Source organism: Cavia porcellus, unplaced genomic scaffold (assembly GCF_034190915.1).
Source record: "Cavia porcellus strain 051 isolate PalLab524CR breed Dunkin Hartley unplaced genomic scaffold, mCavPor4.1 scaffold_7, whole genome shotgun sequence".
Classification (NCBI taxonomy): domain Eukaryota; kingdom Metazoa; phylum Chordata; class Mammalia; order Rodentia; family Caviidae; genus Cavia; species Cavia porcellus.
In genome coordinates, this window is record NW_026947490.1 from 30,261,536 (window position 1) to 30,333,624 (window position 72,089).

The 72,089-nt window shown below is 35.5% G+C and overlaps 1 protein-coding gene and 1 pseudogene across 1 annotated transcript; one reads left to right on the forward strand and one right to left on the reverse strand.

Moving 5' to 3' along the window:
* The first annotated feature begins 34,921 nt into the window (after positions 1 to 34,921).
* Cavporv1r638 (vomeronasal 1 receptor cavPorV1R638) lies at positions 34,922 to 35,869 on the forward strand. Its single transcript, NM_001167422.1, has one exon. It carries the CDS (start codon positions 34,922 to 34,924, stop codon positions 35,867 to 35,869), a length of 948 nt encoding a protein of 315 aa, NP_001160894.1.
* Positions 35,870 to 48,795: 12,926 nt separating this feature from the next.
* Positions 48,796 to 49,781, reverse strand: Cavporv1r-ps696 (vomeronasal 1 receptor cavPorV1R-ps696 pseudogene; annotated as a pseudogene).
* Between the last annotated feature and the right edge of the window lie 22,308 nt (positions 49,782 to 72,089).

The window sequence follows — 72,089 nt, forward strand, 5'->3', positions numbered from 1 at the left end:
TATCTTAATGGATTTTATTATGTGTGATAGTATAAACAAAATTTTTTATGGACAAGCAGATAATATAGTAACCATTGTTCATTTTCTGTTATTTGGCTCCAAATGCCCTATTATACTTTCATTCTCTTGAATGGTTTTATACTATTTTGTTATGTTTGATACTATAGTGTATGAAGGTATACTCAAATATTTCAAGGAAAGCTACTGGTTGTCTTGTGGTGAAATATAATGTAGCTTAAATTTTTGTTTCAATCTGTTTTGTTACATTCTCTTTTATCTTAATCTTTTTAAAATAAAAATACCAAAATTTCCTCTTCTTATGAAAAATACATAATTGTATATTTTTTTCATTTCTTTGCATTGTTTAATGTTCAATTCAGTATGACAGGCAATACAGAAGTGCAAAAGGAGACCACATATGTTTCTTAACAGGACTAATAAGGATTTCAGCTGTTTGAATATGGGACATTCATTGGAATTATGGATGTGAATAAAGCAGATTCATCCCATTCTGGGGCACACTGGTCCCCTTATACTAGTCTTATTAAAGAATTTTTTAGGACAATTATATGGATTTTCTGCTCCTCCTTTTTTCCTATTGCTCATTTTCCTCCTTTTCCTCCTTCTCTTCCTCTTGTCAGTGACATCTCATTCTCTTCTTCTTCCTCCTTCTTCTATCTTCTTTTTACTTTTTGCTTCTTTTCATTTTTCTTTTTCTTTTTTCCTTCTTCCTCTCTTCTCACTTTTGGTGCTTTTCTCCTCCTCCACCTCCTCCTTCTCCTCCTTTTCCAAATTTTAACGTTTTTTTACACTGTCAGACAGTCTCCTTGGCTGGGGATCCAATTGAGGACATAAACTGTACATGAATATATTGGTGTCCCTGTCTCCCAAAGCTGAACACTTCAGGATCCAGAGTAAGAATTTATTTCTTACTGAAATGAGAGATGATCTCAGGACACTGAACACTAGAGAAATCAAGAAGACAATGTGGAATTTGAATTTCACATCCAAAGGAGGGTCTCTATATCAGATCGATGCAGAGCACAAAACTTTGGGCATCTTGTTGTTTTTGAGTTCTGTGACAAAATGTCTGAAGCTGAGTATTTTACAAAAGGAAGTGTTTTATTTATGCCGGAATTTGGATTGATCAAGGGAATACAAAACAATCAGCTCAGTACTTGTAAGAGGTCCTTGGTGTATCACATGATGGTTGATACTATCATAGAACAGTTGTGTATAAGAGGAAGAAATTGCAAATAGAATAGCACAGTGAGAGGTAAGGAGAACAGTCTTTCCATTTCCTAACAGGACTCCCATGTGAATAAATCAGGGTTTCATAAAAACTCTTTTTAAAATTTCCAATGTGAACTTGCCCCCTTGACCTGTGATCTCACAGAAGAGCCCCATCATACAAATTTTCTAATGAAACACATTTGGAAGTGTGGTGGATTGACAGCTGACCCAGCTGAACTGAATCAATATAGTTCTGAATGTGGATTGCCCACCTGAGGATTGTTGCTAAGATAAAAGGGGTAAGCAATGAGGGAGAAATATATTGTTGGTTCTCCTGGGTGTTGTTGGTTCCCCTGTTTCCATGGGTTCTCCTGCTTGACCTTGACAAACTTGTTTCCTTATATGAACTTGGCTGTTATCATCAGAGGAGCTCATGTCCTTGTTGTCACTGAGAAAGGTGTATTTCACTTTAGGGATCTCTGCTCCTTATTTCAGCACCACTTCTAGCTCTGGAGAGAAAGATACGTGCTGCCGAATTTTCTGGAAAATCTTGTTGCATGGACTTCCTGATAGGAGCTTGGTTGTTCTCAATGTCAGAGGAGCTTGATATCTCCTTGTCACTGAGAATACTTGTGATATCTTTTGTTGGACTACTTTTAGCATAACATCCTTGCTCCAATGCAGAGTTCACAGCCTACTGGTTATTTCCTAGCTTCCATCACTGACCTTGGGGCCTTCCCAGAACAGATCTGTGAAACAAACTTGTGTGAGACATTTTTGTGGGTTCCAACCCTGCAGTTGCCCTTGTGGGAGGACATTGCCATTGGCTCCAGGTCTTCAACTGGACTCATCCCAGATGTTGCCATGGAATCCAGGCTCTCAGCTGAATTCTTTGAGTCTTATTATGTCTATAAATTTCCTGAACTCTTTCTTTTCTATTTAACTCTTTGAGTGACCATTAAAAATTAATACTCCAAATTATTTGTCCTGTATTATCCTGTTTTCCTTGCAAATTCTGATTAAAACAGAAAAGATAAACCTCATCCAAACATGTACATCCTGTGAATATGACAATCTGTCTCTGTTATAAAGAAGTTAAGCTCTAAATTGTTAGTTTCCAGTCACGGGACAAGTTATCTGACAAAGGGATACTAAAGCACGAATTTAGTCAAGCTAACTTTGACTCCTGCTATCAGACGTTTTAGAGCATTGTCAGTTTGTTCCAACAAAGAATCATCATGGTGGAATGTTACGGTCAAAAGTTATCACAGACATGATTTGTACTCTCAGAGAACTCTGCAGTGATTTCCAGTCTTCAAATTTTCAGAAAATTAAGATTATTGGTATAGTGTAGATGTACATAATGATGACATTCATCATAGTGAATTTATACCTTTACGTGATATATCATAAATTCTCATTTCCCCCCATTTCCCTTCTCTCTCTTTAACTCCTCTCCCCTTTAAGAGGAATTTTCCTATACAAAATTTTGTCATCATTTATCTGTTTTTCTCTGTTTTTTCCTTTGTACAGCCCCCCACCAATTACTCTTTCCCTTTGAACTATTACTTTTTGTTTCACAGTATCTATTATATAAACATATGACCTTTTTGCATTCTTCCACCCTGAAATCTGCAGCCAGTCATTGTAAGCTTACCTTCTAAATCCTTTACTAGAAAGGCTCTAGGGAAACAGAATTAAAGAATGAGTTTATTTAATGGATTTAGTGCTTCAAGAGTTGGTTCTGTAATCTAATGAAGCCTAAATGGTCTCCTGATAGCATGCTTAGTATTTATAATCCATTTACCTATCTAAAGTAATATGCAATATACATCCTCTTGATTATCCTATTTCATTTATGTTATTCAAGGATTTTATTGACTCATTTAATACTTTTGAAAGATTTTAGCAGAAATGGAAATATGACAATATTGGCTTGCTGTTCTTAGCATCTTTATGCAAACTAGTAAAGGAAAATGTGAGCTCCAGATGTGTGCAAACAGCATCTACAATATTCTAGAAGACTACAAATTAGTGAAGAAAAGTGAAGATTCAAATTCCAAACTGCAGGCACACATAAAAATCATCTAGGCTGTTCACAGACCAGGGATAGAGAAAAGAAGACCACACCAAGAAGCAAGCACATTCTGGAAACCAACGCTATGTGCAAGCTGCCATTGGACTGAAACATAATGGACCCCAACCCCTTCCAACACCCAAAGTGGAAAACAAGAGGTATCAATATTCCTTGCTCCACCCCCATGGCTTACTTGGAGAAACACAGGCTGTGATGATAACTATGGAGGTGAAATGCAATTGGATGCCAGTAGTGCTTTGGTGTCTCACTAACATTGCAGATCTAGGGTCAGTGGTTTGATCATAGGTTCAGAGGACAGTGGCACACAGTGTGACATCTAGGGGGGATTTTTCCTTCTGAAGATTATAGTCATTGTTGATTCCCTATGGTCTTGTTTTGGAAGTCATATATCATTTCCAATATTTTGTTGGGTTGGTTTTTTTGTTGTTTTGTTTTGTTTGATTATGCCAAATTCGATGGCAGGAGCAGCTATTTCAAAAGTGACAAAAATATTACAATAGCAATTTTGGATTTACTATTGTCTTGGATTGAAGTCCTTTATTGCAGGCACTGTTTTGTTATTATTGTTTCTATTCTTTTCTGTTTTGTTTTGATTTTTCCTATGTCCAAAATAATCTTTAGCTATTTTGAAGGCATCAGGATGCATTATGGTAACTATGGTTGACTTCATAATGTTTGAACTCCTATGTCTCTTACATTGAGTTGTTTTGATTGGCTTTGTTATGCTTTTCATCTTTAAAATAAAATAAAATAAAATTTTTTCTAAGAATCTAAAAGATCAAACTGTATTTTTAAAAGAATCTTCTTTCCTTTAACTTCAGGGCTGAGGTCACAAAAGCCCAAATATAAACTCTAATACTTTGATTGGCTGAACTGTAGCATAAACACCTGAAGCCTGGAAGGCTATCGCAGCAGTGAGTGGAAAAGAATAAGATCCCATAAAATAGGAAGGAGATGTTTGAGAGCATTCTGGATACACTGAGCTCCTAAATTCCAATATTACTGTACCAGAGGAAGAGATTTCTCCACTCTCAGTGACAGAAGCTTCCCACACACAACTGTTGTGGTTTGCCTCTCCTATGTCCTGTGTTGCCAGTGGGTGTTAACAAGCATGACAGTCCTGGAGGTTTCAGACCTTGACCTCACCACTCACATTTATCTCTAGGCCAGGGCTGGAGAACCTATGGCAAGGCTGCAGCAGCAGGCTGTTTGTATCACTAAAACATCTAATAGATTATCCATCTCTGCTTGAGGCTTACATTTAGGCTCAAGTCTCAGAAACCTGAAAGTGAGGTACACTATGTGACCCCACAAGGAGGTTCACTATACTTTCAAAGAACCTCTTGTGTTTTCTAAGTTTTGTAAGCACAGGTCCGAGTAACAGGTATCGAAGTAGATGAGTGTGGGATAATGGTGGCAGAAACATACCCCTAGGTTGGGCTGAGCTTATCAATATGGACCTGGTAAGTAGAGGCTCTGAATTTAATGTTGAAGCTTGTGGAACTTAAAAACCAAGTGTTAATGGTTTGTTTAGCATAAGTATGCATCAAGGATTAATGAGTAGTTAAAATTGCCTGATTTATTTTTGAGGAGATTCAAAGGTTCAGAGAAAAGGGAATTCTGGAGTAGATTTGTCATGTTAAAGCTAATACTTCACATTGCACTGATCTGGTAAGTGCACCCTTTGTTAACTTTTCTAGAAACATTCACGAGGCAGGCACCAGCATCCCTGAGGAGTCTGGTCATTGCTCTTTTCTGTATGCCACACCTTACCATTGGGACTACTGTTTCTCAATTGAAAAACTTGAAGCATTGATTTAGCTTAATTATACAATTACAAGTTTCAGGTGGCAGTATTCAACTACCAAAGACAAGTTACACAGTTTCCAGGATGCACAGCACAAGCAAATCAGTGATTGAAATATATGACGTCTATAGACCTATAGTGGTGGCTAATAAGACATGGTGTTTCCAAATATGAAAAGACAGGAATTCTGCTAACTTTTTACTAGATTCATTTAATTGGAAAAATTTAAAGGCAAATGAATAGAACCCTACTTTAAATGATAGTAAAGAGAGAATCACAGAGCCTCAATCACTTTCCAGTTCTGAGTCAGTTAACAGACCGAGAATACCTTGAATGACGGGGACAAATCCTCTTCAGATAGGACTTGTGTGATTTGTCAATAATTCCTACTTTAAGTATTTCATCCATCTTTTCCCAGATGGGTCTTTAGCTTTTTGCTGTAGCAACTAACTGTAATTTTGGGATAGGGATATTATAACATTTTGAGAATTACTGCACACCAGCTCTGAAATAACATGGACTACAAGGGTTTCAAAATATGATCCTGAGTCTCCAGTAAGATTTGGGGCCAATGGAAGTGAGGTGCTCAACGGCATTTTAGCAAAGGTCTGGCCCACAATGTGTATAGAAGGTCCATAAAACCATCATGTAGGGTTTTTCCCCCAGTTTTGGTATGTACAATTAGGATAGAATCCTCACACTTGTTCCCTAAACTATACTGTGAATACTAGTATAGCCAGGAAAGCCAAAGGGAAACCATTAGAATTGCCTTTATTTGGCAAAATAGTAAAACAAAAATAATATTGTCACCCTGGAGGGATTGAAGATATTAATGCCACTGTCAAGGACTTGAAAGATGGAAGGGTGGTGGTTTCTACTACACCTGCATTTAATTCTTTTATATGGCCTGTGTAGAAAATACCTGAGTCTTACAAAATGATGGTGATTTGCTTCAAACCAAATCAATGACTCCAATTGAAGTGTAGAATCAGATGTGGTTTCCATGCCCCAGTGGTTTAACATATTTCCTGATACCTGCTGTGTAGTTATTGAATTGGCAAATACCTTCTTTTCAATAACTGTACATGAAATACATTAGGGAAATTTCTTTCCACTGTCAAGGACCTAAAACCTACCTTTAGTATTTTAAATCAGGGTAGTATTAACTCTCTAGCCCTGTCTCACAACTTTGGTTGTAGTAGTCTTGACCATTTTTTTTCCACAAAGTATCACACTGGTTCATTACATTAATTATGTCATTCTAATGGGACCAAGAGAAGGATACAGAAAAAGTTCTGGAGTTTTGAGATGGGAAATAAACCCAACTAAATTCAAATTTCTTTTACCTTGTAAAATTTCTATAAGTTCAGTGATGTGGGGCATTAGAGATATCCCTTCTAACATAAGTTGTTACATCTGATTTCACTTACAATCAAATAAGAGGGAGAATGAATAGTGAGTCTATTTGGAGTCTGGAGGCAACACATTCCCATATAGCTTTGTTACTCCATCCAATTTCTGAGTAATTAAATAAACTTAATTTTGAGTGAGTATAAGAAAAAGAAAAGTCTCTGCAATATTCCTAGGCTTCTGTGCAGACTCCTTTGACACTGGGCTCACCAGATCCAGCGGATTCAATGGTTCTTGAGTTTTTAGTGGCATATAGGGGTGCGGTTTGGAGTCTCTGGAAGGCTTTTAAGTGAATCACATCAGAATCTTTAGAATTGTGGAGTAAGTCTTCAATACAATCGGTAGACAGTTACTCTCCTTTCAAAAAGCAGTTCTTGGCCTCCCATAGGACTTTAATGGAAACTGAATGCTTGAACTCAAGACAACAGGTTACCTTGCCCACTGAGCTGCCCATGATGGGCTTGGTTTATTGCTATCCAGAAAGTCATAAAGTTAGATGTGCACAGCAACAGTCCATCACTGAGTGAAATATTGTAGTGTATATCTATTTAAGCATGAGTAGGTCTGGAAGAGCTGTACAGTGATGAGTTATGTGAATATATTGCCCAACTCTCATGGCTCCCACTTCTGGTGGATTGCCTTCTGTCTCCCAGCATGCACCTGTGACTTCATGGAATGTACCATATGATCAGCTTCAAGAGGAACATAAGACTAGGGCTGGTCTTTGGATGATTCTGCATGTGACAGAGGTACCACCTCAAAGTGAGTGGTTTCTGGCCTATACCCTTTATGGGACATCCTGAAGCACAGTTGTGAAGGAAAATCTTCACAGTCATCAGAACTTTTAGCACTGCACATGGTTATGCATTTTGCTTGGAAGAAAAATAGTCTCTTGTGCAAATATATACTGATTCGCCTGCTGTAGCCAATGATCTGGATGGATGTTCAGGGATGTGGTAGGAATAGGACTCAGAAGTTGGTGAGAAAAGTATTTTGGGAAATAGGTATGTGGCTAGGTCTCTCCACATGACCAAAGGATGTACAGATATTAGTGTCACATGTAAATGTTGATGAAATTTAGCATCTTCAGAAGAAGATTTTAATAATCAAGTGAATAGAATGAGTCCTTTGATGAAAACCAGTGAAGACTTTTTATTTAAAGAGAAAAACAAAACAAGACAAAGCAAGACAGTAAAAGGCTACAAGTAATAAAGAATTTCAAGAGAAAAAATATACAGTAAGAATTCACCAGTAAATAGATTACACATTGTCATCTCAGAAACAGTTGTCCAGGTTACAAAATTAAAGCATACAAAGTGAACATTAATACAGTGAGACTGTAGACAGTTCTGTTCAATGATCCAACAAAAACGCAGTAATATGGTTCTCTATCCTACACTCTTAAATACTCTTGCAGTTGTATCCTTTAGATCACTTTCTTTTCTCCCTATTTTACGCTAACAATCACTCATTTTGGGCTCCATTACCCCCACAGTTCTTATAATTTTTTCTTTAAAGAGGAAAAGAAAAAAAAATATATATAAAACAAGAAACAAGACAAAACAAAACAGAACAACAACAAAAAATACCCCACAATGTGACAAAGCAAAACAGAGTCAGAACAGGAGGATGGACATAGTATGTAATGCTAAAAGAGATTACTAGGTGATCAACAATGGTTACCATTATGCCTCTTGTTATCCTACAAAGAGGTGCCTATATCAGCTCGTACAAAAGAATTGAACAAAACAGTACAGAATAAGACCAGTAAAACCCACATTGGAGACCTTGCAGGACTTCCAAAGAAGATAATAGCCAAACCATAATGGGCATCATAGAGTATCTGGTTGCCTTCAGATACTATTGATACTATTAATCAAAACAGAATATAATAAAATCAGTCAGAACCAGATGTGGAGAACAATACAAGGGTTCCAATCAGGTTAATAGGAAAACAAAAAAGGTACTATAATATATCCTGCTATTTTAAGTTTAGTTTTCCCTTAATTAAAAGATACTAAGATATAAATTAAATTTTAAAAAAAGAAAAAAAAGGGGATGGAGATTGAGTTTAAAAAAGAGCATATCAATAGCACAACACAGGCCAGAACTGAACAATTTAAGCATCATTATATTTCACCACCAGATAGCCTGACATTAATAGTAGTTACCATAGTGAGTCTTTCCTTGAAACATTTGAGTCTAACTTCATGTACTATAGCATCAAACCCATCAAGACAGTGCGAAACCATTCAAGAGATTGAAAGTATCACAGGGTATTTAGAACCAGCTAACAGAAACCGAACTTCGGTTTCTATGTGATCTCTTTACCTATAAAAATCTTTGCTTATACTATTGCATACACTAAAATATAGTAAGATACAACATGTTAAAACCAGTGGAAACAGACAAACAACAACTTGATGGGGCTTCAAAACAGGATGATATCAAATCAGCAATAGCTATTATGCTGTCTTATTTTCTTCAAAATAGCTATTCGTAGTATCCCAGACAATAATATAAAACAACCCAGATTAAAACCATTCCAATTATGAGTGAAAACATTATGTGGCTTCAAACCAGTATGACTGGGAACCCTGACTACCACGTACGTTTATGTATTCTTATCATTACTTACTAGGGAAACAATTCGGTATTTATACATGTGATTTTGATTTATTTCACTTATGAGTATGGTCTCAAAGTGCATCCATTTATTTATAAATGTCTCAATGTGATCATTCTTTATAGCTGAGTAGTACTCCATTGTATAAAAACACCACAACTTTTTAATCCATTCCTCAGTTGATGGACACTTAGGTTATTTCCAAGATCTGGCTATTACAAATTGTGCTGCTATATACATGGGTGCACATATATCACTGTGATATGATGCTTTCAGCTCTTCTGGGAATATGCCTAGAAGTGGGATAGCTGGGTCAAATGGGGCTTCCAGTCCCAGCTTTCTGAGAATTCTCCAGACTGACCTCCACAATGGTTGCACTAATCTACATTCCCACCAACAGTGCAGGAGGGTTCCTTTTTCCCCACATCCTATCCAGCATTTGTTGTCGGTGGTTTTCTTGATCTTGGCCATTCTTTCAGGCGTAAGATGAAATCTCAGTGTGGTTTTAATTTTCATTTCTCTAATGACTAATGATGATGAACATTTTTTCATATGTATACTTACCATTTGTATTTCTTTATCTGAAAATTGTTTATTCATCTCAGATGCCCATTTTTGGATGGGGTCTTTGAATTTTGGGGTCTGAGTTTTTTTAATTCTTTATATGTTATAGACAGAAGTCCTTTGTCTGAGGGGAAGTTCACTAAGATATTTTTCCCAGTTTTTGGGCTTTCTTTTCACTATGTTAGAGATTTCTTTTGACATGCAGAAACTTTTTAATAAGATGTGATCCCAGTTACTGACTCTGGGAAGTATATCCCGTGCGGTTTGAGTCCTGTTCATGAATTCTCTACCTACCCCTATGTCCTCAAGGTTTTTACCCAATTTGTCTTCCAATAAATTTAGTGTTTCTGTTTTAATATTTAGATATTTGATCCATTTAGATTTTATTTTATTATATAGTGATAGGCATGGGTCTAGTTTTAGTTTTCGTCATATGGAGAGCCAGTTTTTCCAACACCATTTATTAAAGAGACTGTCATTCTTCCAGTGAACATGTTTGGGCCCTTTATCAAAGATAAGGTGGTTGAGGGTGTTTGTAGTTGTGATAGTATCTTTTAATCTATTCCAATGATCTTCGGCTCTGTTTTGATTACAGTACCATGTTGATTTAACTACAGATGCTTTGTAGTATAACTTCAAGTCAGGGATTATGATGCCTCTTGCCTTGCCTTTGCTGTTTAAAACTGTCTTTGCTATTTTAGGTCTCTTCTCACTCCAGATGAATTTTGAGAGTGATTTCTTGAGATCTATGAGGTATGTTGATGGTAGCTTTATCGGGATTGCATTGAATCTGTATAACACTTTTGGGAGGATGGCCATTTTCACAATATTTATTCTTCCGATCCATGAGCAAGGAATGTCTTTCCATTTTCTGAGATCATCTTCAATTTCATTTTTCAGTGTATTATACTTTCCCCTGTAAAGTTCTTTCACTTCATTCATGAGAATCATTCCTAAATATTTCATTTTTTTGGTTGCTAGTGTGAAGGGTGTCACTTCTCTTATTTCTCTCTCTGTGATTTTGTTGTTAGTGTATAGGAATGCTACTGATTTTTGAGTATTGATTTTGTATCCAGCTACATTGCTGAATTTATTTATTATATCTAGGAGTCTTTCAATGGAGTTTTGGGGTTCTTCTATGTAGAGTATCATATCATCTGCAAATAGTGATAATTTAACTTCTTTTCCTATCTTTACACCTTTTATTTCTCTCTCTTGTCTAATTGCTCTGGCTAGAATTTACAGTACCATATTAAATAGGAGCAGTGACAGGGGACATCCTTGTCTTGTGCCTGATTTTAAAGTAAAGGCCTTCAATTTTTGGCCATTTAGTATGATACTGGCTGTTGGCTTGTCATAGATGGCCTTTATTATTTTGAGGTAAAGACCATCTATTACAATTTTCTGCAAAGTTCTTATCATGAATGAATGTTTTACCTTGTCAAAAGCTTTTTTGCGTCTATAGAGATGATCATGTGATTCTTACTTTTGACTCTATTGATATGGTTGATTACATTTCTTGATTTACATATGTTGAACCATCCTTGCATACCTGGGATGAATTCCACTTGGTCATGGTGTATAATCTTCTTGATGATTTGCTGCATCCTATTTGCCAAAATTTTATTGAGAATTTTTGCATCTGTGTTCATTAGGGAGATTGGTCTGTAGTTCTCTTTTTCAGTTGGGTCCTTCTCAGGTTTTGGTACTAGAGTAATATTTGCTTCCAGGAATGACTTGGGAAGGATTGCTTTCCTTTCAATTTCATTGAAGAGTTTGAGGAGTGTTGGCATTAGATCTTCTTTATATTTTTTGTAGAATTCTGCAGTGAATCCGTCTGGGCCTGGGCTCTTCTTTGTAGGTAAGGACTTAATTATGTTTTCGACTTCATTAATAGAAATTGGGTTATTCAGCAGTTTTACACCTTCCTGATCTACCTTTGGTACTTCATATGCTTCTAGGAATCTGCCTATTTCTTCTATGTTATGAAACCTTTGAGAGTAGAGGTTTTTGAAATAGGTGTTGATGATCTTATGTATTTCTATTGGGTCTGTAGTGATTTCACCTTTTTCATTCCTGATTGCATGAATTTGAGCTTTTTCTTCCCTTTTTAAAATAAGATTGGCTAGGGGCTTATCAATTTTATTTATTCTTTCAAAGAACCAACTCTTTGATTCATTGATTTTTTTGGATTGTTTTCTTAGTCTCTATTGCATTGATTTCTGCTCTGATTTTTTATAATTTCCTCTCTTCTTTTGGCTTTGAGCTTCAGTTGCTCTTCTTTTTCTAGATGTTTGAGTTGTAACATCAGGTTATTTATTTGTATTTGTTCTGTTTTCCTGATGTGGGAACTCAGTGCAATAAATTTTCCTCTGAGGACAGCTTTCATTGCATCCCACATATTCAGGTAAGTTGTATTTGTGTTTTCATTTGTTTGTGGCAATTGTTTAATTTTTTTAAAATTTCCTCTGTGACCCACTGGTTACTCAAGAGTGTGTTATTCAGTTTCCATGTGGTTGTGGGATTTTTGCAGTATCTTTTATCATTAATTTCTAATTTCATAGCGCTATGATCTGATAACATACAAGGGATAATTTCAACTCTTTTGCATTTATTTAAATATGTTCTGTGAGTTAATATATGGTCTGTTTTAATGACCCATGTACAGCTCAGAATGATGTACTGCTGAGAAGAATGTGTATTCTGTTGTTGTTGGTCGGAATACTCTGTATATGTCTATCAATTCCATTTGTTCACAGGTGTGATTCAGTTCTTTTATTATTTTGTTGATTTTCTGTCTGGTTGATCTGTCCATTGGTGTCAATGGTGTGTTGAAATCGCCTGCTATAATTGTATTACTGCTAATTTGGATTTTCATTTTTGATACTACTTGTATCATATAACTGGGTGCTCTGGAATTTGGTGCATATATATTTAAGATAGTAAACTCTTCTTGAAGTTTTACCTTGACCAGTATGTAATGACCTTCCTTATCTCTTCTGATCATATTGGCTTGAAGTTCACATTGTCTGCAAACAGAATAGTTACCCCTGCTTTTTTTTTTGGATTCCTGTTGCATGGAGTATTGTTTTCCATCCTTTAACTTTCAGTCTGTGAGTATCCTTTTGGGTTAGATTTCTTGTAGACAGCATATGGTTGGATTTTGTTTCTTGATCCATTCTGCCAGTCTGTTCTTTTTAATTGGTGCATTGAGACCATTTACATTAATGGTTATAGCTGTTATGTATTGGTTTATTACTGACATGTTATCTTTCTGCCATTGCATCTTTATCTTTCTGTTCTCCTTAATTGTCTGCTTTGTTTAGTAGTTTTTTCCTAAGTGTATCTAAGCTGTCTTTCAGTATTATTTGCAGGATTGGCTTGGTGATCATGAAGTTCTTCAGCTGTTCTTTGTCGTGGAAGTGTCTTATTTCTTCATCGACTTTTAAGGACAGTTTTTCAGGGTACATCAATCTAGGTTGGAAATCATTTTCCATTAGGATCTGAAATACTTCACTACATGCTCTTCTTGCCTTTATTGTTTGTGTTGAGAAGTCTGCTGTGATTCTGATAGGTTTTCCTTTATAGGTGACCTGTCTTTTCTCTCTGACATCTTTTAATATTCTATTCTTTTGTTTGATTTCTGGGATGTTGATTATTATATGTCTGTGTGTAGTGTTATTTTGGCTATGGCTATTTGGAGTTCTATATGCCTCATTGATCCTGATATCAGTTTCCAATTTCATGTTTGGGAAATTTTCAGCTATTACTTCTCTAAATATCCTCTTGACATCCTTTATGTTATCTCCTTCTTTTTCATTTATCCCTATCAACCTTATGTTGTTTTTCTTTGCATCATCTTGCATGTGCTGAATTGTTATTTCTTGATTTCTTGTTATTTTTAAAAGATCTTTCCTTTCCTGTTCGCTGGATGCAATCTTGTCTTCAAGGTCTGAAATTCTATCTTCGCATTCATTGAGGTGGTTTTTACAACTTTCAATGGAATTTTTGATTTCCTGTGTATCTCTTTTCATCTGTTTCATATATTCTGTTTGTTTCTTATATTGTTCATTCAGGGATTCTATCTTTTTGTTTAGTTCTTCCAATTTTTAAACTGTGTCTTCTTTAGATATGTTCAGCATCTCCTTCATTTCTTTTATCATTTCTTCTTTTATCTGAGAGATTATTTCTAGTTTGAATTCCTTTAAAACTTCCCAGAGTTGCATCTTTATTTCAGTTACTATTATTTCAGGTTTATGTCATGTATTTTCTTCTATGTACATGGCTCCTAGGCTTCCTTGGGATGGGTTGGATGTTTGAGATTGCGTTTTGGTCTTTAGTTTTGTCATTTTCCTATATTTCTGTGTTTCAAGTGTTGATCCAGAATTCCTCCTGGGTGTGTTGGAAATTGTCTCTTATGATCTGGGCTTTTGGGAATCCTCTGGTAGTGTAGCTCCCTCCTTGGGCAGCAGAGCCCCTAGATTAAAAGAGAGTTGCCAGGCTCCTCTCAGGTAGATCTAAAGCCTCTTCAAGCTGCCTGGTTTCCCCCTCTGGTAGCAAAGCTCCTCTGAGGAAAGCAGGCCACCTGCTGTGGTCCAGGCAATCCCAAATCCTGCTAAACTGAATCTAGTGTGACTGCAAGCCCAGTGCACCCCCAACCCACCAAAGCCAGGATCTCATACTCTCCCAGGGATTGGATGTTGTGTAGTCATCCAACTCCTTGGGTGGCAAAGCTCCTCAGGCTGATAGAGGGTTCCCCTATGGCCTAGTTAGGCCTCAAACCTCCTCAGCAGGGCTGCTCCCTCCTCCAGGCAGTGGCAGTAGTGCTGGTGCTCTCCAGGTCAAAAGAAGGTCGCAGACAAGGCAAGAGCAGGTTTCAGCGGCTCAGCCTAGCTCTCTCCTTCAGGATGGCAGCTGTGGTGCACTCCTCCAACTGGAGAGTTGACAGGCAGGGCTGAGCAGACTCTCTCTGCTCAGCTGTTATCTGTCCTTCCTGCAGGCCCCTGTGGTGCACTCCTTAGGTTGCAGAGGCTGTGGGGGAGGGGCTAACCAGTGAACACTTTTCTTCTGTCACCCCTGTCATTGCCCAATAGACTCTTGAAAAAAAGTGGCCATGGTGGTAGGAATGCTGACTATGCATGAGCTCAGCAACATGGATTTTCACTCACCAAGGCTGATCTGACTACAGCAACTGCTGAATGTCCAATATTCCTTTAGCATATTGTGCCTTTCTTTGGGGTAGTCAGTCTGCAACATGGGGCACTTTATTCATTTTAGATCACTTACTTCACAGAAAGGGCAGCACTTTGTCCTCATCTTAATTATCATCTGTTCTAGGTATGGGTTTGATCTACTATGATTTTAGTTTCATACATGATGATATGTATAAGTCTATAATTAATCTTCTGCATATTGATATTGAACTTTTCTAGCATCATTTATTAAAGAGTCTATCTTTTGGACTTCCGGGAGAACATGGCGGACAGATAACAGCAACTACCGGAGGCTCTCTGAAAAACTAGGCTCAGAAGCCAGGTATGGTGCGGACTAAAGAGACATAAGCAGTTGGAGTTATGCTCTGCTGACTTAGGAACGAACTCGGCTGAGAGAAACCAACTTGGAATGCAGTCCTGGTGCTAAAACAGGAACAGAAAAGTCTCGCTGCTGAGGCTGGACCCTGCGCCATTGGAAGCCGCGATTTGGGTTTCCCGCCGCGCAGTGGCTGGCTGCCTCTACATCGGCTCGGCAAGGAGAGAGACGCGCGGAAACTCTGAGAACGGGAGTCTGCGAACGGAGTCGAAAACAGGACGGGCAGGGAGGCATGTTCTGACTTGTGGCGAGGTGAGTGAGAGAAACTGACACTCCACCACAGTTTGACTCCAGCGGACTTTCTGGGCCTGAGCAGTCCTGCGGGAGCAGGGCGCGCAGGCAACTCCAGCCACACATTCTCCTCTCGGGCGGGATTGGTGAAAAGTGCCTGGCCTGCGTGATGCTGCCGGCGGACCCCGTAGGCTGGCCCAACCCAGATCCCAGAGCCTGACGGTGGCCGGGAGGGGCGGGCCCCCGCGTAGGCTGCCTGGTGCGCAGCGGTGAGTGGGAACACCTAACCGGCGCAATTCGATCAGGCTGTGGCTGACAGGGAGAGAAGCTGGGCCTCTCATATAAGCTTGCATATATAAGGAACAGAGAATATGGGAAGAGGCAGCAACAAGAAAGGCTCCTCGGCCCCCAATTCTGAGAAACAGGCAATAGCAGACACCGCACCAATACACATAAAGCACCATATAGAGAGCCTCATAGACCAATTCAGGAATGAAGTTATCAACGACCTGAAGCTAGAAGTATGCAAAATAGTTAGAGAAATGCTAAGCCCCACCCAAGAAAAAACAGATGGTGGAATGGAAGAACAGAAAAAGAGGGGAGAATTGTTTGATGGAGAAAACAGGGAAAGCATAGAATACGTGAAGCAGGTTCAAAGGGACTACCAAGATACTAAGAAGTCTATCGAAGACTGGCATAACAGCTTGAAAGAAACTAAGGACAGACTATCTGAACTGGAGGGCAGAATTGTAATATGGGAGAATGAAATGAAAAACTTCTTAAAAATAACAAAGAAACAAACAGCAATAATACAAAGACAAGAAGATGATAAGAGGATCCATAACTTAAGGATTAAGAACATAAAAGAAGAAGTAGGGACACAAACAAATGAACTACAAAAGCTACTCACAGAAATAATCCAAGAGAATTTTCCTAATTTAGCAAAAGGTAAAGATACTCAGATGTATAATGCATACAGGACCCCAGCTACCTACAACCCAAACAGAGCAACACCCAGGCATATAATAATAAAAATTCCAGAAATTCAATACAAGAACAGAATATTAAAAGCTGTCAGAGACAAGAAACAGACCACTTACAAGGGAGCACCCATCAGAATTACAGCAGATTTCTCTGCACAAACCATCAAATCACGAAGAGCGTGGGGGGAAATAATTCAAGCTTTGAAAGATAATAATCTTCAGCCAAGATTGAGATATCCTGCACAACTGTCCCTGGAAATTGATGGGAAAACAAGGTGCTTCCAGGATAAAGAGGAACTGGGGGAATTTGCAACCACCAATTCAACTCTACAGAGAGTATTGCAGGATATTCTAAAAAAAGAAAAATACAAAGAATCCAGAAATAGTGGAGGCCACGACTAATGGAGCAGAGAACAAAGTGAAGAAGACAAACTGACAGCTACTGACAGAATAAGAGCTCAACAGAAATGAGGCAGAGAAGATTGGATGATAGGAACAGCTATTTTGGAGAAAATGACATCTTAATAGGTAATACTGATTTAGTATCATCTTGTCTTGAAGTCTCATCTAGCTTTTGTCCTTCTGTCTCCAATGGTCTAAATAGGTTGTATCTTTCTGGATTTTATTATGTACAATAGTATAAGCAAAAACCTTTTAAAGACAAGGAGATTATACAGAAACCATTATTCATTTTCTGTTGGTCGATTCTAAATACTCTGTAATGCTGTCATTCTCTTAAATGGTTTTACATTGTTTTGATATACTTAATGCTACAGTATACGAAGTTGTACTCAAGGATTTCAAGGAAAGAGACAATATGGTAACTACTTTTAGGTCAGGATTATCTGGTGGTGAAACACTATTCTGCTTAAATGGTTATGTTTTGATCTGTGCTGTTTCGTTGTTATGCCCTCTTTTATCTCAATCTCCACTCCATTATTTACTTTTTTAATACTTTTAAAAATTTTTTTATCCTTTTAATTAAAGGAAAAAAATAGCAGGATATATTATAGTAACCCACTTTGACTTTCCATTGCCTCGATTTGAAGCCCTATATTACTCTCACCATCTGGTTTTTAACTGATGTTCCCCTATTCTGTTTTGCTGGATAGTATCAGGTTCAAAAATTTAGGCATCAGCTGTGAAGATAATGAGATTCATTATAACGCCCATTCTCGTTGACTTTTATCTACTTTTGAAGACCTACAATGTCTCCAATGGTTTGGCTTTGTCGGTTTTGTTCTTTACTGTTTTGTTCAATGGTATTATAACTAATGGTATAGGCAATTCTATTAGAGATAGCGGGAGGCATTATGGTAACCATTGTTGATCACCTTGTATTATGTTTTCACATTATCTATTATGTCCACCCTTTTGACTTGACCAATTCTGTTGTTATGTCACATTTGGTTTTACTTTCTTCCAAAAAAGTAATAAGAACCGTGAGAGCAATGAAACCCAAAATGTGTAATAGTCATTGTACAAAAGAGAGGAAATGAAAGTGCTCTACACTATATAACTGCATGTATATTTAAGTGTATAAGATAGAATATGATATCACAGAGTTTTATTGGATCATTGAACAGAACTGTTTGCAGTATCATTGATGGAATGTCCACTTTACAAGCTTTAATTTTGTGACTTGAACAATTATTTCTAAGATGACAGTATGTAATCCATTAACTAGTGATTTCCTACTGCTCATTTTTTTTCTGCAAATCTGTATAACTTGTACCCTTTCTCTGCTTTTTTTTCTTTTCTCCTTAAATAAAATTAAAACAAAACAAAACAAAACAAAAAAAAAAGAGTCTATCTTTCCTTCAGTGTGTATCATTAATCCCTTTTCAAAGATCAGATGGTTTCATGTGCCTGAGATTTTTTTTTTGTTTGTTTGTTTCCTCTATTCTGATCCCCTAATCCACATGCCTGCTTCGGTGCCAGTACCACACTGTTTGAATCAGATTAGCTTTGTAGTACAACTTCAATCTTGGGGTCGTGATGCCTCTTGTTTTCCTCTGCTACCCAGGATTGCACTGCTCATTCTGGCTATCTTCAGTTTCTATCTGCATTTCAGGACTGTTTTCTCTACAACTATGTGAACTGCGATGGGTATTTTGACTGGGATTGTTTTATCTTAAAAACAAACAAAGAATGAAAATTATAAAGCAAAGTTTCAAAGCCAAATAAGAGGATAATAACACTGGTTAATATATTGTGTATTGTTATTTTCAAATAGTTATTCAGATTACAAAATATAGGTATAAAAATGACCAAACAATTGAACAATGAGAGCACAAACTGTTCTTTTTGATGGACTAACAGATTAATAGTATTGCGTTAAATCTGTATATCAGTTATGCAAACACAGCCATGTTGATTATATTAGTTCTTCCTATTACCATTTTTCCATTTTCTGATGTCCCAGATTTCCTATTCAAAAGTAATATAATTCTTATTGTGAAGGTCTTGCATTTCCTTAGTTAATTCCTAACATTTCATATTTCTTGATGCTATAATGAATGATATTTCCTAATTTCTCTCTCAGTGGATTTGTGATTAAGTGTATAGGAATGCTGTTGATATTAGGATGTTTATTTTGTATCTTGCCAATTTTTTTTGTTTTATTTGGTTGTTAATGCTAAGAATCTTTTGATATAAATTTTCAGGTCTTGTCAGTAGAGGGTTACGCCATCTGCAGATGATGAAGATTTGACATTGTCCTTCCCAGCCATATCCGTTTTATTTCTTTCTCTTGCTTGATTGTTCTGGCTAATGTTTCCAGGACTATGAAGAACAAGAGTGGTGATGATGGAGTGTGGTTAGACTGTGGATTTATTTATAAAAATAGTTTGACTTTGACTTCATTACCTTGAATTTTTTCATTTTTTGTTAATTATGTAACTAGTGAATGATTACTAATGAGTACAGCATCCTGGTAATTACCCAATGGTGGGTAATTGAGAAAATGAGTTAGTTAATCTCATAGTTAAAAGAACAGTAACATCTATCTGTTTAGCCAACAGATTTTGTTGTTCTCTTTGTGAATATATATGTTGACTGGAGGTAGCCTCAGCAGAAGAGGACTTTAATAATTAGGCACTTTGTCCTGACTGGCAGAAATACTTATTCCAGGCATAAATTTGACTACTTTGGTACAGTGATAGGTATGGGTCTAGATGGAATCTTATGCATATAGATATCCAACTTATTAAAGACTGATTTTTTTCAGTGTATGTCTTTGGCCCTTTTTCAAAGAAGAAAATACTACATGCCTGCAGTTATTTCTGATCTCTCTGTTCTTACCCACTGAACTTCATGCCTGCTTCTTTGACAGTATCATGCTGTTTTAATCACATTTTCTTTGCAGTATAATCTCAACTCTGGAATTTTGATGCCTCCACTTTTTTTTTTAACCCAAGAATCATTTGGCTATTCTGGATATTCTGCTTCTATCTGAATTTTAGGACTGTTTACTCTGTATCTGTGTGAACTGAAGTTAAAATTTTGACTGAGGTTGAATTAAATCTGTATATCAGTTTTAGAAATTAAACCATATTATTATATTGGTTTTCCCAATCCAGGAACATCTTTCCATTTTCTGACATTACCCTGATTTCCTATTTAAAAATGAAGACTAAGATCAAGAAAACTATGAACAACAAGTGCTGGAGAAGCTAGGGAGAAAAAGGAACTCTCCTGCACTGTTGGTGAGAGTGTAGACTGGAGCAACCACTCTGGAGGTCAGTCTGGAGATTCCTCAAAAAGCTGGGATTGGAAGTTCAATTTGTTCCAGCTATTCCACTTCTAGACATATTCCCAGAAGAATTGAAAACATCATGTCACAGTGATATATGTGCACCCATCTTTATAGCTGCAGAATTTGTAATAGCCAGATCTTGGAAACAACCTAAGTGTCCATCAACTGAGGAATGGAAAAAAATTGTGATATTTTTATACAATGGGGTACTAATTGGCTATAGAAAAAATGACCACATTGAGATGGTTACAAATAAATCTATGCAACTTGAGACCATACTCATAAGCAAAATAAATCAAACTCACATGTATAAGCACCATATAGTCTCCCTAGTGTAAGACATGGTAAGAGTACATAAGACTTTATGGTAATTGTGATTCCCCATTACATTGTTTTGAAGCCTTATGTTTCCATTCATTAGTTGGAATGCTTTTTCCTGTTTAGTTTGATTTTATTATGTGGTGGTATGAACAGTTATTTTGAAGAAAGCAAGACACTATGACAGCAATTGTTGATTTAATATCATCTTGCTTTGAAGTCCTACCATGCTTTTGTTCTTCTGCTTCCACTGGTTCTATCATGTTATATCATTGAATTTTAATATGTGTGATAGTATAAACAAATTTTTATGGAAAATGAGATAATAAAATAGCCATTGTTCGTTTTCAGTTATTTGGTTCTGAATGCTTGTAATACTTTCATTCTCTTGAATGATTTTATACTATTTTTGTTATGTTTGATACTATTGTATGTGAAGGTATGCTCAACTTTTTCAAACAAAAAGACCTTATGGTAGCTCCTGTTAATATCAGGTTGTCCTATGGTGAAGTATTATGTTGGTTACATTGCTCTGTTCTGATCTGCTTTGTCCGTCTTCTTTTGTCTCAATCTCTTTAAAATGAAAAAAAATGATGCACAAAATTGCATCATTCACTTTCTTGAACAGGTTAATTCTTAAGTATTTAATTTTCCTTGATTCTATTGTGAATGATACTGTTTTCCTAATTTCTTCCTTGATGAGTTTGTGATTAGTATATGAAATGCTATTGATTTCGCTGTTTCTTTTGTATCCTGATATATTGCTTTATTTGGTTATTCATTCTAGTGGTCTTTTGTAAAATTTTGGTCTTGTAAGTAGATGATCATGTCATCTGCAGATACCATTGCTTTGATTCTGTCCTCTGTACATATCCCTTTTATTTCTTCCTCATGTGTTATTCCTCTGGCCAATGTTTCAAAGACTTAATGAACAAAAGTGGTGATAGGAGGATGTTGTTAAACTATGGATTTATTTGTAAAAACAGATGGACATTGGCTCTAATAACTTCATTTTTAATTAATTATCTATCTAGTGAGAGATTATTACTAATAATCCAGCAAAATATATGTACAGTACACTGATTATTACCCAATGAGGGCAACTGAGAAAGTAAACTGATGCATGTCATAGTTAAAAGGCAGTAAAATCCATCTGTGTAGCTGGCAGTCCCTGTTTCTGTGTTTCTGAATATACATGTTGCTTAAAGCTACACTCAGCAGAAGAGAACATTTATAATCAAGTGGATAGGATGACCACTTTGGTGGAAACTATCATTTTCTTCTTCAGCCATCTCCATCATTATATGCACTATATAATTTTTCTGTCTCCTTAGGATATATTTCTGTGGAGTCTTCCTCTCAGAGCCAGGATTAACCTTGTAAACTAAATTTTCTTTAAAAAGTTCAAAATCATTTTTCCTAATTGATGTACATTGATGTGTATTTAGTTTTACATTATTAAGCCTTTGTAATTATTCCTCTCATACCTTTCAAAGCTGAGTACTTAAAATAATGATGCAATTTATGTATTTGAACATACAGAATGAGCTAGGTTTTCAGAAGAATATCTCATAGATATTCAGGGAGCCTAGGTAGACACTTGTGTCTTTCTGTCAGTTCTCACACAAGAGACCACCATATTTCTTGAAATTTCCAGCCTTCAAGGGATCGTGAAGAAGTGAGAGCACCTTCCAGACTTTTCAGTGGTCTCTTTGGAGACACTCACAACAAAGTTGTAACTGCCTTTGTTAATTAGCAACTTCAAAAATTTCTTCAGATACGTCAATATATTCCCAAGCCTGCACTGTCATTGCTAGGGCAAATGAAATGATAATTACAGTTCAGAGAGGGAGGGTGGGCACAGGCTCACAAACCTTTATCTCAGGTCTGGCTCACTACTTCCCCTGCATATTGGCAGTCCTGATCCTCACAGCGAGGTCAGCATCATGTAAGGTAAGAAATAAATTAAAATTTGTATTTCAAGGCCTCTTGTTATGGTGAGTGCCTATAAACCCAACACTCAGGAGACTGAGGCAGGAGGATCACTATGAGTTCAAGGCCAGCCTGAACTACATAGTGAAACCCTGTCTCAAAAAGACTAAAAAAGGTATTTTGTATTTCAATCTGAGAGACAGATTCAGAAAAGGAAAGCTGTCTGGGTAAGTGCTTGGGACTGGAAAAGAATTGGTTGGGTAGGGAAACACAGTGCTGAGGGAGAAAAGATGATGAATACTTCCCTAACTATATGCTCAGGGAGTGGAAATGAGGGTCCAAAACATGTGCCAATTCCTGATGGCTCCAATTTAAATTTTTTTTTTATTTAAGAGGAAAAAGAGAAAAACACAAAACAAAACAAAGCAGTGTAAGGTTACACATAATACAGAACTACAAAAAAAACATAACAGTAAGAAATCACCTGTTAATAGATTACATATTATCATCTTGGAAATAGTTGATTATTCAGCTATAAAGAAGGATCGCATTGAGATATTTATCAATAAATGGGCGCAGCTTGAGACCATACTCATAAGTGAAATAAATCAATCTCGCATGTATGAATACTGAATAGTTTCCCTAATGTAAGTAATGATTCAAATATATAAAAATATGTGATAATCATGATTCTCCAATTTAAATTTAATGAAATCATGAGTGAGGATGATCGTTGGTAAATCATCACTGTGACAATAAAATAGGCCTCCTGAGATTAAGAATTGTCATAGTGACTTTTAGTTGTTGTTTACATAGACTTACATTTGTGGAAGTTTGAGTTCACAAAATTATTATTAGAATCTTATTACTCCCTAATGCTTAGGTGAAAGAATAAAACTGAACTAGGTAGGCATTCTCTACATTTGTGCAGAAACAATGTATCCCAGTAATTTTTGGAATAAAAATGTGTTTTAAAATCTAAGTATGTATATGTGATGCATGTAGAGTGAAGAGTAATTGTCACCAACAGAAAAAATCTGTGCTCTGATCATGATAGTGACACTGCTTTCCCCATGGAAGTTAGGGAAACAATTTTAGAAATAGGAATTTTATCATTACAGGCTGAAGCCAGATGTTTGTATCAAATATATCTTGTATTATTTTCTTTGGTTTTAAAATATACTGCATTTGTCTGGGGTGCGGGGTGTGGATCAGTGGTAGAGCATTTGCCTAGCATTTAGCAGGCCCTGGAATTCACTCCTACCAGTCCAAGTAAAACATTCATCTCTACAGATTTTTAAAAATCAATTTAAGAGTCAAGCCGAGGATTCTTCACACATGCTAGAAAGAACTCTACTACTGAGCTACAACTCTAGCTTATATTGTAATAATGATATTATTTTAGTAAGAATACTTCTCATGGAATATATCTTTTAAACTTTATGTGTACATGTACTCACTTCAGCACAATATATACAAAAACATTTAAGAGTACAATGAAGTGTTGCTAACTATATATGTAATGCTATAGAATGATATCCAGAAGTGTTTAATGTTACTCTACTTACCTGGGACTCTATGCTGCTAATTAGGAACTCAATGGCCTCTTTTGCCTATTCCCTGGTAACCACTATCCCAATTCCCTGTGTCTGTGCTGTTCTGTGCTTTATATTATGCAGGTAAATGAGATAACACAAAGTTTGTCGTTTTTTGATTGCCTCATATCACTCAACATAGTATCCTCAAGCTACCTGAGCACTGTCACCCACTATAGACTTTCCTTCTTTTAAAACGCTGATTGATTCCAAATCTTATATACACCACGGTGTTATTCATTTGTCATTCAGTGTGAAGACTAGGTGCTTCTTCATGCTGGCTACTGTGACTAGTGCTACAATGAACATGGATGTTCTATTGTCACTGTGAGATCTTGATTTCAGTTATTTTTCAAAAATACCCAGATGTCAGAATGTTGGGCCAGATGATGAGGATTTCTTCAGTGTGGAACATCTGTATGTCTTTCAGCATCTGCATTCCTAGTCCAGCATAGAGACGTCCTCTTTCTTCACAATCTTTCTAGCGTTGTCATTAAAAATTGCTAATATCCATTATGACACATGGTATGTACAACACATTGTAGTTTTCTTTGTATTTCCCACATTGTTATTGATGTCAAACATGCTTTTGCTTACTAGTTGGTAATTTGTGAATCTTTTCAAGAGAAACGCCTCCATTCAAGTTTCTTTAACATACTTTTCTTTGTTTGTTGGAATGTTTTGTTGTGTTTTGTTGTAGAAGTTTATTTCCCTGTTTTCAAAATCGCAATGCTCACAAGTTTATGTTCTCATATTCCATTCTACTTGGGTCTCATATTTTGATGCATTTTTCAAATTTTCCTTCCTAATAGTTTTGCTTAAGACATACATTAAGCAATTGATTTTTAATAATCAGAAGTTAGCACTAAATTAAATGTATGCTATGGTATTTTGATTCAAGTTATTAAGGTATCACATCTTAGGGACAGAGTAATGATCCTTAGCAATCTCCTTGACAAAAGCCTTAGTGCTTTTATTCATGTAACATCACAAATGATTCTATACACTTCAAAATAACGTGGAACCAGTTTCACATTCAGTAAGTCCAGCTTATATATGAGGCAACATCTTTCAAAATTAAACTATAATTAGTACATCTTTATTTTATCAGGATCTTAAAAGTGCATTTATTTTTGATATTGAACTATACAGTCAATATCTACACTGAAATGGAACTGTGTTAGGATGAAGTTTATTTTAAAATACCAGTGATGTAACATGAAATGACATGTAAAAAACCAATGGCAAGTCTGGATAATTTAAAAACACAGATAACGTGTTTTCACCGTAGCACCGAGGGTCAATCTCAGGCTTTCCCATAAGGACCTCACATTCAAGTCTGCTCTCTGCCCCTATGTATTGTGTAGATTTTTAAAATATCTTTTGTTTTCCATTAGCTGTGTACATTTTTGATGATTGATAATTGTATTCATCTCATGGATTTGATTCTTGCACATAACATATCATGATCATTTTCACTTCTTTTGCTCCCATGACCTTTCTTTCCCATTTTTCCAGGTCCCCTTTCCATCTCCAAAAAGTTTATCTCTTGTTTTCATCTGTTCTATTTTATTCTTTAAGTTATTTATATTTTAGTTATCACAACAAAAGAAACTATGTGATATTTAAGCCTTTGTGTTTGATTTATTTCATTCAGCAGCTAATGCTCCATCTGTTTTCCTATAGATGACACTTATTCATTGTTTGAGTAGTTCTCAACCATTTACACAACTGTTGTGCATTAATCTGCTGGTGGTATTGAAGCTGCTGCCATGATTTAGCTGTTATGAATTTTGCTGCTATAATCATGGTTATGCACGTGTTACTGTAGCATGATGATTTTAACTCTTCTGAAGTTACTCAGAAATAGAATTTGGATTTAGAGAAATTCCTCACACCCTTTATATTTAAATTTTTTTTGTCTTTTCAGGAAAATGATACTAGTGATTATATCATAGAATTATGAATATCAGATAAAGTGTCATCTGTATTGCCTTATGGCAGTAAGTACTGTAAATGCTACTTAAAGGTTACACATTCAACTCTCAGAAGCCTCTTAAAAACACAATTTAAATAAATATTTCACATGGAGAATATTGAATTTCACTCGACAAATCAATGTAGTACACAGCTCATGTTTTGGGAAATACTTTGGACTAAAGATGAAAGTGAGCCACCAGACATGGGCCAACTCACATGCAGGCTTTTGCAATAAGAATGGTCTGATCTCAGGCTGTGTTTGGAATGTAGAGAATTTCTCACTTCTTTTTTTTAAAATTTTATTTAAGGAGAAAAAGAAAAGAAAATAGAAAAAGGGTACAAGTTACACAAAATTTCAGAAAAAATAAACAGTAGGAAATCACTAGTTAATAGATTACTTATTGTCATGTTAGAAATTGTTGTTCAAGTTTCAAAATTAAAGCATATAAAGTGACTTTCAAGCAGTGAGACTGCAAACAGTTCTGTTCAATGATCCAACAAAATTCAGTAATATGGTTATCTATCTTATACACTTAAATATACATACAGTTATATCATTTAGAGCACTTTCTTTTCCTCTCTTTTGTACAATGACAATTACACATTTTGGTTTTTTTTTACTCCCACAATTCTTATTACATTTTTTGAAGAGAGTAAAACCAAATGTGACATAGCAGAACAGAGTCAGTCAAATCAAAAGGATGGACATAATACGTAATGTAAAAACAAAATACAAGGTGATCAACAATGGTTACTGTTAGGTCTGAGAAGAAGGGGAAAAAAAGGGAAAAGATGGGAAGAGGTCCATGGAAGAAGTGGAGTGGACGGCCATGAAAGTAGTGGGCGGCGGTGGCTGCAAAGATAAGAAATATAAAATATAAGTAACCTTTATTTCGGGAATGTGGGGAGAGACACCCCCGGCCCCGGGGCGCAGCATCTCCACTGCACCCGGGGCCGGTGGTCTCTCTCTGGAACACACTCTCCCTTTCTCCTTCTTCCTCTTCTTCTCTTCTCTTCTTCTCTAACACGTGGAGTCAGGCCCATAAGTAACCTCTGTCTGGGGTGGACCCCAAGGGGCATTAGGGATGCACAGGTATTTCATTGGCACATGTTTTGGCGCCAGGGTTATAGGGATGGGGGTATAGGGTTACAGGCAAATCTATAGGGCTGCGGCTTTTCCTGGTTAAAGTGTCTGGTCTGGGCCAGCAACTCTTTCAGTTACCATACTGCCTCTTGCTATCTTAAAAAGAATTGCCTATATCATCAGTTATAATAAATTGAACAAAACAGTAAAGAACAAAACCAATAACCAAAACATTGGAGACATTACAGGACTTCATAAGAAGATAATAGTCAACCATAATGGGCATCATAATGAATCTTACTGTCTTCACAGTTGTTGCCTATACTTTCGAACTTGATACTATCAAGCAAAACAGAATAGAGGAAAATCAGTCAAAACAAGATGGTGAAAGCAATACAAGGTTTCAAATCAAGTTAATAGGAAATCAAAGTGGGTTACTATAATACATCCTGCTGTTTTTATTTATTTTTCCCTTAATTAAAAAGATTAAAATAAAAAAGTAAATAATAAAAAAAGGAAATTGAGATAAAAGAGGGCATAACAACAAAACAGCACAGGTCAAAACATAACCATTTAAGCAAAATAGTGTTTCACTAAAAGATAATCCTGACATAAAAGTAGTTACCATAGTGTCACTTTCCTTGAAATCTTTGAGTATAACTTTGTATACTCTAGCATCAAACATATCAAGACAATGTAAAACCATTCAAGAGAATGACAGTATTACAGGATATTTAGAATCAACTAACAGAAAATGAACAATGGTTTCTGTATAATCTCCATGTCTATAAAAGTTTTTGTTTATATTATCACATATAATAAAATACAATAAGATACAACATGTTAAGACCATTGGAGACAAAAGAACAAAAGCTTAATGGGACTTCAAAACAAGATGATATTAAATCATCACTAGCTATTATGATGTCTTGTTTTCTCCAAAATAGCTGTTCCTACCATTCAGCCTTCTCTGCCTCATTTCTGTTGAGCTCTTTTTCTGTCATTAGTTGTCAGTTTGTCTTCTTCATTTTGGTTTCTGCTTCATTTGTTGTGGCCTCTCTGCCACTGTTTCTGAAATCTTGGTATTTTTCTTTTTTAGAATATCCTGCAATACTCTCTATAGAGTTGAATTGGTGGTTGCAAATTCCCCTAGTTCCTCTTTATACTGGAAGTACCTTGTTTTTCCACCAATTCCTAGGGACAGTTGTGCAGGATATATCAGTCTTGGCTGGAGGTTATTATCTTTCAAAGCTTGAATTATTCCCCCCCCCCACTCTTTGTGATTTGATGGTTGATGCCAAGAAGTCTGCTGTAATTTTGATGGGTGTTCCCTTGTAAGTGATCTGTTTCTTCTCTCTGACAACTTTTAATATTCTGTTCTTATATTGGGTTTCTGGAATTTTGATTATTATATGCCTGGGTGTAGCTCTGTTTGGGTTGTTGGTGGCTGGGGTCCTGTATGCCTCATACATCTGAGTATCTTTACCTTTTGCTAAATTAGGGAAATTCTCTTGGATTATTTCTGTGAATAGCCTTTTTAGTTCATTTGTTTGTGTCCCTACTTCTTCTTTTATGTTCTTAATTCTTAAGTTGTAGATCCTCTTATCATCTAACCTTTGTATTATTGCTGTTTGTTTTCTTGTTATTTTAAGGAGTTTTTCATTTCATGCTCCCACATTACAAATCTACCCTCCAGTTCAGATAATCTATCCTTAGTTTCTTTCAAGCTGTTATGCCATCTTTCAATAGAGTTTTTAGTTTCCTGGTAATCTCTTTGAACCTGCTTCATGTATTCTATGTTTTCTCTATTTTCTCCATCAAGCAATTCTCCCTTTTTTTCCTGTTCTACCACTCCACCATCTGTTTTTACTTGGGTGGTGCTTAGCATTTCTCTAACTATTCTACTTATATCTTGCCTTACTTCGTTAAATACTTCACTTTTGAATTCGTCTATGAGGCTCTGGAAATATCACTTTATCTATTGGTGTCATGTCTGATATTGCATGTTTTCTGTCCTCATTCTCCTTTGCATTTACCTTTCCTGGATCAATGTTCCCAGGATTGGGGACTGAGGACCCTTTCTTGTTGCTCCCTCTTCCAATACTTTTTTTCCTCCATGCAAATGTATATAGGAGACCCAGTTTTTTTTTCTTTGTTGGTTACAGTTTGTTTGAATCTGCCGGCTAGGTGTTCCCACCCACTGCAGTGTACTAGGGAAGCACAGACCTGGGCAGCCTCTGCTGGGCCCGCACCTCCATGTCAACCTACTGAAGGCTTCACTGCTAGGGGCACTGCCAGGTGCTGGGACCTGGTTTGGGCTATCCTAGTGGGTCTTAGTCAGTGGCATCACTCAGGCCAAGCACTCCATGCCAGTCCTACTTAGAGGGGAATATGTGACTAAAGACACTGCAGTGTCCTATTCTGGCTAGTCTGCCTCGTCCCAGAATGTCCTCTTTTGTAGCTTCCTAGTCTATGAAAGGGTCCCCATTCCTCTCATTCACCACAGGTCAATTCAGGCCTCCCCGCCAGTCCCGCTCTCAACTCTGTTCACTGATTCCTGCTCTCAGAGCTTTCACGTGTCTCTCTCCCTGTTGTGCTGATTCAGACGCAGCAGCAGCAGGAAATTCAAATCATGATTTCCAGAGGCACAGATTCCAGCTTCCACGCTGAGATTTTATCTGTTCTGGTTATAGCACTGGGATTGCATTTCCAGTTGGTTTCTCTCAGCTTAGTTCATTCCTGGGTTGTCAGGGTATATCTCCCCTTGCTTAGGACTCCTCACACTGCACCATTCCTGGATTCTAAGCTGGGTATCTCAGAGAGCCTCTGTAGCTGCTGTTATCTATCCACCATGTTCTCCCTGAACAACTCGAATTTCTACCCTCTTAAACATTCTTCCATCATTTGCATAGATAGGTACAGTGTGAGGGCCACCAATTTGACTCCCAAGAACCTGATTATAACTGCTTCTCGTTCATTCTGTTTCAGGATCTTCATAGTGCAACCATGTAATGAACACCATGACACTAGCAGAGTTTAGGTTGAAGGGCTTCATTATGAAATTTTGGATTCAAATTTTCCTCATATTCACTGACTGTTCAAGTGTGCCCAGTGACAATGCTTGCATGTTCAGGTTCTCAAACCATTTTGAAGAGCCACAGGACCCACAGGTGGGTAGACCTTAAAGCAGTTTCTTCCAACTACAGTGGCTTGCCCATTTTAAATATTGGACTCTATTGCTTGTGTATTTTTCTTATTTTTAAGATGGTCAAAAAGATCAGCAAACATGTCATGAATCACAAAACATCTCGTGTATTACAGTGCAGGATCTCAAGAGCAACTTAAACATTCCACATGCACAACATTGTCGTTGCTTTGGGAAATTTCTTATTGGGAGCCATTCTGTGTCATTGTGGCTCTGAATTTCATCCTGTACAGACACAAATGGTAAGTCACACACAGTTTCAGTGCCAACATTTCTCCTAGATGTATACATGCATGTGTACAGAATGACAAAGGCATCACAGCTTGCAATGGCACAGCTCAGTTGAGTGTCATGAAGAGAACACAAATTGATGTATCTGATCAAGAAATGGAATACTGTCATCTATCTACAGATTTCTTCTGTCTCTTCTACCCTTTAGGCTATATTTCTTTTGAAAATATTAATAAAAGTGGAACATTTGAATATAGCCTTATATCTATTTTCACTATTTAAGATATTATACCCATGTTGCCTGATTGGAACTTCATGTAAATGGACTTAGTAAGTTCTTTCATATTTGTCATTTATATGCATTTTATGAGAAATGTGAGAAATGTGTTTTTGTCATTTATTATTGATGGCACCAATTAGAAAAGCTTTATTGCTCTCTATTGCATGAATAATTATCTGAATTTTTTGACTGTTAATGAATATGAGAGTGGTTTTGAGTTTGGGACCATAGTAAGTAATGAATACAGCTATTACATAGAGAATGCAGCATGTTCTTTGAAACATGCGTGGTTCGTTTTGAGAGGACTCATGGCAATGAAAATACTGCAACAAATTTTTTATTAGTACATGTTTGTTATATGTAGGGAAAATCTTTAGTGTAAGAAACGTGTAAAACATCTTATTTCAGTTTGCATGGCTTTTCCCACTTTGAGTGGGATTTTCCCAATTTGAGTGGCTTTTCCCACTGAGAAAAAATGAAAAAAAAGAGAGAGACAGAGACAGAGGGACAGACAGAAATAGAGGCCTGAGATTTTGGGAAATGACTGAATATGTATAAAGAATTTACCCACTGAAATCATAGCATACATTTTCCAATGTTTGGGAAATAATTCAATATTAAAGTACAACAGACATCTAAAACTTCAAAGACCCACAACCAGTCAAAGACCTTTCCATAAAAAACAGTAATTGAAATTCCAGAAAGTCAACAAGAAAAGAAGATAGTAAAAACTGTTGGAGATAAACAAAAAAGGACATATATATTCCACCTATCAGAATTAGGCACATTTCTCAGAATTAGCTTTAAAAGGTTAAATTGGCTTGCAGAAATATATCAGGCAATTTAAAAAATTGCTGAAATTAAATTGTACTTCAGTACAATTCATTGTAAAGTGAATTGTACTTCTATACTATGTAAAATTAGCCTTCAAAATGGCAGAGTAGTGAGGACTTTTCATGACAAAGAAAATTTTTAGAAATACATGAGCACTAAACCAGCATTATAAAAGTATTTAAGGAAATGTATACAAAATGACAGAGGTTAACACTATAAAAAAATTCAAAGAAAGTATACATCGATCATAGAGACTACTTGAACAAATCAAAAAATTGGTTGCATATAAACAAAATGTAATGAAAATATTCTGTAAATAGCTCATAATAATAGCTCTCAATGTCCATGGTCTTAACTAGCAAATCAAAAGATATAGAATGGCATATTGATTCAAAAAACCTCATCTACATATTGTCTACAGACAAACTTAATTCAAATGAAAAATTAAAGGATGGATAACAACCAGTGCAACCAGGTCCCCAAAACAAGATAAAGTAAGTTTCTTTTTTTCAGGCACACCATAGTCAAGCTAAAACTGATAAGACAAAGGTGGCCATGGCATGCAGGTAAAAATAATAACTGAACAGAAAGAGATAACAATTATAAATCACAAATGCACAGACTTTTGGCAAAGCTTCATAAAAGAAAAATTGTTGGGCACAAAAACATAGATAAACATAGCACATTCATGTGTGAGGGACTTAAATATTCAGTTCTTATGAGTAAAAGGTATTTAAAGATATCTATACAGTGCTTCATATAAAAACATAATGTACATTTTTCTCAACACAGAAATTTTTCCAAAATAGACCATGTCTTCAGTAATATAGAATGCTTAAATAAATATAGAAATTGAAATAACCTCTTGAATGTTACTGGAACATAAAAAATGAAACTAGAAATCAACACCCAAATCAAGAACCAAAATTGTAAAAACATATGAAAATTTAAGAATATATTATTCAATAACCAATGGATCATAGAAGAATCTAAAATGTTCTTACAATCAAAGTACAATGGTATATAATAATATGAAAACTTAAGGGATGTCACAAAAGCAGTTCTAAGAAGTTCTCAGTTCTGAATGCACACAGTAAGGGAATAGTAAGGCCATGCAAATTACGAAAAGATAAAACTTGTGGTTGTAAAAACCTATAAATCCAAATTTAAAACTACTAGAAGAAAAGATTATCAAGATTGGAATGGAAAGTAATGGAATTTAGAATTTATAAAAACATTAGAAAGAGTAAATGAATTCTCAATCCTTGATTTAGTTCTTTATTGAACAAAGAAGATATGAAAACCCTAAAGAGACAATAAAATAGAGGCAACAATAAAAACTATGAACTAAAAGAATCTTTGAACTTAATGGATTCACAATAGAATTTTACCAGAATTTCAAGGAAAATCTAACATGAATGCAACTCTGTATCTTCTATGAAACCGAGAAGAGCACTGCAAAATTCATTCTGGAATCTAGTATTACCTTGAGACAGAAATCAGAGAAAGTTTTTTTTTTAAAAGCTCAGTGAACATAGATGCAAAATCCTAAAATGATACATTAGTAAGTGTACTTCAAAAAATTATTAATAAGTTCATATATCATGACCAAGGCGGCTCATCCCCGAGATGAAAGAATGGACCAATATACATAAATTAATAAGTGCAGTACAACACATAAACAGAAGGAAAGATAAGAATCAAATGTTCCTCTCAATAAGTGCAGAAAAGTCTTTGACTCAATCCAAAACCCATTCATATAAAAACTTTGATGCAAATTAGATATCAAATAATCTTAAATCAATAAAAATTATGTCAACTCACTGACAGCATCATTATAAATGGGGAAAACTGAAAGCATTTTCTCTAAAATCTGGAATTTAAAAAGTGCATTTTTAACCACTTCTATTTAATATAGTATTCAAACTTTTAATCAGAGCAATCAGGCAACAGAAAGAAATAAATGGAGTGTGAATAGGAAAGGAAGAAATCAAATCACCCATTTTTCTATTAGAATCAAGATTCTAAAAACTCCACCAGAAGACTCTTACAACTGATAAACAGTCACAACAAAGTAGCAGGATACAAAAAATATACAAAATGTAAATGTATTCCTATATTTCAACAATGAACCTACTGAGAAAGAAATCAAGAAAAAAATCGCACTAGTAGTAGCTTATGATGAAACTGAACCTAGAAATTTAACATATCCAAGGAACTGAAAGACCTCTTAGAATGAAAACTATTGTCCTCTGAAGAAAGAAACTGAAGAGGAAATTAAAGTTACATTTCACAGCTTCAATTGATTCTACCAAAAAAGCTCTCTAAAACACCTCTACCTATTTTGCAGGGGCAAGTTCCTGGTTTTCCCATGTGTTCACCAAACTTGCTATTTCCTGTCATTTGCATCTTAACCTTCTGAATGCTGTTTGATGGTATTAGCCAGAAGTTTTATTCAAATTTTTCTGTTTAATAACATTGAATATTTTGACTATACTTATTATCAGTTTGATAACTTTTGTTTTTAAATTTCAACTTCAACATTTCTCATTTTTAATTTTCTTATGTAATGTGTAAGAGCTCTTCATTTTGATTGTGTTTCTCTCTGTGTTTCTTCCATCTCTCCTTGTATATGTCTTTCTCCTTTTGTCTTTTATTTCTCTTTGGATACAACTATGCAAGCTTTTAATGAAAATAATTTTTAATTTGAATATAATTTGCCATTTTTCCATAAGACTAATATGTTTTATAAACAATAATTTCTTTTTCTTAGACCACAGAGAGAATATTTGCTATTGTATGTGATTATTATTATATTTACAGTTGAAATTTCTTCAGAATTGATTTACAGTAGGAGGTCAGTAATGATTGTGGCTTTTCTTTTTATAATATGACTAACATACACTTCAGGTTCTACTTGAAAATATTGTTTTCTTTCTGTTTGTTCTCACATGTAACTTCTGCCCCAGGTTCACGCCATCTCATACATACTGTTGCATTATGCTGAAACAGCCTGATAATTCTCTTCAGCTTCCCTTTTGTCATGAAACCTTTGCAATTCCGTAGGAGCTCATCTGCAAAATTACATTTTTTGTTGAATTTCTACAATATACCTTGCTCAGAAAAATACTTGTCACAATAATTTAAAGGAAACTTTAGAAAAAATGACAAAAATAGAACCTGTTTCTTTGGTAATAGGAGTAATATTATTGTCACAGACTATGGTTGGAGTTATGGGAAATTTTTTTCTTCTTTACCATTATCTTTTCATTTACCACACAAAAAGCAAGTTGAGATGCATAGAGTTGATTCTCAAGCACATCCTCATAGCCAACTCCTTACTGATTCTTTCTACAGGACTGCCTCAGACAATGGTAGCCTTTGGACTGAAAAATTCTCTCAATGACTTTGTCTGCAAAATTATCTTTTATGTTGAGAGAGTGGGCAGGGGCATGTCAATTGGAACCATCTGCCTCTTGAGTATTTTCCAAACTGTCACAATCAGCCCCATGAATGCCTGCTGCAAAGACCTTAAAATTAAAGCTCCAAAGTATGTAGAATTTTCCATATATCTCTGCTGGTTTGTGCACATGGTGGTAAATTTCATTTTTCCTCTCTATCTGTTATATGTCTCGGGAAGATTGTCTAGCAAAAACATCACAAAGGAAAGAAAAATAAGATTTTGTACTCACACAGATCTTGGGACAATCCTAGGCCCAATCTATGTAGTGTTAGTAGCATTCCCTGAAGTTGCTTGCTCTGTTCTCATGATCTCTGCAAGCAGCTATATGATTTTTACTCTGTATCAACACAAGCAGAGGGTCCAACACATTCACAGGACCAATGTCTTCTTCAGATCCCCTGAGTCCAGAGCCACCAAAAGCATCCTCCTTCTGGTGGGCACTTTTGTATCTTTTTACAGCCTGTCCTCCCTCTTTAACATTTCTATCGCTCTTTTTCCTCAGGCATATGGGAGGCTGGTAATAATTTCTGATATAGTTTCTGTGTGTTTTCCAACTATATCTCCCTTTCTGTTAATCAGCCAGGACTCTTCTATATCCAGGCCCTGCCTTATCTGGATAAGGAATGCACTCTCCATTTACAAGAAATAAATAAATTGTGTATTTTGGGGTAGTACTTTCTACATTCATTTCTAATTCTAAGGGGCAACATAGAGATGCACGGGGAAGCCTCAAATCTCTCTGAGGTAGACTGATAGGTGTCTTGGGTCAAAGAATGCAGGGCTTGTGTGGGATAAAAGGGTGGGTAAATGCGATTGGTCCAACTCTGGAGCATTGTCCTATTCCTATCACTGTGAACTGAGTATTAATTTAGACAAATGTGAATTTTGTTCCAGAAATTATGTTGATAATCAAAATATTTCACAAAATTCCTTGTTGAAGGAAAAATTTATGATTCAATACAGTAAAGCAATAGGTGGTGAACCCTGTTTTGTAACAATTGTCTCCAAGTTCTCTGTATCTTCTGGGCAGATTTATATGCTGTTTTTACCATGTACCTGATTTTTATGGTTATTTGTAGTAGTAGAGACAGTTGGATATCATACAGTGTGCCAGTGTCCAAAACAGAAATCATGTTCACGTACTCTGTAGGTAATTAAGACCAAAGCAATGTAAGAGCAGCACCCAGTAAGAGAAGAGTATTGGTTGTCCATGGAAAATGTGCCTCTGAAATCTTCAGACCTTATCCAACATCAGTAGAAGATAGATCTTATGAAACACTTTCTTATAAAAACAGTGCAGAGACTGGGGCTGTAGATAAGTGATACAATGCTTGCCTATATATGTGATTCTCTGGGAGTCTCATTGATGAAAAAAATCTATGATTTTTGTCCATTTTCTTCACTGCTGGAGGTCAAACCATGGGGCTCATTTTGTTATATGCAAATGTTCTAGCAGTGAGCCATATTCTTAAACCCTGCCAAATATACAATATTTTTAAACCAGAGAAAACAATGCAAGGTATATTTGATCCTAACTCTTTTCTTCTGTAACATACAGTAATAAAATATTCTTTTCCATAACTGCTGCTTGCAAACTTTAAGAGGAAAGCAATTGACATAAACATAATAGGACAAAGGTCTTCAGTAGATGACAATTGGTCTTTATAGGATGACAATTAGTTTTTATGCTAAGTGCATCATGTACAATGGAGTTTGAGTTGTAAAAATGCATTTTTGTTTCAGAAATAATTTCAGCTACACAATTTCTGCAACAAAGTAGGAAAGAAACATGATGGCATCCTAATCTTTCTCATAAGCATGAAGGCAAGACATAAATGATAGCAAGAATTCTGTGAATTTACCATTTCTCATGTACGGTGTTGTGGACAGATAAATTATCCCTAAGAAAATGAAGCTTAGTTTCCTATTTAAAAAAAATTCAAAGAAAAGAAAAAAACAATAAAAGGGTACAAGTAATACAGAATTTCAATTAAACAGTAATAAATCACTAGTTAATAGATTACATATTGTCATCTTAGAAGTAGTTGTTCAAGTTACAAAATTAAAGCCTATAAAGTTGGCATTCAAACAGTGAGACTGTGAACCAGTTGTGTTCAATGATCCTACAACAACTTAGTAATATGGTCATCTATCTTACACACCTAAACACACTTGCACTTGTATGCATTAGAGCACTTTCCTGTCCTCTCTTTTTTACAATAACAATTACACATTCTGGGTTTTATTACTCCCACAGTTCTTACTACTTTTTTCTGAAAGAGAATAAAACCAAATGTGACAAAACAAAACAGTCAGTCAAAACAAAGGATGGACATAGTACATGATGTAAAAACAGAATACAAGGTAATCAACAGTGGTTACCATAATGCCTCTTGCTACATTAAAAATAATTGCCTATATTATCAGGTATAATAAAATTGAACTAAACAGTACAGAACAAAACCAATAAAACTTAAACATTGGGGACATTACCGGACTTCAAAAGAAGATAATAGTCAAACCAGAATGGGCATCATAGTGAATCTTACTGCTTTCAAAGTAGTTGCCTATACTCTCAAACTTCATACTATCAAACAGAATAGAATAGAGTAAAATCAGTCCAAACAAGATGGTGAGAGGAATACAGGGCTTCAAATCAAGTTAATAGCGAATCAAAAAATTACTGTAATATATCCTGTTAATTTTAAAAAAAATTTTCCCTTAATTAAAAAAATAAAAAAAAATTAAATAAATTTTTAAAAAGGGGAGATTGAGATAAAAAGGACATAACAACATAACAATACAGTTCAGAACAGAACAACTTAAGCAACATAGTGTTTCACCACAAGCTAACCCGACTTAACAGTAGTTACTATAGTGTCTTTTTCCATGAAATATTTGAATATAACTTCGTATAATATAGCATCAAACATATCAAGACAGTGTGAAACCATTCAAGAGGATGAAAGTATTACAAGATATTTAGAACCAGCTAACAGAAAATGAACAATGGTTTCTACATTATATCTTTGCCTATAAAAATTTGGTTTATAAAATCACGTATAATAAAATCCAATAAGATACAACATGATAAAACTGATAGAGACAGAAGAAGAAGAGCTTGATTTGACTTCAAAACAAGATGATATTAAATCAGCACTAGCTATTATAATGTCTGGTTTTCTTCAAAACAGCTGTTCATACCATCACAGACAATAAAATCAAACAGCCCAGAATAAAACCATTCCAATTAATGAGTGAAATGAGGCTTCAAAGCAATATAATAGGGAATCATGATTACTACATACTTTTCTGTATTTATATCATTTCTTACACTAGGGAAACTATTCAATATATATATACATGTGAGTTTGATTTATTTCACTTACAAGTATGGTCTCAAGCTGCATGCATTTATTAATAAATATCTCAATGAGATCCTTCTTTATAGCTGAGTAGTATGCCATTATATAAAAATACCACAACTTTTTTATCCATTCCTCAGGTGATAGATACTTAGGTTGTTTCCAGGATCTGGCTATCACAAAATGTGCTGCTATAAACATGGGTGCAGATATATCACTGTGGTAAGATGCTTTCAGTTCTTCTGACAATCTGCCTAGAAGTGGAATAGTTGGGACAAATTGGACTTCCAATCCCAGCTTTTTGAGAAATATCCAGATGACCTCCACAATGGTTACAACACCAGTCTACAACCCCACCAAAAGTGCAGGAGAGTTCCTTTTTCCCCACAGCCTCTGCAGCATTTGTTGTTGGTGGTTTTCTTGATCCTTGCCGTTCTTTCAGGAGTGAGGTGGAATCTCAGTGTGGTTTTAATTTGCATTTCTCTAATGAGTAATGATGATGAACATTTTTTCATGTATTTATTTGCTGCTTGTATTTCTTCATCTGAGAAGTGTGTATTTACCTCAGATGCCCATTTTTGGATTGGATCGTTGAATTTTGGGGGTCTGATTTTTTAAAATTCTTTATATGTTTTAAACATAAGTCCATTGTCTAAGGGACAGTTCACTAAGATTTTTTCACAGTTTCTGGGTATTCTTTTCACTATGCTGAGATTTCTTTTGATGTACACATACTTTTAATAAGACATCATCCCAGTTATTGATTCTGGGAAGTATTTCCCATGCAGATTGAGTCCGTTCATGAAATTGCTACCTACCTCTATCTCTTCAAGGTTTTTGCCCAATTTGTCTTCCAATAGATTTAGTGTTTCTGTTTTAATATTCAGATCTTTGATCCATTTAGATTTTAATTTAGAACATGATGATAGGCATGGGTCTAGTTTTAGTTTTCGGCATATGGAGAGCCAGTTTTTCTAGCACCATTTATTAAAGAGACTGTTATACTTACAGTGAATCTGTTTTGGCCCCTTTAGCAAAGATAAGGTGATGGAGTGTGTTTGTAGTTGTGGTTATATCTTCCAATCTATTCCATTGATCTTCAGCTCTGTTTTGATTCCAGTACCATGTTGATTTTACTACAGTTGCTTTGTAGTATAACTTCAAGTCAAGGATTTTGATGCATCCTGCCTTGCCTTTGCTGCTTAGAACTGTCTCTGCTATTCTAGGTCTCTTCTTGCTCCAGATGAATTTGAGGAGTGATTTCTCTAGATCTGTGAGGTATATTGATGGTATTTTTTATTGAGATTGCATTGAATCTGTATAACAGTTTTGGGAGAATGGCCATTTTCACAATGTTTGTTCTTCCTATCCATGACCAAGGGATGTCTTTCCACTTTCTGAGATCCTCTACAGTTTCTTTTTTCAGTGTATTATAATTTTCCCTGAATGGGTCTTTCAGTTCTTTCATGGGAGTAGTTCTTACATGTTTCATTTTTTGGGTTGCTAGTGTCAAGAGTATGGCTTCTCTTATTTCCCTGTCAGTGATTTTACTGTTAGTGTATAGGAATGCTATTGATTTTTGAGTATTGATTTTGTATCCAGCAACATTACTGAATTTATTTATTATATCTAAGAGTTTTTTAATGGAGTTTTGGGTGCTTTCTATGTAGACTATCCTGTCATCTTCAAACAATGATAATTTAACTTCTTCTTTTCCTATCTTTACCCCTTTTATTTCTCTCTATAGTCTAATTGCTCTGGCTAGTATTTCCAGTACCATATTAAATAGGAGTGGTGATAAGGGACATCCTTGGCTTGTGCCTGATTTTAAAGTAAAGGCCTTCAATTTTTTGCTATTTAATATGATACCGTTGGTTTGTCATAGATGGCCTTTATTATGTTGAGGAAAAGACCATCTATTTCAATTTTCTGTAAAGTTCTTATCACGATGGAATGTTGGAAATTATCAAAAGGTTTTTTTGCGTCTATAGAAATGATCATGTGATTCTGAGTTTTGGCTTTATTGATATGGTTGATTACATTTATTGATTTACGTAAGTTGAACTATCCCTGCATGCCTGGGATGAATCCCACTTGGTCATGGTGTATAACCTTCTTGATGATTTGCTGCATCCTATTGGCCAGGATTTTATGAGGATTTTTGCATCTGTGTTCATTAGGGAGATTGGTCTATCGTTCTGTTTTTTAATTGGGTCTTTCTCAGGTTTTGGTACTAGAGTAATATTTGCTTCTAGGAATGACTTAGGAAGGATTGCTTCCCTTTTAATTTCATTGAAGAGTTTGAGGAGTTTCAGAATTAAGTCTTCTTTGTATTTCTTGTTGAATTCTGCAATGAATCCTTCTGCGTCTGGCCTCTTCTTTGTAGGTAATGACGTAATTACATTTTCAGTTTCATTAATAGATATTGGATTATTCAGCAGGTTTACATCTTCTTGAACTAGCTTTGGTACTTCATATGTTTCTAGGAATGTCCATTTCTTCTGTGTTATCAAACCTATGAGGGTAGAGGTTTTCAAAATAGGTGTTGATGATTTTCTGTATTTCTAGAGTCTGTAGTGATTTTGCTTTTTCATTTATTATTGCATGAAATAAGCTTTTTCTTCCCTTTTGGTAATAAAGTTGTCTAGATGCTTATCAATTTTACTTATTATTTCAAAGAACCAACTCTTTGATTCATTGATTCTTTGGATTATTTTCTTTTTTTTATTATTATTATTATTTTTTTTTTATTTAAGAGGAAAAGGAGAAAAACACAAAACAAACCAAAGCGGCATAAGGGTACACGCAATACAGAACTACAAAACAAAACAAAACAAAACAAAACAAAAAACCATAACAGTAAGAAATTACCTGCTAGTAGATTACACACTATTTTCTTGAAAATAGTTCCTCAAATCACAGTATCAAAGAACACAAGGTGGACATTCAAACAGGGAGACTGCAAACAGCTGTGTTCAATGTTCCAAAAACATTGATAAAGTCAGCTATTTAACACCCCCAAACACACTTGCTGTTATATCCGTTAGAGCTCCTTTTTCTTTTTTTTTTTCCCTCTCTTTTTTACTACAAAATTTACACATCTTGGATTTTATTACTCCTTAGTGCTTATTACTTTCTTTGGGGGGGGAAGAATACAGTCAAATATGGCAAAACAAAGCTGTCAGTCAATACCAAGGATAGACGTAGCACATGGTGTAGAACAGAGTACAAGTTTATCAACAATGGTTATCAACGTTGTCCCTTGTTTCCTTAAAAAGAATTGTCTATCTTATTAGATATTATAAAGTTGGACAAAACAGTAGAGAACAAGACCAATAAAACTTAGGCATTGTAAACATTACAGGACTTCCAAAGAAGACAATAGTCAAACCAGAATGGGTATCTTAGTGAATCTTATTGTCTTCAAAGTAGTTGCCTATGTCTTCAAACTTGATACTATCATATAGAATGGAACAGAGTCTAATCAGTCAAAACAAGATCGTGGGAGTACTACAGGACTTCAAAACAAGTTAATAGGAAATCGAAAAGAGTTACTATTTATATATCCTAATTTTTTTGAGTTTTTTCTTTAATTAAGACAAACATAAGAAATGACTAAATAATTTTTTTTGAAACAATAAGGGGGAGATTGAGATAAACAGGACATAACAATATAACAATAGAGGTCACAGCATGACTGTTTCAATAACCTAGTACTTCACCACCTTATAACCTGACTTAATAGTAGTTACCATAGTGTCTTTTTCCTTGAAATATTTGGGTAAAACTTCATATACTCTAGCTTCAAATATTTTCATATCAAGAAGCCCAGAATAAAGCCTTTCTAATTAATGAGTGAAAACTTTATAAGGCTTCAAGGCCACCTAATGGGGAATCATGATTACCACATATTTTTATATATTTGAATCATTACTTACATTAGGGAAACTATTCGGTATTCACACATGCGAGATTGATTTATTTCACTTACGAGTATGGTCTCAAGCTGTGCCCATTTATTGATAAATATCTCAATGTGATCCTTCTTTATAGCTGAATAATACTCCATTGTATAGAAATACCACAACTTTTTTATCCATTCCTCAGTTGATGGGCACTTGGGTTGTTTCCAAGATCTGGCGATTACAAATTGTGCTGCTATAAACATAGGTGCACATATATTTCTGTGGTATGATGCTTTCAGTTCTTCTGGGAATATGCCTAGAAGTGGAATAGCTGGAATAAATGGGATTTCCAGTCCCAACTTTTTGAGAAATCTCCAGACAGATCTCCACAAAGGCTGTACCAGTCTACACTCCCACCAGCAGTGCAGGAGAGTTCCTTTTTCCCCACAGCCTCTCCAGCATTTTTTGTTGGTTTTCTTGATCCTGGCCATTCTTTCAGGAGTGAGATGGTATCTCAGTGTGGTTTTAATTTGCATTTCTCTAATGACCAATGATGATGAGCATTTTTTCATGTATTTATTTGCCATTTGCATTTCTTCATCTGAGAATTGCATATTCATCTCAGATGCCCATTTTTGGATTGGATCTTTGAATTTCGGAGGTCTGAGTTTCTTTAATTCTTTGTATGTTTTAGACAAGAGGCCCTTGTCTGAGAGAGAGTTCACTAAAATCTTTTCCCAGTTTGTGGGTTTTCTTTTCACTATGCTGGAGTTCTTAGTCTCTATTGCATTGATTTCTGCTCTGATTTTATAATTTCCTCTATTCTTTTCACTTTGAGCTTAACTTGCTCTTCTTTTTCTAGATATTTGAGGTCTAACATCAGGTTATTTATTTGCATTCGTTCTGTTTTCCTGATGTGGGAACTCAGTGCAATAAATTTCCTCTGAGTACAGCTTTCATTGCATCCCACAAATTCCAGTAAGTTGTAATTGTATTTTTGTTTGCTTGTAGGTATTTTTAAATTTCCTCTTTAATTTCCCCTGTGACCCACTGATTACGGAAGACTGTGTTATTTTGTTTTCATGTGTTTTGGGGATCCTTGAAGTATCTTTTGTCATTAATTTCTAATTTCATAGCACTATGATCCGAAAAAATGCAAGGGATAATTTCAACTCTTTTACTTTTATTTAAATATGTTTTGTGAGCTAATATATGGTCTATTTTAGAGAATGACCCATGTACTGCTTAGAAGAATGTGTATTCTGATGTTGTTGAATGGAACACTCTGTATATGTCTATCAAGTCCCTTTGTTCACAGGTGTGATTCAGTTCTGTTTTTTCTTTGCTGATTTTTGGTCTGCTTGATCTGTCCCTTGGTTTTGATGGTGTGTCAAGGTCTCCTGTTATACTTGTATTACTGAAATTTGGCTTTTCATTATTGTTAATACTTGTTTTATATAACTCAGTGCTCTGAATTTCGTGCATATATATTTAAGATAGTTATCTCTTCCTCTTGAAGTTTTCCCCTAACCAGTATGTAGTGCCCTTCTTTATGTCTTCTGATCATTATTGCTTTCAGGTTCACATTATCTGCAAACAGAATGTCTACTCCAGTTTTTTTTTTTTTTTTTTTTTTTGGTTCCAGTTGTGTGAAGTATTGTTTTCATTCCTCTGACTTTCAGTCTGTGAGTATCCTTTAGGGTTAGATGGGTTTCTTGCAGACAGCCCATGGTGGATTGTTTCTTGATCCATTCTGCCAGTCTGTTTCTTTTAATTGGTACATTGAGAACATTTACATTAATGGTTATAACTGTTATATGTTGATTTATTATTGACATGTTATCTTTCTGCTGTTGTATCTTTATCTTTCTGGTCTGTTTGTCTGCTTTGATAAGTGGTTTTTTCCTAAGTGTATCTAACCTGTCTTTCAATATTCTTTGCAGTGTTGGCTTGGTGATGATGAAGTTCTTCAGCTGTTCTTTGTCATGGAAATATCTTATTTCACCATCAATTTTGAAGGACAGTATTGCAGGGTACATCAGTCTAGGTTGGAAATCATTTTCCTTTAGGGTCTGGAATACTTCACTCCATGCTCTTCTTGACTTTATTTTTTGTCCTGAGAAGTCTGCTGTGATTCTGATAGGTTTTCCTTTATAAGTGATCTGTCTTTTCTGTCTGACAGCTTTTAATATTCTATTCTTATGTTGGATTTCTGGGATGGTGATTATTATATGTCTAGGTGAAGTTTTATTTTTGTTATGACTATTTGGAGTTCTACATGCTTCACTGATCCTGATGTCAGTTTTCAATCTCATGTTTGGGAAATTTTCATCTCTTACTTCTCTAAATATCCTCTTGACATCCTTTATGTTGTCCCCTTCTTTTTCATTAATCCCTAGCAATCGTATGTTTTTTTTCCTTGCATCATGTTGCAGCTCTCGAATTATCATTTCCTGATTCCTTATTTTTAAAAGATCTTTCCTTTCCTGTTCACTAGCTGCAATCTTGTATTTGAGGTCTGAAATTCTATCTTCACTTTCATTGAGGTGGTTTTTTACAGCTTTCAATGTAATTGTTGATTTCCTGTATATCTCTTTGCATCTACTTTATGTATTCTGTTTGTTTCTTATATTGCTCATCCAGGGATTCTATCTTTTTGTTTAGCTCCTCCAATTTTTGAACTGTGTCTTACTTAGGCATGTTCAGCATCTCCTTCATTTCTTTTATCATTTCTTCTTTTACCTGGGATATTATTTCTAGTTTGAATTCCTTTAAAGCTTCCCAGAGTAGCTTCTTTATTTCAGTTGCTATTGTCTGATATTTCAGGTGTATGGCATATATTTTCTTCTATGTACATTGCTCCTAAGGTTTCTTTGGATGGGCTCGAGGTTTGATACTGTAGTTTGGTCTTTAGTTTTGTCATTTTCCTGTGTTTCTGTGTTTCAAGTGTTTGAAGTGTTATTCCAAAGCTTCCCCGGGGTCTGTTGGAAATCCTCTTGTATGCCCTGAGCTCCCGGTACTCTGGCCATTCAGTTCCCTGGATTGAGAGAGTGCCACTGGAGTAGGGGCAGGCTGGCTCAAGACCAGCCTCTGTAACAGATGGCCCCTGCTTGCTTGCTTAGAACTCCAGAGTTTGCCAAGCAAGGCCGGAAGCCAAGAGGTTGTTGCAGGCCTGCTCAGGACTGGCCACACTGGTCCAGTGCACTCAGAAGCCACAAGGTTCCCTGACTGGGCTGAGTGAGGGTGCCAAACTATGTGGACTCAGGGGAAGTTGTGTGGGGCACTTACACCAGGTCCCCCAACTTCTGGAACTGATTGCACCAAAGCTTAGTTTTCCAATCACTGAGATGGTTCAGCAACAATTATTCTCAGCAAGATGTTCACTAAATTATGTTAGGAGTCATCAGGAATTGGCATAGAGTCTCGGGCCATTATTATTACAGACTCAGTCCATAACTAAGAAATATTCCTTTCTCTTCCAATGATTGTGTTTTTACCACAGAGTCCCTTTGCTGGACATAAGCACTAGATGTCCATTCCTGCTTGACTCTGCCTCTCAGATTGTAAGACAAAATACTAACTTAGCAGTTTCACTCTTCAGGAAAGTAAATTCTACCTGAGTGTCATGACTGCCCGAATGGTGGGGGAAGGAGTCAGCTGGTCCCTGAGACAAAGGTTTGTGAGTCTGTGACCTCTTCTCCTCTGTGAGTTGTAATTATCTTTCCATCTCCATTGACAATGATGGTGGAGGCTTGGGGACACAGGGACATTTCTGAAAAACGTTTGCACAGTTGCTAATTATGATAGACAATTACAACTTTCTCATCAGAATCTCCTAAGAAACCACACAGACATACTGAAGAGGCTATGACATTTTTATGATCCCTAAAGCTGAGGAGAACAACAAACATCAGCTTGAGGAACTGACAGAGAGGCATAGGTACGTAAAAAGAATCCCGGCCTCTGTGAGATACTCTCTAAAATCCAAGTTCAATCTTCAAGTTCAAAACCTAAACTAAATTATTATATAAATCATGGTTTATTTTGCCATTGAGTTGCTTAAAGTATGTTTTGTTTATTACCCCCTAGATTTAGGATCAGAAAGTACTTTCCACCACTCTATATGCTGTCTCTTCATTTTATTCATTGTTTATTTTGCTATGCAGAAACTGTTGTCTGTAATGAAACCACATTTTGCCACTTTTGCTTTTGATTCTTTGTATTCAGTGTCTTAGAAAAACAATCAACTTAGGGGGCTGAGCAAGAAAATATCACGCCCTCCTTCATTATAAGAACCTGGTGAGAGCTAGCAGTAGGCAAGCCAGGAAGAAGCCAGTCAGCATCTTCCATGAATCTACCATCACATGGGCTGAGAATCAAATGTCCCACCCTCTGCCCTTAACAACTGGTGACCAGAGGTCTAATCATCTCTCGGGAGGATGACAGTATGCAATATAGCATAATATGGGGGATTTCCTTCTATATTCTCTTTGAAGGCAAATATTGTTTTCACTTTTTCACTTTGTTCTGGTTAATTGTTTTGCTCAATTCAATATTGTTTTGATAGGTTTTATAGTGTTCTGTTTTTGGTTTGATTTCACTATACCTGATAGAATAGACAACTATTTTGAGGATATCAAGATATACTATAGTACCTATTATTGTTATCCTGGTGTCCTGCTGTGAAGTTCTGTACCACTTTTGCTGCATTTTCTTGCTTGGCTTTGCTCTCTCTTATTCTGTTGTGTTTTACTACTTTCAAAATTAAAAAAAGTTTTCTCTTAACATTCTAATGCCTGAAGCAGTTCATCTATTTTTCTACTAGTAATTTCATAATTTGATGTCTCACTTTTACACATGTAGTCCATTTTAAGTTGATTTATATTTCAGGTGTCACGTAGGTGTCTAGTTTCAGTCTGCTGCATGAGGGTATCTCTATTTCTTCTTACCCTTTATGGAACGGACTGTCCCTCCTCCACTGTGTGTGCTCAGAACTTTTGTGGGAGATCAGCTATAGATGTCTGGGTTTACCACTAAGCACACCAGTCCACACCATTGTTGTGTGTCTCTTTTTTTATGACAATGCCTTATATGTTTTTTAAAACTTACTTTAGCTTTACAGTATATTTTGAAGTCATATGGTGTCATGTCTGTTGATTTTTTTATTTTTGGTCAAGATAGCTTTGAACATGTGGAATTTTTTGTGGCTATATGTAAATATTAGATATGTTTCCTCTAGTTGAGTGAAGAACATCAATGGTATTGATGCTGTCCTGACTCTATATTCCAATCAGTCTCTCTACTAAGCATCAACAGTTTCTTACTGTGGAACTTTGCAGCCTGCATCTTTGTAGCACAGTGACCCAGATATACATATGTGCTCCATTGTTCTCTCTGTGAAACCCAGTACTCAGATACTGTCACATGTATAACAAGTGAAGACTGCTCATTAGACAGCAAAACATCAAAGGGAGTGGTAGGGAAAGGTTATTATGGTGGGAAAAATTTACAAGGAGAATTAGTCACAATGTGATGATCAATATATTTTTAAAAAATGAATTACACAAATCACCAACAACCAGCATTTGTGGTGCAGGAGTATGGAATGGTTACTTCAGCCCTTACAAGACACATTCTGTCATTTAAACTTTAAAGATTTTGCTCTTTAATTTTAGGAATTCTATTGATGTTAGAAGAGCTTCTGAAGATTTCTGAGGCATAACATTTTCTATGGGTCATCAAAAGTCCTCTCTCATTGGGTGCTGCTCTGACATTGCTGTTTTCTGTGCTGGATATTGACACTCTCTATAACATTCAAATATCTTTATTACTGTAAACAATCATAAATCTAATGTACATGATAAAAACAGAACACATATTTTCCCATAACACAGACAATGACGAGATAATTGTCACAAATGAATATTTACTACTTATGCTTTCATTGTAGTTACTCATAAAATGCTTCCTTCAATGAGGAATTTAGCAAAAATGTTTGATTATCAGCATAATTTCTAGGACAAAATATACCTCGTTTGTCTGAATTAGCACTCAATTCAGACTGATGCTAATAGGACAGTGCACCTGACTTGGATCAGTCTCACTTGCATACTCTAATCCAACACAAGTCCTACATTCTGTGACCCAAAATATCCATCATTCTACCTCAGAGAGATATAAGGCGTATCAGTGAATCTCTAAACTAGATTAGATTATATTAAATTAGAGAAATTAGAAATGAATATAGAAAGTAAAACTTCCAAAACACACAATTTGTTTATTTCTTTTTTTTTTTTTTGTCTTTTTCATTTTTTATCGGTACCAGGGATTGAACTCACGACTGCCTGCTTGGAAGGCAGGCGCTTATGCCACTGAGCTAAATCCCCAGCCCCAATTTGTTTATTTCTTATAAGGGCTTTCCTTATCCAAACAAAGCAGGGCCTGGATATAGAAGAGTCCTGGCTCATTAGCAGAAATGGGCTCATAGTTGGAAAACACACAGAAATTATATCAGAAATGCTCATCAGCAACCTATATACCTGAGGAAAAAGAATGATAGAAATATTAAAGAGAGAGGACAGGCTGTAAAAAGATACAAAAGTGCCCACCAGAAGGAGGATGCTTTTGGCGGCTCTGGACCAGGGGATCTGGAGAAGACATTGGTCCTGTGAATGTGTTGGACCCTCTGCTTGTGTTGGTACAGAGTAAAAACCATGGAACTGCTTGCACAGATCATGAACACAGAACAAGCAACTTCAGGGAATGCTAGTAATGCTATATAGATTGATCCTAGGATTGTTCCAGGATCTGCTTAAAAACAGATTTCTCTTTCCTGTGTGATATTTTGCTATACCATTTTCCAGGCACAAACAACGGATAGAGAGGCAAACTAAATTTTACCACCACATGCAGAAACCAGCAGAGGCAAATGGAAAAACCAATATACTTTGGAGCTTTAATTTTAAGGTCTTTCCAGAAGGAGTTCATGGGGCTGATTGTGATAGTCTGGAAGATACTCAAGAGGCAGATGGTATGATAGACATACCCCTGCCTACTCTTTCAGTATACAAGATAAATTTGCAGACAAAATCATTGAAATAATTTTTCAAACCAAAGGCTATCATCTAGAGGCAGTCCTGTAGAAAGAATAAGGAGTTGGCCATAAGGATGTGCTTGAGAATCAACTCTATGCATCTCAACTTCATTTTACTGTGGTAAATGAAAAGATAATGGTAAAGAAGAAAAAAAAATTTCCCATGACTCCATCCATAGTCTGTGGCAATAAGATCATTCCTATTACCAAATAGAGGGTTCTACTTTTATCATTTTCTCCAAAGTTTCCTTTAAGTTATCATGACAGCTAATTTTCTTAAAAAGATGTATTGTCAAAATTCAACACCAAAAATAATTTTGAAGATGAGCTCTTATGGAATTTCAAAGGTTTCATGAATTGAGGAATATTCTCAGACTATTTCATGTTAAGATTTGCGTGCGATGGTGTGAACCTGGTGGAGAAGTGATAAGTGAGAACTTATATGAAGAAAATACACATTTTCAGTAAAATCTGAAGTGTTTCTTTGTCATACTGTAAAAAGAAAAGCCTCAATCATTATTGGCCTCATACTATAAATCAATTCTGAATAAATATCAACTGTAAGTACAATAACAATCACATTCAATAACAAAAATCATCTCTGTGGTTTAAGAACAAGAAATTATTGTTTATAGAGCATACTGGATTCATGGCAAAATAACAAATTATATTAAAACCAGGAAAAATTCATTAAAACTTGCATAGTTATATGGAAAGAGAAATAACAGAGATAAATAGAGGAAGACAGGCACAAGACTGAAAAAATGCACAGACACACAGATTACAATACACTCTTATACATTATGTAAGAGAATCAGAAATGTGAAATATTGCAGGAGAAATTTTTAAAAAAAGAAGTATTGAGTTGTATGTAATCAAAGTATTGTATGTTCTTACTGAATAGAAAAATTTGAATGAAACTACTACCTTGTATCAACAAACACCATCCAGAAGGCTAAGACGCTAATGATAGGAAATAGCCAGTTTGGTGAAAACATGGAAAAACCAAGAACTTGTTCTGATAAATCGAAGGGAGTGTTTTGGGAAAGTTTTATGGTAGAATGAATGTAATCTGTGAAAGATAACTTTAATTTCCTCTTCTGTCTCTTTTATTCAGAGCACAATAGTTTTCATTCTAGAGGTCTTTCAGTTCCTTAGTTACATTAAATTCTAGGTTCAGTTTTATTAGAAGCTACCATGAGTAGGAATTTTTTCCTGATTTCATTCTCAATAGGCTCATTGTTGAAATAGACAAATGATTTTAAATTTTGTATGTTATTATGTATCCTGCTACATTCCTGTAACTGTTTATCAGTTGTAAGAGTCATCTGGTAGAGTTTTCAGAGTCTGCTTTCTAACAGATCATATATTCTACAAATAAGGATGATTTGATTTCTTCCTTCCCTAATCATATCCCATTTATGTCTTTCTGTTGCCTAATTGGTCTGGCTAAAATTTTGAGTCCTATGTAATATAAGCGTGGTTTAAAAAGCACACCCTGTTCTTATTTCAGGCTTTAGAGAAAATGCTTTTCATTTTCTCCATTTATTATATACTGGCAGTGATTTCACTTAATTTTTTATCAGTTTGAGAGAAGATTAATTGGCACATAATTTTCATCAGGGTTTTTATCATGAAGTGATATTGGATTGGGTCAAAGTCTTTTTCTGCACTTATTGAGACAAATATTTGATTTTTTACCTTTACTTCTATTTACACAATATATTTCACTTATTAATTTATGTGTACTGGTCCAATCTTTCATCCCTTGGATGAAGTCAACTTAGCCATGATGTATGAACTTCTTAATGATTTTTTGAAATTCACTTACTCTTGTGTTATTTTAGGTTTTTACATGTGTGCTCTTTTTAAAAAAACCTTCTTGTATCAGGGTAACACTTAATTCCAGTGAAGGTTTGTTGTACTATTTTCAATTTCATAGAACATAGTGAGTTGCCTTCATGTTAAATTTTCCCTGAAATTCTGGTAGAATTGTATTGTGAATGTATTGAGTTCTGAGCATTTTTTAGTTAATAGGCTTTTATTGCTGCCTCTATTTTACTGTCTGTTTTTGGTCTATTCAGGGTTTTCATATGTTCTTTGTGAAATTTTTGTATTCAAAGAACCACGTCAAGGATCAAGGATTCATTCACCATTTGTAGTACTTGTTAGTGTGAATTGGAATACTTTCCATTCTAGCCATTAAAATCTTCTTGTAGTTTTGGATTTTGATTTTTATATTTTTATATTTTTATATTTTTAGGACCTTGAGATATGCCATTAAGGAATTTACTTGAGATCACTATTCTCATAAAGTACGCATTCAGAACTATGCACTTTTTTCTTAGAATTGCTTTCATGACAGTCCATGAATTTTGATACAATGTTTCTGTTTTACTTTGATTGTAAGAACTTCTAAGACTCATCTGTGATCCACTGGATATTGTATGATGTATTCTTAAATTTCTATGTGCTTGTATAATTTCTGTGCTTTATTTTATTTTGATTTCTGGTTTCATATTTTGTGTTCCAGTGGCATTCAACAGGTTATTTTAAGTTTTTTGTGTATATACATATTTTTATATATTCTATATTACCTGAGATATAGACTATTTTGGAAAAAGTTATATGTGTGATTGGAAAAAATGTATATTAGGTGAAACACTGTATAGACAGATATCTGTTACATCCACTTGTTGAGTGGTGCAATTTGTCTCATATTTCTTATTTAAGTTTTTACTTTGGGTGACCTGTTGACTGGAAGAATAGGATATTGAGTCCCCCACTATGACTGTATTCATATTAGTTGTCTTTGGGGGTCCAGTAGTTTTTCTTTTGTGACACTGTATCAAAAGTTTTATTGAGTTGTTTTCTTTACCCATATGAAATGGCTATCTTTGTCTCTTCTGATCAGTTTTATTTTGAGTATGATGTGTCTATAAATAAGAAACCAATTCTGCCTTGTTTTGCATATTGGTTGCATAGGTTGTTTTCCAACATTTTTTGTTTAGTCTGTACACTTTCTTTTGAATGACGTTTGTCTGTTGTAGGTAATACATGGCTGGCATTTTAGGAACCAATATTCCATTCTATATCTTTTGATTTGTGAGTTAAGGACATGGGCATTAAGAGTTATTATCATGATCGATTTACTGAATGTATTAATTGTATTTTATTTTTGCAGCACTGATTTGTTTGTCTCCTTATTTACTATGATAGATATGTACTTTCTTTCGGCTTTGTGGTGCTGTCAACTTCCATCACTCTGTGTATATTTCTTTTAACTGTTTCTGTAATGCTGGTTGAGTGGTCATGCATTTCTATAGAGTTTCTTTGTCATGAAAATCCTAACATCTCTGTCATTTTGAAGGCTAATTTTGCATTTATAGAAGTACATATCTTTTTTATTGCTTGAGAAACTATCACTAACCTCATGTTGACTTTTTTTTATTTAAAGAGAGAAGAAAAAAAGAAAGGACATAAAGAAAAACAATGCAGTAAAAGGGTACAAATAATACAGTACTTCTAGAAAAAAATATATATGGTACAAAATCACCAGTTAACAGGCTACACATTATCTTCCCAGAAACAGTTGTCCATATCACTAAATTAAGGCATACAGAGTGAACATTCATACAGTGAAATTGGAGACAGTTCTGTTCAATGATCCAACAAAAGCTCAGTTATATGTTTTTCCATCCTACACTCTCGAACATACCTGCGGTTATATTCCTTAGTCCATCTTACTTTCCTCTCTCTCTCTCTCTTTTTTTTTTTTTTTTTTTTGGTGTTTTTCATTTTTTATTGGTACCAGGGATCGAACTCACGACTGCCTGCTTGCAAGGCAGGCGCTTATGCCGCTGAGCTAAATCCCCTGCCCCTTTCCTCTCTTTTTTACAGTAACAATTAGACTTTTAGGGTTTTATTACTCTCACGGTTCTTACTACTTTTTTGAAGAGAATAAAAACAAATGCGACTAAGCAAAACAGAGTCAGTTAGAAAAGAAGGGTGGGCATAGCACGTGATGCAAAAATAGAACACCAGGTCATCAAAAGTGGTTACCATTGTGCCTCTTGCTATTTTAAAACTGAGTTGTCTATATCATCAGGTATAATAGAATTGATCAAAACAATACAGAACAAAACCAATAAAATCTACACTGAGGACCTTACAGGACTTCAAAAAAAAAAAAAAGATGCAGGTCAATCCATTTTGGGCATCATAGTATATCTTATTGCCTTCAAAGTGATTGCCTATACACTCAAACTTGATACTATCAAACAAAATAGAATATATAATAATCAGAAAGAACAAGATGGGGAGAGCAATACTGGGGTTCAAGGTTAATAGGACAACAAAAATTACTATAATATGTCCCATTATTCTTTAATTTAGTTTCCCTTAATTAAAAAAATGAGAGAAAATAGATTAATTTAAAAATAGGGGGAAGATTGAGATAAGAGAGGATATTGCAATAGAACAATGCAGGGCAGAACCGAGCAATTCAAGCATCATTGTGTTTCACCACCAGATAATCTAACATAATAGTAGTCACCACAGTGCCTATTTCCTTAAATTATTTGAGTGTAACTTCGCATGCTATAATATCAAACGTATCTAGACAGTGTAAAGCCTTTCAAGAGAATGCAAGAATTACAGGCTATTTAGAACCTGCTAATAGAAAACAAACAATGGTTTCTATATTATCTCTTTGCCTATAAAGAGTTTTGTTTATACTATAGCATATAGTGAAATATTTTAAGATACAACATGTTAAAACCAGTGGAAACAGATGTACTACAGCATGATGAGACTTTAAAACAAGACGATATTAAATGAGCACTAGCATTTAGGTTGTGTTGCTTTCTTCAAAATAGCTATTCATGCTATCATAGATACTAAAATCAAATAACCCAGGTTAAAACCATTGCAGTTAATGAGTGAAAACATTATATGGCTTCAAACCAATATGATTAGGAATCATGATTACCACATACTTCTATGTATTCTTATCATTTCTTACACTAGGGAAACTATTCGGTATTTATACATGTGCATTTGATTTATTTCACTCATGAGTATGGTCTCAAGCTGCGTCCATTTATTTATAAATGTCTCAAAGTGGTCATTCTTTATAACTGACTAGTACTCCATTGTATAAAAATACCACAACATTTTTATCCATTCTTCAGCTGATGGACATTTAGGTTGTTTAGAAGATCTGGCTATTACAAATTGTGCTGCTATAAAAATGGGTGCACATATATCACTGTGGTATGATGCTTTCAGTTCTTCTAGGAATATGCCTAGAGGTGGTATAGCTGGGTCATATGGGGCTTCCAGTCCTAGGTTTCTGAGAAATCTCCAGACTGATCTCCACAATAGTTGCACTAGTCTACACTCCCACCAACAGTGCAGGAGAGTTCCTTTTTCTCCACAGCCTCACCAGCATTTGTTGTTGGTGGTTTCCTTGATCTTGGCCATTCTTTCAGGAGTGAGATGAAATCTCAGAGTGGTTTTGATTTGCATTTCTCTAATGACCAATGATGAAGAACATTTTTTCATATATTTATTTGCCATTTGTATTTCTTCATCTAGAATTGTTTATTCATCTCAGATGCCCATTTTTGGATTGTGTCTTTGAATTTTGGGGGTCTGATTTTTTTAATTCTTTATATGTTTTAGACAGAAGTCCTTTGTCTGAGGAGCAGTTCACTAAGATTTTTTCCCAGTTTGTGAGTTTTCTTCTCACCACATTGGAGACTTCTTTTGACATGCAGAAACTTTTTAATAAGAGGTGAGCCCAGTTATTGATTCTGGGAAGTATTTCCCATGAGGTTTGAGTCCTGTTCATGAATTCTCTACCTACTCCTATATCTTCAAGCTTTCCCCCCAATTTGTGTTCCAATAGATTTAGTGTTTCTGTTTTAATGTTAAGATCTTAGCTCTATTTAGATTTTATTTTAGTACATGGTGATAGGTATGGGTCTAGTTTTAGTTTTCAACATATGGAGAGCCAGTTTTTCCAGCACCATTTATTAAAGAGACTGTTGTACTCGCACGGAACCTGTTTGGCCCCTTTATCAAAGATAAGGTGGTTGAGTGTGTTTGCAATTGTGATTGTATCTTCTAATCTATTCCACTGATCTTCAGCTCTGTTTTGGTTCCAGTACCATGTTGATTTTACTATGGTTGCTTTGTAGTATAGTTTCAAGTCAGGGATTGTGATACCTCCTGCCTTGCCTTTTCTGCTTAGAACTGTCTTTGATATTCTAGGAATCTCTTCACTTCAGATGAATTTTAGGAGTGATTTCTCGAGTTCTATGAGGTATGTTGATGGTATTTTTATTGGGATTGCATTGAATTTGTATAAAAGTTTTGAGAGAATGGCCATTTTTTACAATGTTTATTCTCCCAATCCATGAGCAAGGGATGTTTTTCCATTTTCTGAGATCATCTTCAATTTCATTTTTCAGTGTAATATTATTTTCCCTGTACGGGTCTTTCATTTCTTTCGTGGGAGTAATTCCTAGATATTTCATTTTTTTGGTTGCTAATGTGAAGGGTGTGGCGTCTCTTATTTCTCTTTCTGTGACTTTGTTGTTAGTGTATGGGAATGCTATTGATTTTTGAGTATTGATTTTATAGCCAGCTACATTACTGAATTTATTCATTATATCTAGCAGTCTTTCAATGGAGTTTAGGGGATCTTCTATATAGAGTATCATGTCATCTGCAAATAATGGTAGCTTAACTTCTTCTTTTCCTATCTTTATGCCTTTTATTTCTCTCTCTTGTCTAATTGCTCTGGTTAGTATTTCCAGTACTATATTAAATAAGAGCAGGGATAAGGGACATCCTTGTCTTGTGCCTGATTTTAAAGTAAAGGCCTTCAATTTTTGGCCATTTATTATGATATTGGCTGTTGGTTTGTCATAGATGGCCTTTATTATATTGAGGTAAAGACCATCTATTCCGATTTTTTGCAGGGTTCTTATCATGAATGAGTGCTGGACCTTATCAAAAGCTTTTCCTACATCTATAGGAATGATCATGTGGTTCTTATTTTTGGCTCTATTGATATGGTGGATTACATGTATTGATTTATGTATATTGAACCATCCCTGCATGCCTGTGATGAATCCCGCTTGGTCATGGTGTATGATATTCTTGATGATTTGCTGCATCCTATTTGCCAATATTTTATTGAGGATTTTTGCATCTGTGTTCATTAGGGAGATCAGTCTATAGTTCTCTTTTTTAATTGGGTCTTTCTCAGCTATTGTTAAATTAAAGAGATATACCATAGTACTTAGTACTACTATCCCAGTATCCTACTGTGAAACGCTGTACCAATTTCACAGCATTGTCTAGATTGGCTTTGTTCTGTCTTACGCTGTTGTACAATTGCTACTTTCAAAATTAAAAATAAATAAATAAATACATGTTAGGATCCATGCATGTGTAGAATCTATGCAAAGTTTATGAGAACTGATCTTATGACAATTGATGAAATCAACAGATACTTTGAAGAAAAGGAGACACGAAAATACCCAGTGCTGATCCTGGAGTGTCAGAATGTGAAACCCAACAACAGTGTTATTCCTTGTTCAGAGTGACATTAACCTGCTTGGGTTTATTGAAAGTCAACATAATTGAAGATATGGGTAACTGCCTATATGTTTAAGTATAGAGGATTGATAACCATATTTCTAAGTTTTTGTTAGATAGTTGAACATAACTGGTTGCAGTCTCACTGTTTGAATCCCCACTTTATATGCTCCAATTTAGTATCTTGAACAACTATTTGTAAGAAGACAATCTGTAATCATCAACTAGTGATTTCTTACTGTTTATTTTTCTTTGAAAGTATGTATTATTACTACCCATTTTCTGTTTTTTTAGTCTTTCTTTAAATTCAGTTTTAAAAAGAAGACACTACCATACACAGTGCTGATCATGGAGTGTCATGAAGTGAAATCCAGCAATATTATTATTATTTGTTCAAAATGATTTTAACCTGCTTTAGTTGTTTAATCTAAACATAAATGAAGATATGGATAAATGCACGTATGTTTAAATGTATAGAATTGACAACCATGTTACTAAGTTTTTGGTGGACAGTTGGTTAGAACTTTTTGCAGTCTCTCTGTTTGAATTCCCACTTTACATGTTCCATTTTTGTACCTTGAACAACTATTTGTAAGATGACAACATCAACTAGTGATTTCTTACTCTTTTTTCTCTAAGTGTATGTACTATTTCTACCTATTTTCTGTTTTGTTTAATCTTTCTTTAGAGAAAAAAGTGTGCGTGGTTTTTTTTTTTGGCATAAGTATGCATCAAAAAATTAATGAGTGGTTAAAGATGCCTGTTTTATTTTTGAGGAGATTCACAGCTTCAGGGAAAAGGAAATTCAGGAGTAGATTTGTTATATTAATGCTAATACTTCACACTACAATGATCTGGTAAATTCACCTTTTGCTAACACCTTCAGAAACTTTCACAAGGCAGGCACCAGCTTCCCCAAGGAGCCCTGTCATTGCTCTTCTCTGTATGACACATCTTATTGTTTGCATTAATCTCTCTCAATTGAGAATCCTAAAGGAACTGGGATTAACTGAATTCCACAGTGAGAAGGGTCAGGTGGCAGCATTCAACTCCCAAAGACAAGTTACACAGAGTTTCCATGAAGCACAGCACAAGCAAAGCAGTGATTGAATTATATGATAGCTATAGGTCTATTGTATTGGCTAATAAGGCATAGTGTCTCCAAATGTGGAAGAGACAGGAAGTCTACTAATTTTTACTGGACTCATATAATTGGAAAAAGTTAAAGGCAAATGAATAGAAACCTACCTCAAATGATAGTAAAGAGAAAATCACAGCTCCTTAGTCTCCAGATTTGAGTCAGTTTACAGACAGAACACTTTGAATGAAGGCCTCAGATCCCTTTGAGGAAGAACCTGTGTACTTTGTGAATAATTCCTACTGTCAGTATACCTTCCATCCTTTCCCAGATGGGTCTTCAGCTTTTTAGTATGGTATCTAACTGTAATTTTGGGATAGGAATATTACCACACTTTGGGAATTACTGCCCACTGCCTCTGAAGTAACATCAATTCCAAGGGTTCCAAAATATGGTCTTGAGTCTCCAGCGAGACTGGAAAGTAAGGTTCTCAATGGAGTTTTAGGAAAAGTCTGACCCACAGTGGGTGCAGAATGTCCACAAATCAAGCATACGAGTTTTCAAGGACTTGAAAATTGTGGGGTGGTGGTTTCTAATATACCTGCATTTAATCTCTTACTTTGCCTGTGTTTAAGACACCTGAGTCTTGGAAAATGATGGTGACTTGCTCCAAACCAAATCAAGTGACTGCATTTCCACCTGTTGTAACAGATGTGGATTCCTTGCCTCAGTGGTTTAACATATCTCCTGATACCTGCTATGTAGATATTGAGGTGGAAAATATCTTCTTTTTCATAACTATCCATGAAATCCATTAGGAATATTTCTTTCCACTGTCAAGGACATAAAACACAGCTTTACTCTTTTAAATGAGGGTTATATTAACTCTCCAGCCCTGTCTCAGAATTTAGTTTGAAGGAATCTTGACCATCTCACTGTTCCACAAAGTATCACACTGGTTTGTTATATTGATGATATCCAAGTGAGCAGGATTTAGAAAATGCTCTGGACTTGTTAGATGAGAAATAAACCCAAATAAATTCAGAGTCCTTTTATTTAGTGAAATTTCTAGGAGTTCAGTGATGTGGGACATTCAGAGATATCCTTTCTAAGATGAAAGGTAAGTTGTTACATCTGACTACTCTTACAATCAAATAAGAGGCAGAACTAGTAGTGAGTCTATTTGGAGTCTGGAGGCAACACGTTCCCCATGTAATTTTTTACTCTATTCCATTTACTGATCGAATTTGAGTTAACTTTGAGTGAATCTCAGAACAAGAGAATTCTCTGAAACGTCCAGGATGCTGTACAGACTCCTCTGCCACTGGGGCCGCAAGATCCAGCATATTCAGTGATTCTTGAGTTGTTTGTGGCAGATATGGATGATGTTTGGAGTCTTTGGAAGTGCTTTAAGTGAATCATAGCACAGATCTTCAGAATTTTGGAGTAAGCCTCCAACATAATATGCAGACAACCACTCTCATTTTGAAAGGTGGCTCTTGGCCTCCTTCTGGACTTTGATGGAAAATGAATACTTGAACACAAGACATCAGGTTACCTTACCCACTGATCTGCCTATCATGGGCTGGGTTCATTCCTATCCAGCAAGTCATAAGGTTGGATGTGTACATCAATGGTACACCATTGAGTGAAAATATTGTAGTGTATATGTGTTTGAGCCCAAGCTGGTCTGGAGATCCTTAGATGAAGACACTGATAAAAGCTAAGTTTCATTTAGATTCTAGTCTAAATTATGGGTTCAGAGCTGCTGCAGCATCAGTGGGACTGGAGCAGGAGCTGAGCCCAGCAGTGCAGGGAGCTTCACCACTGGTGCTGCTGCCATAGGAGGGAGTTGCACTGTTGTGGAGGTTTGAAGCCTGTCTAGGCGGCACCTTCTCTCAGTCTGGGGAGCTTCACTACCTGAGGAGGAGGAAGCTCTGCTACCAGAGGAGCCCAAGGAGCCCAGGACATATGAGACAATTTCCAACATCCTAGGGGAAGCTTTGGAACAACACTTGAAGCACAGAAATACAGGAAAATGACAAAACAAAAGACCAAACTGCAATTGCAAACATCCAGCTCATCCCAAGAAAGCCTAAGAGCCATGTACATAGAAGGAAATATATGCCATACACCTGAAATAATAGCAACTGAAATGAAGAAACAACTCCAGGAAGCTTTAAAAGAATTCAAACTAGAAACAATCTCCCACGTAAAAGAAGAAATGATAAAAGAAATGAAAGAGATGCTGAACATATCTAAAAAAAACACAGTTAAAATTTAGAGGAGCAAAACCAAAATATAGAATCCCTGGATGAACAACATAAGAAACAAACAGAATACATAAAGCAGATTCAAAGAGATATACAGGAAATCAAAAATTCCATTGAATTTTGTCAAAACCACCTCAACAAAAGTGAAGATAGAATTTCAGATCATGAAGACAAGCTTGCAACTAGTAAACAGGAAAGCAAAGATCTCCTAAAAATAACAAGGAATCAGGAAATAACACTTCAATAGCTACAAGATGATTCAAATAAAATTGATAGGGATAAATGAAAAAGAAAGGGACAACACAAAGGATATCAAGAGACTATTTACAGAAGTAATAACTGAAAACTTCTCAAACATGAGAATGGAAACTGGCATTAGGTTTAGTGAAGCATATATAACTCCAAATAGCCATAACTAAAACAAAAATACACCCACACACATATTAATCACGTTGCAAGAAATCCAACATAAAAATACAATATTAAAAGCTGTTAGACAGAAGAGACCAAACACCTATAAAGGAAAGGCTATCAAAATCGCAGCAGATTTCTCAACACAAACAATGAAATCAAGAAGAGCATGGAGTGAAGTATTTCAGAACCTAAAGGAAAATGATTTCCAACCTAGACTGATGTACCCTGAAAAACTGTCCTTCAAAATCGATGGAGAAACAAGATACTCCCATAACAAAGAACAGCTGAAAAACTTCATGATCACTGAGCCAGTCCTGCAAAGAATACTGAAAGACAGGTTACATACACTTAGGAAAAAAACACTAAGCAAAGCAGGCAATTAAAGAGAATGGAAAGATAAAAATACAACAGCAGAAAGATAACATGTCAGGCTGGGAATTTAACTCAGTAGCATAAGCACCTGCCTAGCAAGCACAAGGATGTGAGTTCAATCCCCAGTATCAAAAAAATAAATTAAAATTAAGAAAGATAACATGTCATCAATAAACCAATATATAACAATTATAACCATTAATGTAAATGGTCTCAATTCATCCATTAAAAGAAACAGACTGGCTGAATAGATCAAGAAACAACATCCAACTATACACTGTCTACAAGAAAACCATCTAACCCAAAAAGAAACTAACAGACTGAGAGTCAAAGGATGGAAAAAATATACTTCATACAACAGGAATCCCCAAAAAATTGGGAGTAGCTATTCTGTTTGCAGACCATGTGAACATAAAACCAACAATTATCCTAAGAGATAAAGAGAGTCACTACAAACTACTTAGGGGAAAACTTCAAGAGGAAGAGATAACAATCTTAAATATATATGCACCATATTTCAGAGCCTCCAGTTATACAAAGCAAATATTAATAGAAATGAAAAATTAAAGTAGTAATAACAATTGTATCAGGAGACCTTAACACACCATTAACACAAAGGGACCAATAAATTAGAAAGAAAATTAGCAAAGAAATGAATCACACCTGTGAACAAATGGACTTGATAAACATATATGGAGTGTTTCATCCAACATCAGAATATGCATTCTCAGCAGTACATGGGCCATTCTTCAAAATAGACCACATACTAGCCCATAGAACATACTTTAATAAATACAAAAGAGTTGAAATTATCCCATGCATGTTATCTTATTATAGTGCCATGAAACCAGAAATAAATGATAAAAGAAATTGCAAAAATCCAACAAACACATGGAAATTGAATAATACACTCTTGAGCAATTTGTGGGTAACAGGGGAAATTGAAGAAGAAATTAAACAATACCTATAAGAAAATGAAAATTCATATACAACTTTCAGAACCTGGGGATGCAATGATAGCTATAATCAGAGGGAAATTTATTGCACTGAGTTCCCACGTCAGGAAAACAGAATGAATAAAAATAAATAACCTGATGCTACACTTCAAACATCTAGAAATAGAAGAGCAAGTCAAGCCCAAAGTCAAAAGAAGGGAGGGCATTATAAAAATCAGAGAGAAATAAATGCAATAGAGACTAAGAAAACAATCCAAAGAATCAATGAAATAAAGTGTTGGTTCTTTGACAGAATAAGTAAAATTGATATGTCACTAGCCATCCAAATTAAACAAAGGAAAGGAAAAGCTCAAATTCATGCAATAAGGAATGAAAAACATGAAATCACCTCAGACTTTGTGGAACTACAGAAGATCATCAACACCTATTTCAAAAACTTCTACTCTAATAGGGCAAATAACACAGAAAATATGGACAGATTCTTAGAAACATATGAAGTACCAAAGCTGGGTCAAGAAAATGCAAAACCGCTCAATAACTAATTTTCATTAATGAAACTGAAGATATAATTAAGTCCTTACCTACAAAGAATAGCCCAGGCCCAGACATATTCACTGCAGAATTCTACAAAAATACAAAGAATGCCTAATGCCAACACTCCTCAAACTCTTCAATGAAATCAAAAGAGAAGCAATTATTCCATAGTCATTCCTGCAAGCAAATATTACCCTAGTACCAAAACCAGAGAAAGACCCAACTAAAAAAGAGAACTACAGGTCAGTCTCCCTAATGAACACAGATGCTAAAATCCTCAATAAACTATTCACAAACAGGATGCAGCAAATCATCAAGAAGATTATACACCACAACCAAGTGGGTTTCATCTCAGGCATGCAGGGATGGTCCAACATACATAAATCAATAAGTTTAATTAACAATATCAATAAAGCCAAAAGAAAGAATCTCATGATATTTTCTATAGGTTCAGAAAAAGCTTTTGATAAGGTCCAACACTCATTCATGATAACAACCTTACAGAAAATTAGAATAGATGGTCTTTACCTCAATATGATAAAGGCCATCTATGACAAAACAACAGTCAGCATCATATTAAATGGCCAAAGACTGAAGGCCTTTACCTTAAAATCAGGCAAAACACAAGGATGTCCCTTATCACTACTCCTATTCAATATAGTACTGGAAATACTAGCCAGCACAATGAGACAAGACAGAGAAATAAAAGGGGTAGACAGGAAAAGAGTTAGTTAAATTATCATTATTTGCAGATGAGATGGTATTCTACATGGAAGATGCTCAAAACTCCATTGAAAGACTCATGATATAATAAATAAATTCAGCAATGTAGCTGGATACAAAATCAATACTCAGAAATCAATGGCATTTCTATACACTAACAACAAAATCACAGAGAGAGAAATGAGATGCAACACCCTTCACACTAGCAATCAAAAAAATGAAATATTTAGGAATTAAGTTCATGACAGAAGTAAAAGAACTATGCAGGGAAAATTATACTACCCTGAAAAAAACAAATTGAAGATGGTTTCAGAAAATGGAGAGACATCCCTTGTTCATGGTTAGGAAGAATAAACATAGTGAAAATGGCTATTCTCTCAAAACTCTTATACAAATTCAATGCAATCCCAATGAAAATATCATCAACATACCTCATAGATCTAGAGAAATCACTCCTAAAGTTCATCTGGGACCAGAAGAGAACTAGAATAGCAAAGACAATTATTCACAGCAAAGGCAAGGCAGGAGGTATCACAATCCCTAACTTGAAGTTATACTACAAAGCTACTGTAATAAAATCAACATGGTACTGGAATCAAAACAGAGCCAAAGATCATTGCAATAGATTAGAAGATACTACCACAACTACAAACACACTCAACCACCTTATCTTTGATAAAAGGTCCAAATATGTTCACTGTAAGAATGACAGTCTTTTTAATAAATGGTGTTGGAAAAATTGGGTGCCTCAATGCTGAATACTAAACCAAGACCCATGCCTATTACCATTACTAAATTAAAATCTAAATGGATCAAAGATTTGAACATTAAAACAGAAACACTAAATCTATTGCAAGACAAATAAGTAAAAATCTTGAAGACATATGGGTAGGTAGAGAATTCATGAGCAGGAATCAAACCACATGCAAAATACTTCCCAGAATCAATAGCTTGGATCACGTCTTATTAAAAAGTTTGTGTATGTTAAAAGAAATCTCCAGCATAGTGAAAAGAAAGCCCACAAACTGGGAAAAAACCTTAGAGAAGTGTCCCTCAGACAGAGGACTTCTGTCTAAAATATATAAAGAATTTTAAAAATCTGAAGACCCTGAAATTCGAAGACCCAATCCAAAAATGGGCAGCTGAGATGAATACACAGTTCTCATATGAAGAAATACAAATGGCAAATAAATACATGAAGAAATGTTCATCATCATTGGTCATTAGAGAAATACAAATTAAAACCGAACTGAGATTCCTTCTCACTCCAGAAAGAACGGCCAGGTCAAGAAAACTACCAACAGCAAATGCTGGAGAGGCTGTGGGGAAAAAGGAACTCTCCTGCACTGTTGGTAGGAATGTACACTGGAGCAGTCACCGAGGTCAGTCTGGAGATTCCTCAATAATCTGGGATTGGAAGTCCTGTTTGACCCAACTATTCCATTCTAGGCATATTTCAAGAAGAACTGAAAACATACCACAGTGATATATGTGCACCTGTCTCAGCCTGCATAAGTCCACAGAGACACTAGTAGGCAAGTGGGGATGAAAGGAGACAAGAGATGTCAAGAATGGAGACAAGTTAGAAATCCAATCAAGTCTCATTTATTCAAAGAAAGAGTAATAAATGTATAGGGTATTGGGCAAGGAGGGAGTTGGGTTCTGAGATGTCAGCAGGTTACTTAGCAACAGTGGCAAGTCCGAGGGTTATAGGTTAATTCAAATTTTCACTAGTCCCACATGCGGGTTTGTAAGGTGGGCGGGCTGATTAACATAATCCCTTAGTGGGCCAGACAGGCTAGGCAAGGAGCTGCTTAACTATCAAACTTCACTCCTAGAGGGAGTTAAGGTGGTGCGGCCTGCAGATATAAGGTGGCAGCCAATTACAGGGCTTCCCACATGCACCCTTTTTTATAGCAGCACAATTTGTAATAGCCCTGACCTTTGAAACACCCTAAGTGTCCATCAACTGAGGAATGGATAAAAAATTGTGGTATATTTATTCAATGGGGTACTACTCAGCTATAAAGAATGGTCACATTGAGATATTTATAAATAAATGAATGCAACTTGTGATCATATTCATAAGTGAAATAAATCAAATTCAAATATGTAAATACTGTATAGTCTCCCTAGTGTAAGAAATAGTAAGAGTATATAAGAGTTTATGGTAATCATGAGTCACCATTACATTCCTTTGAGCCTTATAACGATGGCATTCATTAGTTGGAATGGGTTTATCCTGGCTTGTTTGATTTTATTATCGGTGATGGTATCAACAGCTATTTTGAAGAAAACAAGTCATTATAATTGCCTGTGATGATTTAATAACATCTTACTCTGAGTCCTACCATGCTTTTGCTCTTCTGTTTCCTTTGGTTCTATCATGTTTTGTCTTATTTGATTTTATTATGTGTGATAGCATAAAAACAGGTTCTATGGAAAATAGGATAATATAGTAGCCATTGTTCATTTTCTGTTATTTGGTTCTGAATGCCATATAATGCATTCATTCTCTTGAATGTTTTTTTTTACTATTTTGTTATGTTTGATGCTATTGTATATGAAGTTATGCTCAGCTATTTCAAAGAAAGAGACTTTACGGTAATCACTGTTAATTACATGTTGTCTTCTGGTGAAATACTCTGTTGCTTACATTGTTCTGTTCTGATCTGCTTTGTTATGTCCTGTTTGGTCTTTGTCACTTTAAAATGAAATAAACAAGCAGATACGGAAGACACAATGAAGAGTTCCATGAATATATCATCCATATCCCATGATTCCCACTGCTGGTATATTTCCTTCTGTCTCCCAGTATGTGTCTGTGACTTCATGGAGTGTACCATATGATCAGCTTCAATAGGAATTTAAGATTAGGTCTGGTTTTTGTTACACAGGCATCACCTCAAAGTGAACAGTTTTTGGTCTATATCCATTTTGGAACATCCTGAAGTACAGGTGTGAAGGAAAATCTTCACAGTCCCCAGAACTTTTAGTACTGCCATTGGTCGTGAATTTTGCTTGAAAAAAAAAAGACCCCTTGTGCAAATATATACTGATTCCTCTGATGTAGCCAATGATATGGATGGATGTTCAGGGATGTTGTAGGAACAGGACTCAGAAGTTGGTGAGAAAGGTATTTTGGGAAATATGTATGTGACTAGGCCTTTCCACAAGACCAAAGGATGTACAGATATTTGTGTTACATGTAAATGTTGACTAAATTCAGCATCTCCAGAAGAGGATCTTAATAATCAAGTGAATAGGATGACTCCTTTGATGGAAATCAGTGGACATTTTTCTTCAGCCACCCCTTTCATTGCCCAATAGATTCTTGAACAAAGTGGCCATGGTGGGAGAAAATAGACTACGCATGATGAGCTCAGTGAAATGGACTTTCACTCACCAAGGCTGATCTAGCTACAGCAACTGCTGAATGTCCAAAATACCAGCAGCAGGGCCCAACAGACTCCCAGTATGGTGCCATTCTTTGGTTGGTCAGTCTGCAACCTGGTATAATTTAATTGGAATATACTTTATATTAGATCACTTCCATCAAGGAAAAGACAGCATTTTGTCCTCATCTGCTTTATCGCTTATTCTAGGTATGGGTTTGATCTACTATGATTTTAGTTTCATACATGGTGATGTGTATAGGTCTAGACTCAATCTTCTGCATATTTGTTATTGAAGTTCCCCAGCACCATTTATTAAAGTGTCTGTGCTTCCTTCAGTGTATATCTTTGACTCCTTTTCAAAGATCAGGTGGTTTCATATGCCTGAAATTTTTTCTGCTTCTTCTATTCTGGCCCACTTATCCACATGTCCACTTTTGTGCCAGTTCCACACTGTTTGAATCAGATTAGCTTTGTAGTCCCTCAACCTTGGGGTCATGAGACTCCTGTTTTCCTCTTGTACCTGGGATTGCTTTGATCATTCTGGTTATTTTCAATTTCTATCTGCATTTCAGGACTGTTTTCTCTACATCTATGAGAACTGCAGTGGGTATTTTGACTGGAATGGTTTTATCTTAAGAACAAACAGAGAACAAAAATGATAAAGCATAATTTCAAAACAAAATAAGAGGATATTAACACTGGTTATTATATTGTGTATTGTTACCTTCAAAGCAGTTTTTCAGATTACAAAATACAGGTGCAAAAATAATCAAACAATTGAACAATAAGAGCACAAATTGTTCTTTCTGATGAACTGAGATTAATAGTATTGCATTAAATCTGATATCAGTTATGCAAATACAGCCATGTTGATTATATTGGTTCTTCATAACCATTACTGGTTTTCCATTTTCTGATGTCCCTGATTTCCTATACAATAGTAGTGTAATTCTTATTGTAAAGGTCATGTATTTCCTTGGTTAAGTTAATTCCTAAGCATTTCATCTTTCTTGACGCTATTATGAATGATATTGTCTTCCTAATTTCTTTCTCAGTGGCTTTGTGATTAAGTGTATAGGAATGCTGTTGAAATTAGGGTGTTTATTTTGTATCCTGCTAAACTGTTTTATTTGGTGGTTAATGCTAAGACTCTTTTGATGGAAATTTTCAGGTCTTGTAAGTAGAGGGTTACAATGTCTGCAGATGATGATGATATGACTTTGTCATTCTGTATGCATATCCCTTTCATTTCTTTCTCTTGCCTCAGTGTTCTGGCTAGTGTTTCCAGGACTATGATGAACAAGAGTGGTGATGGTGGAGTCTGGTTAGACTGTGGATTTGATTATAAAAACATTTTGACTTTGACTTTAATACCTCAAGTTTGTTCATTAATTATATAAGTAGTGAATGATTATTACTGAAAATTCAACAAAATATAGGTACAGCATCCTGGTAATTACCCAATGGTGGTAAATTGAGAAAATGAGTCAGTTTATATCATAGTTAAAAAGAACAGTAAAAATCTATCTGTTTAGCCAACAAATTTTGTTTCTGTACTTGTGAATATATATGTTGACTGAAGGTAAGCTCAACAGAACAGGACTTTAATAATCAAGTGGATAGAATGACCACTTTGGTGGAATGATGTCACATATTCCTTCAGTCATCTCCAGAATTACATGCATATGTATGATTTTTCTCTCTCCTTAAGATATATTTCTATGGAGACTTTCTTTCAGTGCCAGGATTGCCCTTGTAGACTAAATTTTCTTTTAAAATTTCCAAATTTTTTCTTCCTAAATCATGTACATTGATGTGCATTTAGTTTTACACTATTAAGCCTTTGTAATTCCTTCCTCTCATTCCTTTCACTGCTGAGTACTTAAAGTAATGATGAAGTTTGTGTTTGTACATACAGAATGAACTAGGTTTTCAGAAGAATAGCTCAGAGATATTCAGGGAGCCTAGGTAGATACTTGTGCCTGTTTGTGAATTCTTCACACAAGAAACCCCCATATTTCCTTAAAGTTATAGCCTTCAAGAGATCATGAAAAAGTGAGGGCTCCTTCCAGACTTTTAAATGGTCTCTTTGGAGATACTCACAACAAAGTTGTAACTGCTTTGGTAATTAGTAACTTCAAGAAAGTTCTTTAGATATGTCAATATATTCCCAAGCCTCCATTGTCTTTGTTGTACAGATGAAATAGAGTTCAGAGGAGGAGGGCAGACACAGACTCACAAACATTTATCAAGGTCCAGCTCCCTGCTTCTCTCCATACTGGCAGTCTCGATCCTTCCAGTGATATCAATACTATGCAGAGGTAAGGAATAAAGTAAGTATTTTGTATTTCAGCATCTGATGTGATGGTGAGTAGTTATAATCCCAGCATTCAGGAGATTGAGGCAGGAGGATGCTGAGTTTGAGACTAGCCTGAACTATGTAGTGAAAACCTGTCTCAAAAAGACCAAAAAATGTATTTTGTATTTCAGTCTGAGAGACACATTCAGAAAAGGGAAGCCGTCTGAGTAAGTGATTATGTCTGCAAAAGGATTTGTTGGGTAGGGAGAGATAGTGCAAAGGAAGAAAAGGTGATGAGCAGTTCCCTAACTGTATACTCAGCAAGTGGAAATGAGGGTCCAAAACATGTGCCAATTCCTGATGGATCCTAATTATAATTAATGAAATCATCACCAGGTAAATCAGCACAGTGATAATAAAATAAGACTTCCAGAGATTAAGAACTATCATAGTGACCTTTAGTTGTTGTTTCCATAGATATTAGTTACATTAGTTAAAGTTTGAGTTCACAACATTATCAGTAGAATCTTCTTACTCCGTAAGGCCTAGGTGAAAGAACAAAACTGAATTATAGACATTATCTACATTTGTGCAGAAATGATGTATCCACAGTTATTTGTGAAATAAAAATGTGTTTTAAAATTTTAGTGTGTGTATTTGATGCATGTAGAGCAAAGAGTAATTGTCACCAACAGAAAACACCTGTTAACTGGTCATGATGGTAACACTGTTTTCCCTGTGGAAGTTAGGGAAAGCCTAACCCTAACCCTAACCCTAAGTACCAAAGATAGATCTAGAGTATGTAAAACTGTTGAATAACCCAATCTCTGTTAATGAAATTGAAAATGTAATTAAGTCCTTACCTACAAAGAAGAGCCCAGGCCCAGATGGATTCCCTGCACAATTCTACAAGAAATACAAAGAACCTAAGGCCAAAACCCCTCAAACTATTCGATGAAATTGAAAGGGAAGCAATCCTTCCTAAGTCATTCCTGGAAGCAAATATAACTCTAGTACCAGAACCTGAGAAAGACCCAACTAAAAAGAGAACTACAGACTGATCTCCCTAATGCACACAGATGCAAAAATCCTCAATAAAATATTAGCAAATAGGATCCAGCAAATCATCAAGAAGATTATACACCATGACCAAGTGGGATTCATCCCAGGAATGCAAGGATGGTTCAACATATGTAAATAAAGAAATGTAATCCACCATATCAATAAAGCCAAAAGTAAGAATCACATGATTATTTCTATAGATGGAGAAAAAGCCTTCGATAAGGCCAAACATTCATTCATGATAAGAACTTTACAGAAAACCTCAATATAATAAAGGCCATTTATGAAAAACCAACAGCCAGCATCATACTAAATGGCCCCAAATTTAAAGCCTTTACTTTAAAATCAGGCACAAGACAAGGATGTCCTTTATCACCACTCCTATTTAATATAGTACTGGAAGTACTAGCCAGAGCAATTAGGCAAGAGAGAGAAATAAATGGTGTAAAGTTAGGAAAAGAAGAATTTAAATTATCATTGTTTGCAGATGACATGGTATTCTACATGGAAGACCACCTAAATTCCATGGAAAGACTCTTAGATAGAATAAATAGATTCAGTAATGTGGCTGGATACAAAATCAATACTCAGAAATCAATAGCATTCCTGTACACGAACAACAAAATCACAGAGAAGGAAATGAGAGAAACTACATTCTTCACATTAGCAAGCAAAAAATGAAATATGTAGGAATTACTCTTACGAAAGAAGTGAAAGACTTATACAGTGAAAGTTATAATACACTGAAAAAAGAAATTGAAGATGACCTCAGAAAATGGAAAGACATCCCTTGGTCATGGATAGGAAGAACAAACATTGTGAAAATCTCCATTCTCCCAAAACTGTTATACAGATTCAATGCAATCCCAATAAAAATACCATCAACATACCTTATAGATCTAGAGAAATCACTCCTAAATTTCGTCTGTAACCAGAAGAGACCTAGAATAATAAAGGCAATTCCGAGCAGCAAAGACAAAGCAGGAGGCATCACAATCCCTGACTTGAAGTTATACTACAAAACAACAGTAGTAAAATCAACATGGTATTGGAATCAAAACAGAGCTGAAGATCAATGGAATAGATTAGAAGATACAACCACAACTAAAAACACACTCAACCACCTTATCTTTGATAAAGGAGCCAAGCAGGTTCACTGGAAGAACGACAGTCTCCTTAATAAATGGTGCTGGAAAAACTGGCTCTCCATTTGCCGAAAACTAAAGCTAGACCCATGTCTATCACCACGTACTAAGTTAAAATGTAAATGGGTCAAAGATCTGAATATTAAAAGAGAAACACTAAATGTATTGGATGACAAATTGGGTAGAAACCTTGAAGACATAGGAGTAGGTAGAGAATTCATGAACAGGACTCAATCTGCACAGGAAATACTTCCCAGAATCAATAACTGGGACCACTTCTTATTAAAAAGTTTCTGCATGTCAAAAGAAATCTCCAGCATAGTGAAGAGAATACCCACAAACTGGAAGAAGATTTTAGTGAACTCTCTCTCAGACAAGAGTCTCTTGTGTAAAACATTTAAAGAATTAAAAAAACTCAGACCCCCAAAATTCAAAGATCCAATCCAAAAATGGGCATCTTAGATGAATACACACTTCTCAGATGACGAAATGCAAATGGCATTTAATACATGATAAAATGTTCATTATCATTGGCCATTAGAGAAATGCAAATTAAAACCACACTGAGATACCATCTCACTCCTGAAAGAATGGCCAGGATCGAGAAAACCCACAACAACAAATGCCTGAGAGGCTGTGGG

Coding starts and splice junctions, on each gene's coding strand:
- Cavporv1r638 (NM_001167422.1), top strand. CDS start 34,922: ATGACAAAAATAGAACCTGTTTCTTTGGTAATAGGAGTAATATTATTG.